The sequence below is a fragment of the Harpegnathos saltator genome, unplaced genomic scaffold (genome assembly GCF_003227715.2).
Source record: "Harpegnathos saltator strain DR-91 unplaced genomic scaffold, Hsal_v8.6 scaffold742, whole genome shotgun sequence".
NCBI classification, from domain to species: Eukaryota; Metazoa; Arthropoda; class Insecta; order Hymenoptera; family Formicidae; genus Harpegnathos; species Harpegnathos saltator.
Genome location: NW_020230585.1, coordinates 82,542 through 154,206, shown reverse-complemented (window position 1 = coordinate 154,206; position 71,665 = coordinate 82,542). Strand labels below are relative to the sequence as shown.

The window sequence follows — 71,665 nt, the reverse complement described above, 5'->3', positions numbered from 1 at the left end:
TTCGAGAAATATCACTTTAAAAATGAATATCGATAAGGTGCATTTACGGCATGTTATGCTTTACGAGTTTCGGAAGGGAATAAACGTTGCCGCAGCCGTAAAAAACATTCAGAGTGTTTATCAGGATGAAGCACCAGCTAAACGAACTGTGGAAAAATGGTTTGCTAAATTTCGGCGCGGAGAATTTAACCTTGAAGACGAGCCACGCTCTGGTCGACCTTCTGACATTGATGACGATGTTTTGCGTACTTTAGTGCTCAATAATCCGCGAATTTCAACAGAAGAAGTTGCTACAGCACTAAACGTTGACCGATCAACCGCTTTTCGGTGTTCAAAAAAGATGGGATTCGATTTGAAGCTCGATATATGGGTGCCCCATTTGCTGACCGAGAAGAACAAAATCAAGCGAATTTCTGCAGCCGTTTCTTTACTCGGGCGGCTCAATAACGAATTGTTTTTGGATCGACTAGTGACGAGCGATGAGAAATGGGTCCTCTACAACAATGTTCAGCGCAAACGGACATGGAAACAATCAGGTGAGCATGGTGACGCAATGCCAATGGCCAGTTTGCACCCGATGAAGGTGATGCTCTCTGTTTGGTGGGATTGCAAGGGCATAATCTATTTCGAGCTTCTCCCCGCTGGCGAAACGAATGATTCGGACAAGTACTGTCGCCAATTAACCAATCTGAATCGAGAAATGAAAGAGAAACGTCCGATTTTGTCAAATCGCAAGGGAGTCGTCTTTCATCACGACAACGCCAGACCACACGTTTCGAAAAAGACGCTGCGCAAACTGAAGAGCCTGAAATGGGATGTCTTAACGCATCCACCGTATTCTCCTGATATCGCACCATCTGACTATCACTTGTTCCGGTCATTGCAAAATTATTTAAATGGAAAAAACTTTGACTCTTTGGAGGCCTTAAAAAACGGCGTCTCTTCGTTCTTCGAATCTAAACCGCGCAGTTTTTATGATCGAGGCATCCGTATGCTGCCAGAACGTTGGGAAAAGATTATAGAAAACGATGGAGAATATATCATTGATTGAATAAAGATTTTTGTTTGCCTAATCACTGTGTGACTTTTACTAACAAACTCCGCACGAACTTTTGCATTCACCCAATAATTATAAATATAAATACATTACATAATGAACTTATCTTTTAAATGTTTCTCTTTGGTATACAAATAACATTGCAATATTTCAATATTCCATAAAGGCGAAGGTTAAAATTGAGATTCATATCACAATATTTACAACAAAATAATTAATACAGAATGGTATTTTTGTAATATATAATAATTCATAATAATTTGCATCTAATCATTGATATGAAGAAGTGGTATTATTATGACGTACATATTAGTATCTTTCAAATATTGTAGTTTTAAACATTTGCTTTTAATATGTGACACTGAAATTTCCATAATATCAGTAGTAATATTACATACTAAAAAAGTAGTAATATTACATACTAAAAAAGTCCCAATTTTTTCTGAAGCGCATGATATAGTAAACAGGGATTTTTTATTTAAAAACCGTTGCGCACGGATGTGCAAGACATGATTGCTCTCAAATATATCTAAAATAGAAACTATATCATTATTATAAAGCAATGCACAATTATTAACCTTCTTCTTAGAAAGCTTAAATATTTTAAACTGCAGATGAGAAATTTCGTTATTATTCGCATAAACAGGTTTGGGATATTTTGTAGAGTAAAATGATCGAATTGACATATGTAATTCTTCAAACAAACGATTTGATATTTCCTCGAAAGGTTTACCGGAATTATGCAGTTTGTTCTTTATCTTTTGTATTGATTTTCATATTTAAAACAACTGAATTTATCTAACGAACCAAACGTTTGTACATCGTCTGCAAGATGTAGGAGATTATGAACGTTATATGATAGGTACTCGTAGCCGTAAATTTTCCCGTAGTTAGAAACAAACCACAATAATAATGATTTCGCATAAGCATTAGCTGTTATACATAATTGCGAATCAAGAAGTATTCTAATAGCAGCACTGAGTGAAACAAAGTGATTGTAACAACTCGGAGACATAATTGGTTTCAAAATAACAATACCAATATATAATAGAAATTGTCGAAATTCCGTGGCTTTCCATCGATCAGCGTCATGTACACTTCGAAGTTTTCAGGAAAATTCTGATGGAATATGAGGTTTAATTGTTAATAAATTATGTGAAAGTGCATTAATATCCTCGGTTGATAATCCAATAGATTTTGATCCCTTTAGCCATAATTGCAACATTCTTTTCATGACTCCTAAACAGACAAGATGCATGTAGTCTAATGGAATTTGTGATACCATTCCAATAGACAATTTTTCTAAGACAGAATCACTCGTGTGATGTTCTACTTGATTTCGATTTTTGAACGTATCATCTGTTCGCAAATTCTTAACAGTTTCTGAAAATATTACTCTATTGTACGAGGGTGGTCCGATAAGTACTTAGCCTACAAAAGAAAAACGAGAATTTTGGAAAAGTAGCGATTTATTTCTCAACATAGTCTCCTTTTAGCTCGATACACTTGACCCAGCGATGCTCCAACTTCTTTAACCCGTCTGAAAAATACGCTTTCTCGAGGTCTGCAAAGTAGGCCTCCGTGGCGGCGATGACCTCCTCATTCGACTCAAATTTCTGCCCGGCGAGTGACTTTTTCAAGTTTGGAAACAAAAAGAAGTCACACGGGGCCAAATCTGGAGAATACGGTGGATGGGGCAGCAGTTCGTAGCCCAATTCGACCAATTTGACCGTGGCGAGGGCGGAGGTGTGAGCCGGTGCGTTGTCATGGTGGAAGAGCACTTTTTTCTTCGCCAAATGGGGCCGTTTTTTCTGCAATTCGGCTTCGAATCGGCCCAATAATTCGGCATAGTACAGCCCTGTAACAGTTTTGCCCTTCTCCAGGTAGTCGATGTAGATCACACCTTGTGAATCCCAGAAAATGGTGGCCATCACCTTTCCGGCCGATAGGACAGTCTTCGCCTTCTTCGGAGCACGTTCGCCGGGTGAAGTCCATTGTTTCGACTGTTCCTTGGTCTCTGGTGTGTACCAGTGGATCCATGTTTCGTCGACGGTCACGAAACGACGCAGAAACTCCTTCGGATTGCGCTTAAACAGCGTCAAACATTGCTCTGAAGTGGTCTCACGGTTGCGCTTGTTGTCCGGAGTGAGCAAACGCGGCACTCATCGCGCCGACAGCTTTCTCATGCCCAAAATTTCATGCAGGATATGACCCACGCGGTCTTTTGAGATGCCTACTGTCTCAGCTATCTCGCGCACTTTCAATCGGCGGTCTGCCAATACGAGATCGTGGATTTTTGTCATGTTATCCTCCGTGGTAGCCGTTTTCGGGGCACCTGGGCGTGGCTCATCAAAAACCGACGTGCGACCACGTTGAAACTCGTTAAACCAATTTTTGACGGTCGCCATCGAAGGAGAAGAGTCACCGTACACAGCATCCAAGCGCTCTTTGATTTCGCTGCGCGATTTCCCTTCCAAAAACAAGAATCGAATCACCGACCGATATTGCTCTTTTTCCATTTTTCTAAAATCCGCGGACACGCCCGCTTCCACACGCGGTCAAAACAAAACTACGAGTCCGATTCGGCTGAAATTTCGACAGTAGCCGTCTACTAGAATGTACTACACGATAGTAAATTTCTCTTGCGATAGTGGCGCCATCGGGCGGTGAGGCTAAGTACTTATCGGACCGCCCTCGTAAATAATGTATGTATGAAGTTTCGGAAATATTAGTGCACGTTGTCAATTGTAACTATTAGTAATTTAAGACTCATATTTGAATATTTTTTTCAGATTAGCGATGACTGATTAATCTCTGAGACCTAAGATTTCAAATACTTTTCGTGGACCAAATACACTCAAACGCAAAAAACCCGGTACACTAAAAATTTGGGAAAAAATTACAAAATTTCAAATGATCATAACTTGGTAAATAATGAAGATACAAATATGCGCAGAAATGCAAAATGAAGCTTGAAACGTCCTCTTTAAGAATATCTGAATGGCAATTATGCTCGGCCATTTTTTTCAAAATGGCGGATGATAAAGTGAGAGGATGCAAAATTGATAATCAAAGGTCCGTGTTTGCGATGGTGCATGGTGTGCATCAGGTATCGCAGCGTAATGGGACCAAATGCACATGAAAGTATAGTGTTATCTTTAAAATGCTACTTTACCGAGCTCGATGTGATCATTTTTCACTGAGTTGTTCCAAATTTTGCTAAAAATGCGGTTTTCTTGTTAAATTTGCATAATTCAGTGAATAAGTATCGCATCAAGCTCTATAACGAAGTATTTTAAAGAAAACATTCTATACTTTTAGGTACTTTTCGTCCCATTGAGCTGCGACACTTACTTTGCTCCATGCGCCGTCGCACGCTCGAACCTTTTTTTAGCAACTTTTCATGTTCTCCTTTTCATCATCCGCCATTTTGAAAAAATATCGTTGCGCACAATTTCGATAGATCTTTCGAAAAGTACGGTTTCAAAGCTTTCAAACTGTTTTTGAAATTTGCTGCTAGGATATTTAGGTGTCAAGATATTCACTTTCGAATTTGCAACAAATGTCGATTCAGCGAGGCTTAAGGGGCTAAGAGGCTCTGCGGTTCGTTTGGCTCTTTCATAATTTCAATAGCCGCGTTCATTATTCTCTGTACAATAATTTACACAATTTTGCGAATTGGAAATTTAATTTTTATCAAAAGTTATCATTCTTTACTCTTCAGTTACGCATGATCACTGTGGTATACATTTTAGTTCGCGAAGCTGTCCCTAGCTCTCTACCTTCTCCGTACGATTGGCCATTATGGTACACAGCTTGAATATGCTATTCAGGATCGCGCCTGAGTTCGCGGTGACCCGGCGCGCGGGATGCCGAGTCGCTGGACGCCACCTGAACGTCGAAATTCCCTGGCGCTCGTAGTCCACGGAGCCGCCGCGACGCGGCGATCTGGGTTGTCGCGCGCGCGAGCCCCTCGGCTCGCACGCGAGTTCGAGCTGCCCAGGGCATATAAGAGTGCCCGCGGAGACGATCAGAGATTGCCTTCGTATAGCTTTTGGCCTTCGTACGGTCCACAGCCAATAGTGGCACTATCTCTTGTACGCTGGACTTCGCGAGTTTGTCAGTACGCCGGGCTTACGTTCTGGCTTGACTGAGATTCTGTCGGTGCGCCGGGCTTTAACGCCTGGCTTGACTGGATTTTTCTTAAATGTATGTGCCAAGACAATAAACAAAGACAAACAATTTTCCTTTTCCGAACGTGTTCACTCCGATAAGCGCTGCCTCGTGCGACTTTTCTTTTTCCGTGATCTTTTCCTTTCGAGGCGCGTTGCTTCGTGCAACTTCATCAATTTAAACCATAATTGATTGTTTCACATCGAAATTATTGCGTCGATTATGGCGACGATAAATCCTGAAAAGGCTGCTCAAGTTATTGCTTTAATTGAAGATGGCAGAAGTCGAAGGTACGTTGCTCAGGCACTTGATTTGTCAGTGTCAACTGTGCAACGTGCTTATGCCAGGTACTTACAAACCTTACTTACAATTCTTTCCATAGAAGGCCTGGTTCGGGACGTCCTCGATGTACCAATCACAATGATGACCGATTTATTGTTTCAAATTCGTTAAGAGACAGACATCGAACATCTGTTCAAATTAGAAACAATTTAAGGGATGTCCGCAACATTAATGTATCCGTTAACACCGTTCGGAGAAGATTAAAGGAACAAAATCTGCTTTCGCGCAGGCCAGCAGCTGTACCTTTGCTTAAATGTCACCATCGCGTAGCTCGATTCAATTTTGCAGTTAAGCATAGAGACTGGACTTACGCAGACTGGAGCAAAGTACTCTTTAGCGATGAATCTCGTTTTTGTGTCTATTCTCCAGATGGACGAGAACGAGTTTATCGTCGCGGTGGAGAACGATTTGCAGACTGTACGGTAAGTGAGAGGCATAGCTACAATGGAGTGTACTCTGTAATGATTTGGGCAGGAATTTCATGCTCATACAGATCTGCACTTTTTTGACAAGAATATGAACGCAGATGTATACGTGGAAGACATACTCATTCCGTATGTTGTTCCGTACGCACCCTTCCTCGGAGAGAACTTCTTGTTTATGCAAGACAATGCTCGACCACACACTGCGAGAAGAGTGCTTGATTTCTTCGATGAAGTTGGCATAAATCGACTCGATTGGCCAGCAAATAGTCCAGATCCAAATAGTCCAGATTTAAATCCAATCGAACACTTATGGGACAACCTCGGCAGGAAAGTACGAAATCACGTACCTGCTCCTCAGTCATTGCGAGAACTGTGAATAATTCTCGAAAACGAATGGAATACAATTACGCAGGATGAAATTAAAAGACTAATAAGGAGTATGCCTGATCGTATGAATGAGGTAATACGCGCACGAGACAGTCATACCCACTATTAGTACACACACACCACACACACAGCAGAGAGGGTTTGGAGTCATTAATTACTGCAGGAGTGACGAACTGCGGGGTCCTTATCTCTGCTATAACACCACACACGCACACACACACACACACACACACACACTCACACACCACAAGGAGGGTGTGAAATCTTGAAATATTGTGGAGCTGACGAACCACGGGGTCCTTATCCTTGTGGTATACAGACACACACACACACACACACACACACACACACACACGCACACACTACATACAATGGGACTTTTCCTACCAGTAAAACTCCATGCGGTTTATATTGGGAAGACTTACAACCATAATTTGAGCTAATGACAGCGGTATCTTAAAACGCAATTCATCTTTATTACGTAATATCGATTACGCAAAATGAAGAACCTAAATTGAATTTTACTTTCATTTCCCTGGCTTTCAAAATAATAAATGCAAATCATTGAATATATTGTGCAGGTTATGTAAATTATTATATAGAGAAACATAAACACAGCTATTGAAATTATGAAAGAGCCAAACGAACCGCAGAGCCTCTTAGCCCCTTAAGCCTCGCTGAATCGACATTTGTTGCAAATTCGAAAGTGAATATCTTGACACCTAAATATCCTAGCAGCAAATTTCAAAAACAGTTTGAAAGCTTTGAAACCGTACTTTTCGAAAGATCTATCGAAATTGTGCGCAACGATATTTTTTCAAAATGGCGGGTGATGAAAAGGAGAACATGAAAAGTTGCTAAAAAAAGGTTCGAGCGTGCGACGGCGCATGGAGCAAAGTAAGTGTCGCAGCTCAATGGGACGAAAAGTACCTAAAAGTATAGAATGTTTTCTTTAAAATACTTCGTTATAGAGCTTGATGCGATACTTATTCACTGAATTATGCAAATTTAACAAGAAAACCGCATTTTTAGCAAAATTTGGAACAACTCAGTGAAAAATGATCACATCGAGCTCGGTAAAGTAGCATTTTAAAGATAACACTATACTTTCATGTGCATTTGGTCCCATTACGCTGCGATACCTGATGCACACCATGCACCATCGCAAACACGGACCTTTGATTATCAATTTTGCATCCTCTCACTTTATCATCCGCCATTTTGAAAAAAATGGCCGAGCATAATTGCCATTCAGATATTCTTAAAGAGGACGTTTCAAGCTTCATTTTGCATTTCTGCGCATATTTGTATCTTCATTATTTACCAAGTTATGATCATTTGAAATTTTGTAATTTTTTCCCAAATTTTTAGTGTACCGGGTTTTTTGCGTTTGAGTGTATATTCTTGATATTAAATAAAGTAAAAAAGTCTAATACTATTTTTTTTGTTGACGAATAGTTAACGAGATATCGTAAGATAAATGTTGGAAAAGTTACTAAGTTTTCCTTAAATATCTCAAAAAATATTAAGCAAATAAAAAGTGTTTCAGATAAAAGTTGTTCAAATTAATTGGTAGAAAAAGAAGATATAATGAAAAGTTGGGATTTTCATTTATAAAAATTGATGACAGTGAATATCTTGAAAGTGGCGCCATCTATTAACAAAATGCTATCGATGTCTTATGTCCCCTTCAAGTCAAATAACTTTTGTCTGAAACATTTTTTTATTTAACGCAGTGTTTCTAAAGCGTGGTCTACAATGGCCGTAAGCAATAAAAAGAAAGCGTGAACAGTAAGAAATGGACTAACCACAGTTGATTATTTTTGTCATAATCGACTGTGATTGGTTTATTTCTTACCGCTTACGCTTACTTCTTACTGCTTACTGCCATTGTAGACCACGCTTGAGATATTTCTACGAGATTTATGCCTAGGACATTAAGTATTTTTGCAATATTGCTGTGATATTTATGCAATATTTCAGTAATATTCCTGCAATATTGCAGCAACATTTAAGAAATATTGTAGCAACATTCCTACACGATTGCAGTAATATTTCGGCAATATTTCGCAATTTTTCTGCAGTATTGTGACTATATTTCATAGGTATTCCTGCAAGATTGTGCCTATATTTCAACAACATTGTGGCAACAGTCCTGTGATATTGTGACAATATTCCTACATCATAACAATATTCCCGCAATATTTCTGCGAGACTTATGCCTAGGACATTAAATATTTCTGCAATATTGTTGTCATATTTATGCAATATTTTTGTAATATTCCTGCAACATTTCTGTAATATTCCTGCAATATTGCGGTGCTATGTGGTATGTGTAAATATTATATCTGTCGATAATGAGTAACGTTTCAATGTATACTTACTTTTGATGGAATAGTGTTTTCAATAAACGCTAATGGTTGCTGACTATTCTTAATATATTTTTCGCAGTCTTGACGTTTGAGCTTTATTAGAGTAATCCTAGGTTCTAATAGATTTATTGGGATATCTTTGGGATCTATAGTAACTTGTATTTTTTCTTCATTTTTCTCAATTTTTTCCAGTATTGTCTATCAAAGATATATTTGGAATATTTTCGTTTCCTGAAGCGTGATAAGGCAAGTTAATAAGAATGTAAGTCAGACATACATAATACAGTTAATACTAACTTTGCATATTTATATGTTGTTCATAACAAACAGTTTCAGGTAGTCCGACAAATAATTCCTCTTCATAATTTTTGTCATTTTCATTTTGCAAAGATATGTCTAATATATTTTCCTTCTCTAGAGCATGATAAAGATAGTTATCTTTTTAAAAAATAATTGTTAGTAAAATATAAATAATATTGTTAATACTAACCTTGCATATTTATGTGTTCTTGATGTAGAATGTTTTTAGGTATTCCGATAAATATTCGCAAAAATTGTTCAATGGGTAACCTAGAAAAATATTTTAATATAACGTTATATATATATATACATGCTTGTGTGTTCAACTAATGTTAGAGAATAATTCTTTTTTGACGAGGCCTAATATTCATCTTATACAGGATGCTAAATTTCAAACGTAACAGATAAAAAATTTTGAAAACTATGAAAGATATTGAAAAAACTAAAGCACGTTTTCTATGATTTCGAAAGGGAAAGAGAATGGCATTATCAGTTTTTTATTTGAAAGGCATTTTCAAGGTCAGTTGAAGGTCAACTTAATTTTTTTAAATAGAAATTCCAATTTTCTATTATATCTTCTTTTTCTACCAATTAATTTTAACAACTTTTGTCTGAAATATTCTTTTATTTGCGTAATACTTTTTGAAATATTTAAGGAAAACTTGGTAACTTTTTCATCATTTAACTTACGATATCTTGCTAACTATTCGTCGAAAGAAAAAATAGTATTACACCTTTTTATTTTATTTACTATCAAAAATATAATACAATAATAGTGCCCTAACTTTTGTTAACTTATCGACCTTTAGAAATTTCAAATTATTAAATTAACAAAAGTTAGGGCACTATTATAGTATTATATTCTTGATAGTAAATAAAGTAAAAAAGTCTAATACTATTTTTTCTTTCGACGAATAGTTAACGAGATATTGTAAGTTAAATGTTGAAAAAGTTACCTCAAAAAGTTTTCCTCAAATATTTAAAAAGATATTAGGCAAATAAAGAAATGTTTCAGACAAAAGTTGTTAAAATTAATTGGTATAAAAAGAAGATATAATAAGAAATTGGACTTTCTATTTTAAAAAATTAAGTTGACTTTCAACTGACGTTGAAAATGCCCTCCAAATAAAAAAACTGATAATGCCATTCTCTTTCCCTTTCGAAATCATGGAAAACGTGTTTTAGTTTTTTCAATGTCTTTCATAGTTTTCAAAATTTTTTATCTGTTACGTTTGAAATTTAGCATCCTGTATAAGATGAATATTAGGTCCCGTAAAAAAAGAATTATTCTCTAACATTAGTTGAACACACAAGCACACACACATGTATATATATATAACGTTATATTAAAATATCTTTCTAGGTTACCCATTGAACAATTTTTGCGAATATTTATCGGAATATCTAAAAACATTCCACATCAAGAACACGTAAATATGCAAGGTCAGTATTAACAATAATTTTTATATTTCATTAACAATTATTTTTTAAAAAGATAACTATCTTTATCATGCTCTAGAGAAGGAAAATATATTAGACATATCTTTGCAAAATGAAAATGACAAAAATTATGAAGAGGAATTATTTGTCGGGCTACCTGAAACTGTTTGTTATGATCAACATATAAATAAGCAAAGTTAGTATTAACTGTATTATGTATGTCTGACTTACATTCTTATTAATTTGCCTTATCACGCTTCAAGAAACGAAAATATTCCAAATATATCTTTGATAGACAATACTGGAAAAAATTATGAAGAAAAAATACAAGTTACTATAGATCCCAAAGATATCCCAATAAATCTATTAGAACCTAGGATTACTCTAATAAAGCTCACACGTCAAGACTGCGAAAAATATATTAAGAATAGTCAGCAACCATTAGCGTTTATTGAAAACACTATTCCATCAAAAGTAAGTATACATTGAAACGTTACTCATTATCGACATATATAATATTTACACATTGAAACATTTACATAATGTTGCAGATTACACGAAAACGGAAAGCACGTCAACCTTGCAGTCGTTGTAGATAAAAATAACCATATATATTTTAAGATATACGTTATATTTTAGTATGCGTGCTTCCTACTGTTCTTTTGTTGGCTTGTTATATAATTGTCATGTAATTATGCAACACACATTGTTTCCGAAATGTTTATAATACACATTATTAAAGAAAATAACTTTGAATATTAGCATATAAGTAATTTTTATATAATTCACCTTAAAGTATTGTGAGAAATTAGCAGTAAATACTTTCAACCTAATCTTGCATACAGCCTTAGTCTACAACATATTTCAGTACGTAATGCTTAACATATATGATACTGTTATATTGGCAACAAATCGACTGTCTTAGAATATGTGTGCGATAAACGTCATAAAGAATATGTATTAAAAAGATCCTGAAAATTCTAAATATTTTTATACACTTCAAATAAAAGTAAGACATGTTTATGGCATATATATTTTGTACACCGATGAAATTTGTGCTTTGCAAATTGAACAAGTTTTAACATCATCACTATCTTGCATGATTTAACTAGAATAATCTGCACAAGTCAGAAGTGACTGCACAGTATGAAAAGATGAGTCGATTCAGCAATAATACACATAAATAATGCACGTACGATCAGATTTTACTTTTTCTTCACTTTTTTCGCACCCCGTTTCCTATTGTGTCCGTTTCCTACTGTGTCCGTTTTCTATTGTGTCCGTTTGTTACTGTGTCCGATTGTCATTATGTCCGTTTCTTACTGTCTCTGATTGCAACCACAGTGTGTCCGTTTCATGTTGTGTCCATTTTTCTGTGTCCGATTCTCACTGTGTCCGTTTCTTACTATGTCCGTTTCTCATTGTGTCCAATTGCAACCACCGTGTGTCCGTTTCCTACTGTGTCCGTTTGTTACTGTGTCCGATTGTCACTGTGTCCGTTTCTTACTGTGTCGGTTTCTCACTGTGTCCGATTGCAACCACAGTGTGTCCGTTTCCTACTGTGTCTGTTTGTTACTGTGTCCGTTTGTTACTGTGTCCGTTTGTCACTGTGTCTGTTTCATTTAACCTGCTGTGTCCGTGTTATTCTGTGCGCATCTGGGACGCTCCCGGAAGTTTTGATGTGTCCACCGTATAGTCTAGATAAAGCACCCTCTGACTATCACTTGTTCCGATCTCTGCAGAACTTTCTCAATGGAATTAAGCTGGTTTCAAAAGAAGCCTGTGAAAACCACTTGATTCAGTTTTTCAACTAGAAACCACAGAAGTTCTTCACCGATGGCATCATGGCTCTACCCGAAAAATGGCGAAACATTGTCGATAATAATGGAGAATATTTGGTTTAAATAAATTAATTTTCATACTATAAGAAAACTAGTTGAATTTTACTAAAAAAACGCCACGAACTTTTTCCCAGACCCAATAGATATCTGTCTTTCATTATAATAGACATATGACCATTATATTTTATGTATATGATCATATCTTTATTAAAACTTGTGACGTGGCAGCCGCTGGGCACCCGTCACTAGTAGGCGAAAACGCGATCACGACGCGAGGGAGGGGGTGACAAGCATCGCGTGGTCAAAGGGGAATTCGAGACGACTTCCCGGAAAATCATATTAACTTGAGCGAAATCAATTAGCGTTAAGAGCGCGCAGGTGAGACGGTCTCGCGTCCTTCAATTTTGTGCTCCTGGACCTCCCAAGCCGACCAGCAGGACCGGAAGAGCAGGAAGGATTCAACGGACGTCGTTCATCGTCAGGCATGGCACAATCAGATGATTGCTCTATATTCTCGATTCCTATTAAGAAATTATATGTCGTCCCGAAAGAAATTATCGCTGCCGTGTTTGTTGTTAGGCAAATAACGATGACAACACGGAAGGGGACGGAAAGAGCGAGGCGTAATCCCGCCGACCACGACCACGCCGCGTGGCCCGCTCGTCTAAAAAAACAGTGGCGAGACAGACCTAAGAAAAAGAGCGGGACAAAGCGACAGAAGAGAAGAGAGAGAGAGAGAGAAAGAGAGAGAGAGAGAGAGAGAGAGAGAGAGCACCCGTTCCGCGGATCAACAATACCGATTTGCGGACGGATTCCCGACCTGTCGACGGAAAAAGGACCGGAGGGAGAGAGGAACCCCCCCGGCCAGGAGAGGCAAAGAAAAAGGAAAGGAGAGATTCGGTTTTTGGGAGAAGAAAGGAGATTCTGTTTTTCGTGCGCAAAGAAGAGTGAGATCAGTTTTCGTCGCGTTAAAAGGCGGATTAGATTCGTTTGTCAAAAACAGAAAAGGAGGGTTGTTCCGTTTTGTCGCTCCCGAGAGAGAGAGAGAGAGAAGTCGTTGGTCGCTCTCACGAGATAAAAATTCGTGGTCGCTCTCCGGAGAAAAGATTTCTTTTCTTTTGTGTTCTGCTCTTGACGGAGAGATTTTGGTGTCCCGCTCTCGAAAAGGACAAGTTTTGGGTGACCCTCTCGTTCCCGAGGAAATAGGTTTGTACTCCGACCTTGTGCCGAACCCGCCACCATCGGATTATCGAGCATGAGCCGGCTGCCAGGATCTGCGTCCGAGAGGAGAGCGAACCGTCCGACAACCAGCCCAGATCACGCCGCCGGGAGGTTCTCGAGTTTATAAGACCGTCCACCTGCTTATTGTTTTTCGGTGTTCCGTTTGCGTGTCTCGTCGAAAAGTGAGTTTTGTTGCCAAGAGCGGTACCGATCTCGCGAGTACGCGCGTGGGGAAAAATTGTACCGTCCCGCTGAGATTCGGGGCATACCGTCTCCCGAAAAGGAATAAAGAGAATTAAGAGTAGAAGCCGCGCTGCTCTATTTCTTCCCGGTTTTTACGCTTTCCCGATTTCCATATACATATATAGTATGTATGTTTCGGACTGTTTTATACTTAATTCACTCGATACTTTCTGTTTGTAGGTAAGTTATTTCAATCATATCGGCGGATTTACATTGAAATAAGCGGTCAATTTGTGCTTCAAAGAAGCAATAAAGGACTCGCTAACATCATCGGTCACCTAGTGGGGTCGCGAAGATACTCAAAGGGCCTTGTACAATTCCAGGATTATCATAGCGGTTTATGGTAAAAACATTTAATTAAAGACATTTTAATTTTTGACAAATACTGTTTCTCTATTGTCTGTTTTATTATCAAAACTATTTGTGTTTATTTTTCAGACGCACTGTGCGGTAATGGCTATTTTAACAAACCCAGCCGAACAGAATTTCAATATCAAATACGAGAGACTTTTTTTGTGACGAGGAGGAAATCCATCATGGATACCCCCCACCCTCGGGGAAGGGGGTTATGCCGGATTCCTACCGGCTAAAACCTCCCCGGGTGGCGCTGCGAAGGAACTTCCTCAGGGCCTCGGAGCCATGTAACTGCGATCGGGGCCCTGAGTCCTAAACCGTCGTTTCTCCGAGGAATGGAGAGGGGGGAAGCGAGCCGAGGCTCCTCTTCAACCACTGCTCCCTCTCTATCCCTCGCGCCCCGCCCATGTGGCTGGGAAGGGGGAAGCCAAATGGCCCGCTTCAACCACCTTTCCCAGCCGGGTGAGGCGCCGCACAGTGGGTCAAATGGGTCTTTTCGTGGACAAAAATCGCTAGACGACGTAATTCTTAACCGATTTCCATGCTTTTTTTTAATTTACTCGCGATGAATTGCTCTACAATCATATCGAGCCCGATTTTTAAATTAGGCCCTCTATTCAAAATGGTGGACGTGCAAATTTATCAAATGTATAAAACCTATAAAATATCGAAGATTTTTGGATCGGACAAAGTTTATACGGGCTTTTAAGGCCTCCGAGATACATATGTAAGATCGAAATTCTCAGTTTTTGCCAGTGGAGAGGATCTGCAGTGGCCCGATATATTTTATAATTTTTTTTTGTGTGACGAGGAAGAAATTCATCATGGATACCCCTCACCCTCGGGGAAGGGTGAAGGATTATGCAGGACTCCTACCGGCTAAAACCTCCCCGGGTGGCGCTGCGAAGGGACTGTACTCGGGGCCCCGGAGCCATGTAACTGCGATCGAGGTCCCGAGTCCAGACGGCTAGCCGTCATCTTCCCCGAGGGGTGCTGAGGGAGGGAGGAAGCGCGAGCCTAAGCTCGTCTTATACTACCGCTCCCTCAGGGAAGGGGCGAAGCGAGCCCAGGCTCTGCTTCGACCACCGCTTCCCCTTGTACCCCTCACGCCCCGCCTCTACGGCTGGGAAGGGGGAAGCCGGCCCTAGACCTGCGCTTCTACCACCGTTCCCAGCCAGGCGGGGCGCCGCCTAGATGATGTTGTGCGACTGGTTGATCCACCATCTTAACCAGTCGCCCTACATTGGAGGGCTGACTGGGGTTCCGGGAGTCCCCGCCCGGAACCACACCCTCCCGCCCAGCGGCTACGGGGGGAATGATTGATCCCCTTACCACCAGGCGTTCCCACCTCCAAAGAGGCTGGGGGAGGTCGAGGCCTCTCCCCTCCTACCCACTTATGTGGGTCTTGGGAGGCAAGGGAGGGAGGTGATTTTTCGATGATTTCATCATCTCACTCTTCCCCCTCACCTTCATCCAACCCCCGTTCTGGGGGTCGGTGGGCGATCAGGGGGCTGCTGGTCGACCCCTCGGTCTCGGTCTCCCGACGTATTCTGTGCCTCAGCACTTACTTCCGCCCTCTGCATAGATGTCCCCCCTCGCCCGCGTTTTACCCTACGAGGGGGCATCACGCGTCTCGGTGGGAGGATCCTTCCTTGGGATAATGGTTGTGATTGTGGATGGGATGGGCTAGGATGAATAGGAAGGTGTGGTGGGGGATAGTGGATGAGGTGGTAGTGGAGTAGGAAGTGGTGGGGGTTTGGTCTCACCATGTTCTTTATTGCCTCCTCCTCAGAGGAGTCTATATCCTCCTCACGGCTGGGAGAGCGGCGTTCTCTTTGAAGGCGCCGCCGTCCCTGCCGCCGCCCTCCTTCCCTCCGCCTGCCGATGGATTTCCTCCGCTGTCTCCTTCTGCGAGATTATGCTCTCGCAGAAGGAGGCAAAGACGTCTCATTTTCTCTCGCTCCCCAGTATGTCACTGATTACCCTGGGGAGCGAGAGGTCAGGACCCAACTCATTGGCCACGATTCTACACTCCTCTACCCACGCAGGGCAGTCCTGCAGTGTGTGCTGCGCGGAGTCGTGACCACTCTCACAATGGTGGCATTGCGCCGTGCGCTCTTTTCATATTCTACACAGGTACTCACCGAAACAACCGTGTCCGGTGAGTACTTGTGTCATTCTGTATGTCAGGGTTCCGAACTCCCTGTCCACCCACTCGGGTGGACAGGGCTGGGCGGCCTCGACACTCCTTCTCCCGTATCAGGCGTCCTGCAGACGCCTCTGCCATCTCTGGGGAAGGAGCTGTCGAGCCTGGTGCCTCAGCCGCTTTATTGCCCTGGCGAGCGATTCGCCTGCCTCTAAATTCTCCCGGAGCTCCCCCTTCCTCATGTACATCGACCAGTACATTAACGCGAGGAGCTCCAGTGGAGACATGCCGGCCAGGGCCGTTGCCGTCACGTGGGACACCGTTCTATACGCTCTGATGACCCTGATCGCCACCGTCCTGTGTGCCCTACGCAGTATCGCCTGCAGGGGACGGCTGACGGCTAGGGCCTCCGCCCAAATGGGCGCCCCATATAAGGCGACCGAGCTGACGATGCCCGCGTGGAGGCGACGCGCCTTCATGTTTGGCCCCCCGATGTTAGGCATAATCTTGCTCAGATTAGCCGAAACCATTTTTAATCGGGGGGCCAGGCGGCTAAAGTGCTCTTTGAAGCACCAGGTGCCGTCCAGAACGAGGCCCAAATATTTTATTTGGGCCTCTATCGGAACCCTGACCCTTCCCATCCGGAGCTGGGCCTGAGGCGGCTTCGTTCTCCTCTTGTGGAGGAATATCGCCTGTCTTCCTTTCCGCCACCGTCAGGCCCAGCTCCTGAATGGCGCGCACGGCGCTTGCCACCGCAAAATTCGCAGTCCTCACTGCTTCTCTCCAGTCTTCCCCCCCGGCTAGTATGAGGGTATCATCTGCATAGCAGATGATACTGCAGCCGGAGGGAGGGCTACCCGGAGGACTTTGTCATACCCAAGGTTCCACAGGAGTGGGCCCAAAACGGACCCTCGTGGAACCCTGCAACTCATCCCCCTCTCGCGTATCCTGCCATCGGCTTCCATCCAGACCAGACGCCGACCCCGGAAATAATCCTTGATGACAGCCGTGAGGTAGGGCGGGAAATGGAAGTGCTCCTCCATTGCTTCCACCACCCTACCCCAGGGCAGGGTGTTAAATGCGTTCGCTATATCTAACGAAACCGCTACCGCCACCCTGACCTCCTGCACTATGGCTCCCGAGAGGGCCTTTAGACGCGTTATCGCGTCTATCGTCGATCTGCCTTCTCGAAAGCCGTACTGGCTGTCATCAAGGCTCGGTCCTATCCGGGTCATATGCTCCGTGAGGCGGGCGGCGATAACTCGCTCGAAAACCTTTCCCGCCTCATCCAAGAGACATATGGGGCGATACGCGGAGGGGGAGTCCTCCGGTTTGCCCTCTTTTCGGAGGAGGATAATATTTGCCCTCCCTCAGACTGGGGGGAATTTTCCCTCTTTGAGGGTTATATCAAAAATTTTGGCCAGCCTGCCCGCGAGGTGCCCCGAGACGAGGGTAAGGACTCGGCCGGAAATATCATCAGGTCCGGGAGCTTTTATACTCTTGATTCCTCTGATGGCCCCGACCATCTCCTCTTCTGTTACCCCGGGATCTCCCTCTGATGTTCTAGAGGTTTGTACGGGTCAAGGGGGGGAGTCCCATTCCCAACTGGAAACAGGGTCCCCATGACCCGTTCGAGAAACCGGGGGTCCAGCGTTTCCGTTAGCGGGGGCGTCCATGGTCTTAGTTTCTTCATAACTACTTTGTATGGACGCCCCCACGGATCCGCATCTAACGATCGGAGGAGATTGTCCCACCCTTCTCTCCTGGCCGCCCCTATAGCCTTGCGTAAGGCACGCGCGGCCATGCAGAACTCCGTTCGGGCGACCAGGGTCACCTCAGGGGGTTTCTCGTCCTCGCGGGCTCTCCTGAAGATCCGCCTGAGGCGGACCGACCGACGCCTTAGTTCCGCGATCCGGTCGTTCCACCACCAGGCGGACCTCATGGGGCAGGACCTCACTTTTGGCATGGCTTGATCACAGGCACGTGCGATCAGACTCATTGTTTCTGCCACTGCAGAATTGAGATCCTGCCCCTCCTTCCATCGTGGCCAGGTGAAAGCCTCAAAGGAGATATCCAGTTTCTCCTTGTCCAACTGGCTCAGGGCCCATCTGGCTGGTCGGGAATCTCTTCTCACCCTGGGCCGCAGCCCGTTGGGGGTGACGGAGAGCTTTATTTCAATTATTTGATGGTCCGAAAGGGACTCCAGCTCCTCCGCCACCCTCCAGACCTGCACCCTTCCCCGGGCCGCAGGGGTCGCCCATGTAAGATCAATTATTGATTCCCCCTGCGACCCGACGAAGGTGGGTTTATCACCCTCGTTTAGTATGTGCAGGCTTAGGTCTGCAGCCCATTCTTCCACCTCCTCCCCCCGCCTGTCACCAACCCGGGAATTCCATAATTGCGATTTAGCATTGAAATCCCCGGCGATGATGACAGGCCCCGGGAGGTACTGTCTGACGGCCCTCCCGATTTTTTGGAGCCTGAACCTGAAGCTCGGTATGTCCAGGCTCTTTGTTGGGGGGAGGTAGACCCTGACCACTATTAGGGCCCCTCACCTGGCCACGACGAACCCTCTCCCCTTACTCATCCGGGAGGGGAATGTTCATTTGCCCTCCATGTTATAGCGACGAAGCCCAGATCGTCCCCAAACCATCTAGGATGGTTCTTGGGGACATGGTTGAACTCCGCCGCTATTCCTAACCCTACACCGCGCTCCGCCATCGTGTGCTCAAATAGAGCCACAGCTTGGCGGGCGCGGTGCAGGTTGGCTTGGAGGAGCCGGGTGGCCATTATAGTTCTTCTGTTACCTTGATCTTTTCACCCGGCTCCTCTCTTCCCTCACTGTCACTGTTGCTATCATCTCTAGGACGCATCCTCTTTTCCCCCCTTCTCACCACGTCCATGTCCTCCCCCTCTCCTCGTGCGTTAGAGAGGAGGGCGGTGGCAGTGGATGAAGTGGGGGGAGGAGTCTTCTCCTTCTCTTTCTCCTTTTCCACGGCAGGGGCAGAGATTGGAATTTCACTGTTGGTAGGTTGTTTTCTACCCGCGACTCCCTGCACCTTCTTCTTTTGTTTGGGGGGATGACAAGCCGGCCTCCCCCATCCTGTGCCCTGCCGGCATATTTGCCGCCGCACAAATTTGGCACTTGGCTCGGATACTACACTCCCGGGCCTTGTGCCCTTCTTCTCCGCAACTGTAGCAGTTACCACTGCGATCCGTTTCATTGGTGCAGAGCTGCTGGACATGGCCCCTTTCGATGCACCTGTAACATTGCAGGGGCTTCGCTTCCAGCAGCTCTGCCCTTACATGTGACCATCCTATTATGATTTTCCCTTTTTCAGCAACCTTTTTGCCGCTGATAGTGGACATTGAAACCAAAGTGTCACCGTTCCGCTGGGTATAACCCTTATTTTCCCTGTTCTCACTTCTCTTAGATCACACTCGCCTTCTTTGGCTACAACCTCTCCTGCATCCTCTTCCTCGGTTGCGATCTCCATACCTCTTAACCGCAACTCCCCCATCTTTTGGGGGCGGTTGATTTTTTCCATGTTCTTTAGCTGGTCTCTTAACTTATCTGCTAATGCATCTTCCTGCTCCTTTCTCTTTTCCCCAGGGATTTCCAGTACTAGGGAACCAGTGATTCCCTGCCTGGTGTTAAGCTTCTCAATCCCTAGTTCATTGATGTTAATTTTAGCTTTTGCCTCCTTCAGGATTTCCTTATATTTATCCTTCTGCGCTGTAATCATCACAGCTGCTGTTCGAAGCACTTTCCTTTTTGCCTTCCTTTTTTCCTGGGCCTTCGCATTACTATCCTTTCTTTCCTGCCCCGTTTTCTGCTGGAGTTCGGTGACTTTTTTCTTCTCCTCCTTCAGCTTCTTTTTCCCCTCCTCCCCACCACTTTGGCCCAGCTTTCCCCCTGTTGCGGACTACTCTTCTGCGTGCTGTTTGTTTGAGTTTCTTTTCCATTCACAGGGAGGGATTGTTGATGTGGTTGCTTTTGTATCGGTTGCTCTTTGCTCTTCTGCTTATTGTCAGTCACGAGCTTTCTTCCCTTCTTCTTCTCCCTCACCTGCCTTTGAGGAAGGGGCTCTTCGCTGCCGGGTTCTGTATTGGTTGGTTCAGGTTCATTTTTCTGGCGCCATCCATCCATGGCCTGGAAAACCAACTTTACCACCCTTTCCTCCAGGGTTTCCTGTACATTTTCTTCCTCAATCCTGATCCTTGTAGTAAGAGGGACATTCGCCACAACCCTCGGACCTGGTCCTCTTTCTTCCCGGGTAACTGGGTGGAGCTGCTCCGGGCTAATCTTTACTTCATTCTTTTGTATTTCAATAGCCCCCACCTGCATGTTATCACATCCTGTCTGCATGTCCTCCTCTTCACTGCTTTCCGCCGGTGGTATGACCTTTCTCCATATTTTCCTTGCCTTTCTCACCTCCTCGTCGCTTACATAAATTGTAGGAGGTACCGTTGTTGAGTTTATCTCCTTTTTCTCTTCCAACACCTTTTTAAGCGCCTAGATCTCCTTTCTCATTTCCTCCTGGGAGTTCCTCAGCCTCTGGTTTTCTCCTCTCATTTCTTCGAGGATTTCACCGTACTCCCCCTGTCCTGTCACCATTCTTTTCCCTGCTAGGGTGGCACCCGCTTTCATAACAGCCGCTGCCTCCCTCAGGACCTTCATATACGTTCCTTTTAGATTTTTACATCTTACCGCTATTCCTAGCACCCTCTTAGCAGCATCCAGCATTGCGGCTGTGAGGTCCTTAGTCAGGGTATCCCCTAGGTTTTCTTTCTGAACCCTAAGTTCTTCCCTGAATATTCTATTTAGACTCAGGTCTTTGAGTGTTTCCCTAGGGTTTTATATACTCTTAAGCAGGTTATCCTCTCTTTCCTGCTCCTTAGCAACCTCTTTCGGGGCTAGAAGTTTCTTTCCCTTTGCATATTTCCTCGTGGTGGTTGGTCTACTACGGGGTCTCAGAGTCTTTTCTTTGACTCGCTCCACATCTATTTCGCCATCTGAGTCGACCAGTATGTCCCGTTTCTGTCCTGGTCCCTCCTTGGTTTTTCCCTCATTGGTCATCGTTGAGGGCCTTTCCGGCGACGAAGAGTTTGGAGAGATCGACGCCTCCTTCCTCAGTGATGTCCTTGACCTAGATCGGTCTCTTCGGAGTTCCTCAGATCGTACCTTTCTTTGTGGTCTCTCCTCCAGTGTATCCAGCGAGTTACTGCGGCGTCCTCCCCTGCTAGCTACATTACGCCTGCTGGAACATCTTATGGTGATCGACTCTACCACCTCTTCTTCCTTAGAACCAGGGGGGATTCGCAGTTCTGTCAATTCCGTGTCTATTGCCAAGTCCGTTACCTTGTTATCCGTCCGGTTTCCTTTTTCTTCATTTTCCTTAAGAGTAGTCCTTTTGTCATTATCGTTCATATTTGGTTTTGAACCCACAACTCCGTATGGCTCCGTTGCCCGGGCATGCCCGCATCTCCCCGGAAGGGAGAGTCTCCAAGTTCCCCCAGAGGAGCAACATATGACGCGGGCCGGCGGAATGATCATCGCCGGCACAAGTCTCTCGCCCCCTACACGCGCCCTGACCACCATTTCTGGTGGCCAGACCGATTTCGGGAGTCCCGTACCTCCAATACGGGCACCGTACGGAGCGCCGCCACGCGCGGGCCCCATGGAAAGAGGTAGCTCACCGGTGTCGCACCCTACCGGGAGCGCCTCCCCATGGCAGCCAGAATGCTCACGCCGCCCGAGGGCCCGCTTTAGGGCGATGCGATCGCATTCCCTCGGGCATAGCACATAGGGGTTTCGGCCCTGCCTCGGAATACGTCTGAGCGACCCGGAACACCCCTCCACCCCCGGGTACCATGAGGGGTTTCAAACCCTCATGGTGTGCAGACCCGGGTGTGAGTTCCTCCCTCCGCCCGGCTGTGACCAGGACGGATGAGGGAGAGGTCCTCTTCCTTCGGCTGCCGGAGCACCGGCGTGCAATGCCTTCGGGGGTGGGGTCCTCTATGATGGCGCTCAAGGGTGCCTCGACCCAGACCTCGGGAAACGTCCGAGCGGCTCGAGACACCCCTCCACCCCCGGGTACCATGAGGGCAAGTCCCTATGGTGTACAGACCCGGGTGTGGGTTCCTCTTTCCGCCCAGCTGAGGCTGAACGGATAAGGGAAAGCGGGGAGGCCCACCTTCTTTGGCTGCCGGAGCACCGGCGTGCAATGCCTCCGAAGATGGGGCTCCTTCCCCTCTTCGTCCTAGGGTGTCTCGACCCCGACCTCGGAATAAATCAGAGCGGCCCGAGGCACCCCTCCACCCCCCGGGTACCATGGGGGTAATTCCCCATGGTGTGCAGACCCGGGTGTGGGGTCCTCCATCCGCCCAGCCGTGGCTGGGACGGATGAGGGAGAGAGGTCCTCCCTCTGTTGGCTGCCGGAGCACCAGCGTGCAATGCCTTCAGTGGTGGGATTTCTCAGGACGTGGTAGGACACCCTGGTCGCGATGTCGGAAACGTCCGAGCGGCCCGGAGTACCCCTCCGCATCCCAGGCACCGTGGGGGGAGGATCCCCATGGGGTGGAGCCCTGGGTGCGGTTACGTTCCTCCATCTCCGATCCGTCCATAACGGACGGATCAGGGCGGGTAAGGAAAGAATCCTCTCTCTTTGGCTGCCGGAGCACCAGCGTGCAATGCCTCAGAGAGAGGGGTCCCCTTCCCAAAGCAAGTGCTGAGGAGGTCACCCCTTTCGGCTGCCGGAACACCGGCGTGCAATGTCTCCAGGGGTGATAATCTGCTCCCACTCGCTTCATGACCAGTCTGGTCATAGACCAGGCTGATCGACCAGCTCGCTCGGGTGCTCTTGGTCCAGTCCCTCCGTACAGACCACTCCGGCATGGTAGAACTTGCCAGGGGCCGAAACCCCCGCCGGTACAGCTCTGTACATCATTGAGACCTTCAAGTCCCCCCACCACGACAAGGTGGCACCCACGGGGTTAAGGTATGGAGGGGGACCCCGGGCCAGGGCCCCCCCTTATACCTCCCATCTGTGAGGAACAGATGGGGGGTCCCTACCTAACCGGCCCCAGAAGGGGGCCTGCCTTCCCGCCCTGGTGAGGATTTCCGTGTCAATCCCACAATCATCCACGGAACTCCTCCCCGGATTAGGGCTATCCCTACTGTAATGCAGGAGGGGGTGTTCCCCCTAAGGGGGTCGGCCCACCTTCTGCTTCCGTTGGGGCTGCATTTCCTACTCACGACGGGTGTCCCTGCAGGTGGCCTTCACGGCCTCGACTACCAGGCACATCCCGTCATGGTGCTGCTGCCCTCCTACCCATGAGTGTTCCAGAAGGGAACCTGTCTTGGCTCCGACTGCCAGGCACAACTCATGGGTAACGGGGTGGGCGAGTACGCAGGTGAGTAAGCATATTATTCAGCTGCCCACTCGTCCTACCCCGCCTCCTGGAAGAAGGAGCATGTTGCAGCTTTTACTTCTCTCCTGTCTCTTTCATCCTCAGCGACCTCCATTTGCGTTTCCGGAGGGTTCGGTGGGGGAGGTACAGCCGATATTTCTTCCCTCATCTGTTCTGCCTGCTCCGCAGGTGCTAGCGGAGGTGGGGCTACTGCCTTCTCTGTTGCCTTTTGGGGCGCTACCGTTTTGATCGTCTCGTTGGATGGATGGGGTCTCTCGCCTTTCTTGCGAAGGGCCTCCTCCCTCCTACGGGACGACCTGGTACCCGTCTTCCTTCTCCTCTTCTTCCTCGGGCCCCTGCCTTTCGCGGTTCTCGGGACCGCAGTACACGCTTTCCCCCCCACACGGTGGTTCGCGTTCTTTCCATTATTTTCGCACGGAAAGCAACGCGGTTCCGCGTCGCACTCCCGTGCTATATGATTGGCGCCCCCATAGCGGAAACAGCGACCGCCCAGCGGTTTGTCCACCTGGCAATCAACCGTTAGGTGTCCGAACTGCAGGCACCTGAAACACTGCGTGGGTCTCTCCTCTATTAAGCGGACCCCGGCCTTGGTCCGTCCTATTTGGATCCCGTTCGCTGCCAGTAGTATATGGACTGCCTCCACGGGGCATCGGATCCATATCGCTCCTAATCCTCCAGAGGATCTCCTGACCTCACCGGTCTGGATCTCCTCCGGAGGGCACTTGGTGAGCGCGCTCACCGCCTGTCGGACTGCCCCTGGTGACGCTGTCGTCCAGTCCGACAATTCGAGCCTCCGCCCTCTTCATCGGCCTGGCAACGACAGCGTCTCCGCATAACGCATCTTCGAGATCCCTGGCAAAGCGGTCGGCTTTTGCCTTTGCACCATTGCCAGGGATCTCGAATATAATCCCGCCATTGCGGGTCCTCTTATATTTAAAGTCGCCTGGGGCAAGGCTGATATCCCTCAGGTCGACTTTCTGCTTCGCGGTTGTTAGGACCTCAGCTGCGGTCTTCTTCGGCAATGGTGTAGTCGTCACCACTGGATTACGTGGTGGTGGCCGCAGTTTCTCCTTTCATGAGGGCGGGGTCCCTTCGGTGGGGCCCCCTTCCTCACGGGCTTTTTTCCAGGGGAGGGCTTCTTCGCGCTCACAATCGCGTTCACGGGTTTCACAGCTGCCACTCCCGCTTTCGTGGCAGCTGATCCAGCCGTTTTCCCCCCTTTTCCACCCGGTTGCATTGGTGGAATGGGCCCATTGGCCCTGGCTATACCCATTTTATTTTTCTTCCGTTTGCGGCTAGGGACATCCGCCTAATCCCTCTCCAGCCCAGTCGGAAGTTGCTGGGTTTTCGCAGGTGGGGGCCTTACGCCCGCCGCCTTGGCCGCTGGAGGGATTCGAGATCCTTCCAGCGCCCGCCCAAGGCGGGCGATCTCCGTCTTGAGGCCACGGATTTGTATCTTCATGGCCGCAAGGCAGACATCGGCTCCCCCCTCCGAGGCCATGTAGACCAGCTCTTGGAGAGAGTTCTCAATGTCGTCCAGACCTTGAGCTGCTTCATCCCCGAGCCGGTCAATGGTCACCCCTTCATAATACGCTTCCGCGCCTTTCCCTATACGCTTGCCCGGCAGCACCCGAAGCGCCCAAAGATGCCTTAGCCCCGGCGAATTCCGCGATCTGCTCAGCAATCATGGTATCCCTTACAGCCGGGATGTCCCATTGCTGCCGTATGCCCTTACCCTGCGGATTGCGTCGCGGTCCCTCTTCCCTTACCGGGAGAACGCTCCCCCCCTATCCGAGAAGACATTATCGTCTCTCGGCAGAGGAATGTAGCCCTCTCCATCCCTCCCTTGCCGAGTGGAAGCCGGTGCCTCCACTCGTCTACGCTTTCGCGTATCGGTCGGCGGACCCGGCGACGAGTCTTGATGACTCGGTCCCAGTCCACCGGCCGATACCCGTTCTTTTCGGGCGGTAGTCCATTCGGACGACGTGCCAGCCTGGCACACGTCGCCTAGCCCGTCGCATACTGACGACGAGGAGGGGCCGGGACAATACGTCCTCTCCCGCCGTTTTGCGGCTCCGAGCACCGGAAGGGTTTCACCTTTCTTTGACATTCTACCATAAAATGTGAGGGTTTTACGTGCCCCCACACACACGGGTTTGATTGCGAGGTTTTCCTTCCCCTAGACCGGTTGCTTTCACCAGGCTAGCGTGCCCGCTTTGCCCGCGCTGTAGGATCCTTTCCGCGCTGTAGGGCCTCACGAATGAGATCCTCCAGACCCTGGTTAAAACCTGGAGGCAGCTGCCCATCCAGGAGTATTATGGACGCTCTTAGTCTGACCCCTCCGTACAGACCACTCCGGCATGGTAGAACCTGCCAGGGGTCGAAACCCCCTCCGGCACAGCTCTGTACATCATCGGGACACGCAAGCTCCCCCACCACGGCAAGGTGGCGTCCACGGGGGAGGATATATTTTATACCTGCCTGATATCCCCACATTATCATTGTATTCTACTAATGAGTTTGCGTATATATATTGCATATATATATATGTATATGTGTATAAAACACAACCATATTGTTGTGTCCGAGCCACAAGGTTTGTGGCGGCGTCCGTTGTCCGCGAACCTTAGGCATCTGATACTGATTTTGACAACTGAGTAAGTATTGTCCTGACGACGGAAAATCGATAAGAAGAAAATAACAACAACAGCTGACTGAGAGTCTCTAGCAAGCTGTCATCGTAGACAGACGCGAGAATTGTAGATCAGAGAATTATTCTTGTTTAAAGCTTGAGTGAGCTGCGCTGTATATAGTAAAGCTTGTTATTCTTGCGCGAGTGTTTTCATTTACCAGAGTGCAAGCGCGAATGCGAGAGTGAGCGCAACATTTTGGGGGCTCGTCCGGGATCAATCGCGTTATTTTAAGATTCGCGATTAAAGTATGATGAATGGCCCAGCGAGTGACAAGAAAGCGGCAGCATCTCGACGAGACGATGGAATCAGAGGCTAGAGCGGCATGTTCTTCGGGCGTGGGGGAGAATGTGATGCGGGAGATGATGAAGGAGCTGCGACAACTCCGAGCAGAAAGGGAGCGAGCGACGAAAGCTGCAGGAGTTGCGGAGTCAGCTGACTGCGGTCGGAGAACCAACACAGCTAAGTCGCCCTCAAAATCATGCTTCTTCCGTAGAAACATTAAAACCCGATATTTATGACGGGACGGTTCCGCTACGCGAATAGGGCAATTTGAATTAATCGCGCGAGCTAACGGATGGGATGATTTGAGAAAATCGGTGCAGCTGGCAGCACATTTACGTGGAAAGGCACGCACGGTTTTAGATTCGTGGGACGAAGGAAAGACCTTTGCAGAATTAAGAAACAGGTTAGAATTACGATTTGGGGATTGGGGAAATTTCCAAAATTCCTACATGCAATTTTCCAATCAAAAACAGAAATTGGGTGAAGACTTCGCTACACTGGGGGAAGAGTTAAAAAGATTAGCTCGTCTCGTCTATCCGGAGTGTTCAGTGGAAGTTCGGGATAAAATTTCATGTGCACAATTTATCGCGGCAATATCCGATGGTTTTGTTAAACAAACTTTGCAATTAGAGAATTAATTACATCTTTGAAAACCGCAATAGAACGAGCGATGACAGTTCGAACAATTCAGGAAACGGTTTTTCCCCGGAGAAATGAAAAATTTGAGTCATCGCGAAGAATCGAGTTAAATGATGGGCAGAAAGATTTCTTCCAGAAAGCGGAAAACAGAGAAAATATTGAAAAAAGAAATTACGGGACGGAAATTGTTAATAAGGGAACGCGTTCGGGAAGTTTCAATAATTTGCGACGAAATAAGGGGTCGAATTTCAATGAGGACAAGAGGGAATGTTGGAATTGTGGAAAGAAAGGACATTTTCGGGCGGAATGTCCAGCATTACAATTAAATGGGCTGTCAAACTAGGATTTGCCGAGTTAGCCGGGATTGATTCGGCAGAGCGAAGCAAAATCCCGGAAATTAGAAATAAGATTAGCGTTAGACGAATAAGTCCTTCATTATTCACTTATTTAGGAAAATTGAACGGAGAATGTTGTTCATTTAGAATTGATACGGGCTCAGATGTTTCAGTTGTCAATAAGAAATTTATTAGGGATCGTGAGGATAACGGGATAGAAAATTGTTCGGATTCAGTTTATCCATCGGGAGAAAAGGTTCCGGTACATTCACGAATATTTACGAATATTGAACTAGGGAAATTTTCTTTGAGAATGACGGTGTATGTTATGGAGATGGAGAATGATTGTTTATTAGGAATCGATTTCCTGACAAAAATGGATGCAGAATTCGGTATTCGGACAGCTTTAGGAATTCCTTAGCCAAAGGAAGAAATTGTTACTTGTGCAAGAATTAGGTTGGATAAACAACAAACACCGGAAGAGATGAAATCCTTCTTTTCGCAGCATTCTGAAGAATTAAATGGTTCTCAGAAGGAAGATTTAGCTGAATTTATTTCAGAGTACAGGGACGTATTTTCGGAAACGGTCACAGCCGGGAATTGTGATGTGGTAAGACACGGGATTAGGTTATTAGACAACCGGCCGATTAAACAAAATCCTCGACGGGTTCCGTTGAAAATGCGGGCCGAAGCCAAGAAACTTGTTGAGGAAATGCGGGAGAAAGGAGTGATCGAGAAGTCGAAAAATCCGTGGCTGTCACCTGTAGTTTTGACAAAGAAAAAAGATGGAACTTGCAGGTTCTGCGTGGATTTTCGGAGTCTCAATGCAGTGACTGTAAAGGATTCCTATCCATTACCCAGGATGATTTACTGGATCAGTTAGCTGGAAATGTGTGATTTTCAAGAATTGATTTGAAGAATGGGTACTGGCAGTTAAAGCTTCGTGAAGAAGATAAAGAGAAGACAGCTTTCTCTTTTGGAAAAGGACTGTGGCAATTTATAGTAATGCCATTTGGATTGTGTAATGCTCCGGCGACCTTTGAGCGAATGATGGAGGAAATTTTGCATGGGCTCTTATTTAAAATTTGTCTTGTTTATTTGGACGATGTGATCGTTTTCAGTTCGATATTTCAGAGAATGATGGAAAATCTCCGTATGGTATTTTCAAGATTACGAGAGGTTAATTTGGAAATTAATCCCAAAAAGTGTGTTTTGTTTAGTAGAAGTGTGACCTTCTTAGGTCATATTATTTCTGAAAAGGGAGTAATGACAGATCCTCAGAAAATCTCTGCAGTAGCGGGATGGCCTGTTCCCAAGACCAAGAAACAAGTCCGAAGTTTTCTTGGTTTCTGTTCTTATTATCGAAAATTTATTAAGGGATTTTCATTGATTGCGAAGCCTTTGTTCATTTTAACGGAGAACTTAACTAAAGTTTTATGGACAGAGCAGTGTCATCAAGCTTTTGAAAATCTTAAACGAGCGTTAACTACCCCTCTGATTCTTTCTTTTCCTTTGGAAAATATAAAATTTATTCTTGACACCGATGCTTCGGGCCATAGAATCAGTGCTGTTTTATTACAAACTCAACATGGAACTGAAAAAGTGATAGCTTATTTTAGTCGTGTATTAAATAAAGCGGAGCGAAATTATTGTGTGACGCGTCGAGAATTATTAGCTATTGTAGATTCTTTGAAATTTTTTAATCATTATCTTTATGGACAAAAGTTTATTATCCGATCAGATCATCAATCCCTGAAATCCTTGTTGTCGTTTAGGAATTTAGAGGGACAACTTGCTCGATGGATTGAAAGGATATAGCAATATGATTTTAAAATCGAATATCGCAAGGGAAGTGCGAACAAGAATGCCAATAGATTTTCTCGTCGACCCTGTGAGAAGGATCCCTGCGGTCATTGTTCGAGGGTGGAATCAAGAGAGATTAAGAACAAAGAAGTGTTTGGTCGAATAATTAAAAAAAAAATCATTCCATCGATTGGAGGAGGGGACAACTGGAAGATTCTTCTGTTTCTGTTATGCTACTGGAAAAAGAGCAGCAGCAGCGACTGCTTTGGCATACCGTTTCTTCAAAGGATATTTCTGCGAAAATTTATTGGTCATATTGGAATTTGTTAGTTTTAAAGGATGGTGTTCTTTTTAAGAAATGGGAAAGTCCTAATTTAAAGACGCATACTCTTCAGGTTATTGTTCCTCGGAATAGAATTAGGAAAATTCTTGAGAAGGCTCACGATTCTACTTCCAGTGAGCATTTTGGGGTCAATAAGACTTTAGATAGGATTCGGAAGAGATTTTATTGGGTGACTTGTAAGAGGGATGTTGAAAATTGGTGCAGATCATGCAAGATTTGTGTTGCAAAAAGGGTCCTGCTGTCAAGGGAAAGTCTCTTTTGCAAATTTATAATGTTGGATTACCAATGGAGAGAATCCAGATGGATATTTTAGGACCTCTTCCTACTACTTTTTCTGGAAATAAGTACTTGTTGGTAATAGTGGATTGCTTTTCCAAATGGGTTGAAGCTTTTCCCGTGAAAAGTATAAGAGCTTCCACTGTGGATATTTTTGTGAAGCAATTTATTTCCAGGCATGGAGTTCCTTTGGAGCTTCATATGGATCAAGGCAGAAGTTTTGAGTCACGATTATTTCAGGATCCGCAATCGGATGGCCAAGTGGAACGTCAACATTTCACCATTGTGAATTATTTATCCAAGTTCATTTCAGAAAATCAGAAGGATTGGGCTCATTGGGTACCGATATTTCTTCTTGCGTATCGATCTTCGAAACATGAGTCAACAAAAATGTCACCGGCAGAATTACATATTGGTCGGGAACTCAGATTGCCACTGGATTTGCTACGAGGGATTCCTCCTTCCAGGACGAAGATGTTGAACAATTATTGTTGTCAACTTCAAGAAAAATTGGATTCAATTCATGAGATTGCTAAGCAAAATTTACTTCAGAAATCAATGTCTTCTAAAATTCGCTATGATCGAAATGCTAGATGTCATTTTGTTGAGGGAAGTAGGGTTTGGTTTTATAATCCTCGTCGTAGAGTAGGGAAGGCGCCAAAGTTACAGTCCCATTGGGAAGGACCTTTTGTAATCGTAAAAAAATTAAGCGATGTGGTTTATTGTATTTAAAGGTCAAAGAAACATAAGAAGAAAGTAGTTCATTCCGATAGGATAACTTCTTTTTGTGAACGAATGATTTAACGTCTTGGATTAAGTCCGAGCCCAATATCAAATATGAAGACATTTGTTAGAAAAATGAAGATTCATTCATTTTTTTTGCGTTTCAGAAACGTCGTTTTTCATTTCAAATTCCCGGAAAAGTTGTTCAGCTTGTTGAAGGATGTCCATCTACAACAGACTAAGAAGGCTGTCTTCCTCACGGTTTTTGACCGTAGTTTTTTCGTGGGGCTTTGGGCGAATGCCGAGGCAGAGACTCGGGGTGTTCTTCAAAAGAACGTTGGGTCCACGATAGTTCCCCCCCTGTCCGAAGAGGAGCCAAGGTGGAAGCGGACGAAGAAGCGGAACAATAAGCGGATTGTTTTGAAAAGATCCTGGAGACTGATCACCTCCTAAAGGACAAGGATAGAGACAGTGAAGGCGAAGAGTCATGATCTTCAGAACCCTTGATTGAGATCAAGAATTCATGGAGTCCGGTAACCTGTAATATGGCTGTATATGATGCTACTTGTAGCAGCAGCTCAGGGTAGGACAGGAGCCATGAAGATCTCTGAAGTCGAGGAAGAAGATGACCTTGCCTAGGTGAATTGTCGGGACGACAATTCTTTGAAGAAGGGGAGCAGTGTTGTGTCCGAGTCACAAGGTATATAGCGGCGTCCGTTGTCCGCGAGCCTTAGGCATCTGATGCTGATTTTGACAACTGAGCGAGGATTGTCATGACGACGGAAAATCGATAAGAAGAAAATAACAACAGCTGACTGATAGTCTCTGGCAAGCTGTCATCGTAGATAGACGCGAGAATTGTAGATCAGAGAATTATTCTTGTTTAAAGCTTGAGTGAGCTGCGCTGTATATAGTAAAGCTTGTTATTCTTGCCCGAGTGTTTTCATTTACCTGAGTGCAAGCGCGAGTGCGAGAATGAGCGCAACATATTTATTTTAAAGCGATTATTAAGGAAGGAAAAAATTATAATTGTAATAAAACACGAGGGTACGCTCCAGCTGACATCTTACATAGCAACGGGCCTGAGCGATCCGCGATCGTCGCCTCGGCAGCTGAGCGCAGAGCGGTGCAAGGGGAACGGTGGGTGTCACCGCTTGAATTCCGGCCGAAAAGGGCACTTAATCTCCAGCTCTGCTATAGGTAATAAAATTTGTGAAAATTACGTTTTAATGAATACTTAACAATAGATTTCAAAGGATCCATTATGCCGGTTGAAACCGGTTTGCAGCTGCTGCCAGCTACCTGCCGTCGAGGGTCAGGGAGCCCTTCAGTAAATGTAGGATACCTCGAAAACTATTCGTTGGATTAACTTGAAATATTCAGGTAACATTTTCGAGACATCATACTTCAAGAAAATGCAAAAAATTGATTTTTTGAAAATTCTGACTACCCCTAACCCCTCAACTTTTTTACACTCTTTGTTTCGACGCTTGTACTCAGCAATGGTGTCTCTTTTAACATCAACGTTACTTTCCACATTAGCGCTGCTTCCCGCGATTTGCTTGAGAGGTTCAATAATAGGTTTAAAGTGTCTCTCCAATGCAGCATTTTCTACCATTCTACCGGTTTCCAAAGCGCGATACTTCTTGCGGATCGATTCGCTCGTTTTCGCGATCTCTTTCGCTACCTTTTCACGATCCTCGATCTTCACGCTACTATTCGTCATTGATATAGTTGTCTCGTGGACATTGAAGATGTTATCACGTTGAGGTTGCAACGACGATTGAGCATCTCACAGCATTGCAAAGTCATTAAATACTTTCCTGTATCGTTAGTATCTGTTAGTCATTGAGCTGTCCTTATCAATTACTGTGAAACCATATTTATGTTGCCAACATTTGCGACATTGAAATACTCATGTGACATGTCGATGTTCACATGATCGTTGTACACATGTTTCAAGTTGGTACCATCCTGTTTAAAGAGAATCAGAAGATTTGCATTGTCCCGTATAAGATGCTTGGGTATTTTTGCGTACGTCTGACAGAAATAGAAACAGTCAACGTTCGAATGACGACCCATGGCAAAGTATTCTCTTATCGTATCTTGCTTGTCATATGCCACGTCATCAAAGATAAAAATGGAATTTTTGAGCGCTTCGGTCGTTGGAATCACGTCGCTGTTATTGGAGAACGTAAAGTATCTAATTTCATCTATCGGTGTCAGCAAATTTTCCAAGTATCAATATTTAGGTTGTTGCAACGATTTCGAGTACACATACTACATGGGCTGAAAAGTCTTTGGCTTAACAATGAAAAAACGATTTTTTAATGAAAAAAGTGTTTTATTCCTCGACATAATCTCCATTTAGAGTAATGCACTTAGTGTAACGGTCCGCTAACATTTCGATGCCGGTCTTATAGTGCTCGGTGTCAAGTCCCTCAAAATAGGCATTTGTTTCCAACTTGACCTCCTCATTCGAGTAAAATCTTTTACCAGCGAGCCACTGCTTCAGTCGGGGAAAAAGGAAATAGTCGCTGGGGGCCAGGTCTGGAGAATACGGGGAATGCGGGACCAATTAATAGCGCAATTTCTTTAATTTATCGGTCGTATCGCGAGCCGAGTGAGTTGGAGCATTGTCTTGGTGAAACAAAATTTTTTTCTTTGCCAAATGTGGCCGTTTGACCTTGACCTCGTCGTCCAATCGATCCAATAATGTACAGTAATATTCTTTATTGATAGTTTTACCATGTTCAAGATAATCAATGAATATTATATTATGCGCATCCCAAAAAATACTGGCCAAAACCTTGCCAGCTGATTGTTGTGTCTTCGGGCGCTTCGGACGGCTTTCACCAGGCAATAACCACTCCGCTGACTGCCGATTGGACTCCGGTGTGTAGTGATGGATCCATGTTTCATCCATTGTGATAAATCGAAGCAAAAACCCCTTCTTATTGCGGTTAAACAGGGCCAGATTTTGCTTTGAAAGTCGAACACGTTCCGCTTTTTGCTCAATTGTCAAAAAACGCGGCACCCAACGCGCGCAAAGCTTTTTCATGTGTAAATATTCATGAATGATATGACCAACGCGTTCCTTTGAGACGCCTATGATGTTAGCTAGCTCACTCAATTTCATTTTGCGGTCATTCAACACGATTTCACTGATTTTCTGGATGTTTTCTGGAGTAACTGCCTCATTTGGCCTTCCTGAACGTGGTGCATCATTTGTGCTCGTACGGTTACGACGAAACTCAGCAAACCAATATTTGATGGTTGAATTCGGTGGGGCAGATGTGCCGTAACATTTATCAAGCTATGCCTTTGCTTCAACAGTGTTTTTTCCCATCAGGAAGCAATGTTTAATCAAAACACGAAATTCACTTTTTTCCATAGTAAAGATAAATTCAGAGGTAACGTCACTTCGAAAACTATAACTTGTACACGAGTCAACGAAGTATCATGAAATTTTTACAGCATCTAAGTTACGGTTGGTACTCTATAGGAAATATAAGGATTTTTAGTTTGTGGCGCCATTTATATGTCAGGCCAAAGACTTTTCAGCCCATGTAGTACAAATTCTCGAAATGTAGGCCATGCGAACTTTCCAACAAGCTGATGAGAACGTTCGTCTTGCCGCAATTTAAGGGACTGCATATAATGCAGCGTATAGTGTTCGGAAGCATGATTCCATGCCTGTGCGCCTCTTGCTCAAGCATTGATTGCATTCTATTGTCGAAATTTGTCACACGTATCGATGTCGGTTGCTTGACGAACCGCATGTTTCCCCCGCGAGTCACAAAATTGATTTTGTTAACGAATCATTGCGATTAAACTATATATAGACGCGTCGATCTTGGAAACGCTCAGTTTAGAAAATGTTGCTCCTTCTGACAGATATTCGTGATATTCGAGAGCTAACCTCCGAACAGTCGAAATACATACCAAAGATTGTTTTGTTACGCGAATTTGCAAAGTATATTGACGATTTGTGGGACAGACACCCTGAACGTATAAGCGTCGATCCAGAAGTTCAGCAGTATCGTCGGTGTTTGGAACATTACAATCGTCCGTGGCAGCGAACGCATATCAACAGTCCGGCACCGCTGATCAGGGACTGTAGTGAATGCCATCGACAAAAGTCAAAGTCGGCAGCGGTCTGTTGAATTGCGCGATAAATGCGCTTCCTATCGAACGACACATTCCTGGATATCAATTTTTTGGTCCTGGAATTCGCTTAGTAAAAACGATTAGCAAGAGGCAATCAAGGCATTAATTCAATGGATGCGGCGTGTCGTGAGCACGATATAGCCTATTCGCGTAGCAACAATCTCGCTTATCGGCACGCGGCGGATAAGATTCTCGCTGTAAAAACGTGGAAACGCATAACTTCGAAAAACTCAATTCTAGGCGAGAGAGCTCCTGCTGCAGTCGTTTGGACTGCCATGAAAATCAAAACAAAAATCGGCATGGGCATGAAGAAAAAGAAGTCGCCCAAGAAAGCAACCCGAATACGAGCACTTCCAATAACAAAACGGGGTGATATTTTACCAGTTCTACCATTACTGGGTGTAGTCGGTGGAGCGGCAGGTGCAAAAGCGGTGAAATGATAGCAAAGCCGTGCAACGCTAACTGGAAGAATTAAAACGTCATCATCGCGCTATGGAAGGTCGCGCTATGAAAGGTCGCGGACTATATCTTATTCCGTACAAGCGTGGGCGAGACGCAGCGGGAGAAAAAACGTCAGAAACAATAAACAAAGAGAGGCTAAAATTACCTATGGGTGCAATGACTAACGTACAGCTGAAAAAACTAGCGAGGCGTATGTGTATATCTTTCTTTCGAGGTGTTTTTATGCGTGACACCTTACATTTCCTCTATCTATCGATGGAGTACATCAAAACGAGAGTGGTATTGTAAATTTAGACAACACAGAGGGACCAGGTACTCACTGGGTTGCGTGTGCAAAAAGGGGAAGTCGCGCAATATATTTTCATAGTTTTGGTAATCTTCGACCGCCCAAGAAATTAATTCGATACCTTGAGAGGAATGTAATGAAAATTGTGTACAATCACACGTCTTATCAACATTACAGTCAGAGCATTTGCGGACAATTGTGCTTACAGTTTCTCCAAACGCTAGAGGATTGATATGGATTTAAATGAAGACATTCCACTAACAGCAGTCAGTATTCGCTTGACAGTTTGCGAACATGTCGCTAACGCTTACGTTGACTGACAACAGTAGCATCCTTACGGTGAGCTACTTTCCCGCTATAGATTTGAGCGACGGTGATTATGAGCTTGGTTTAACGGATTTCGAAGCATACAATACGATACCAAATGTAAATTAATCAAATAATAAATTTTACTATGGTACTAACGACGAAGAAATTACGATTCCTGAAGGATCGTACGAATTTCGTGCCATATACGAATATTATTATTAAAATTATATTATATAGAATATTATATTTAAAATATTCAAAACGTGCAATTTCACATTCTCAAAAAACAGTACGTTCCAAAAATAACCCATATAGAGATGACGAGAATGAATATCCTATAATAATTCGTGCCAAAAATAATACGATGGAGAGCGAAATAAAATGTGCTTATAGAATAAATTTTAGCAAACCAAACAACATTGGCTCGCTTTTAGGATTCTCATCGAGTCGTATATTAGAGCCGCAACAATGGTACTAATCGGACGCACCGATTAAGATTATCAACGTTAATATCATATAGAATGCAGCGTTGTCAGTGTTGCGTACAGTATACGTGTACATACGATACATGAATTCTCGCCTAGGGTGCCCCAGGATATAAGATATCGCCGGCGCATATCATTTACCTTTCAATCATCGCACAGAGCATTACAGATTTAACGGTGCGTGTCGTTGATCAAGAAGGACAATCGCTCAATTTTCGAGGAGAAGAGATTACTATTAGATTGCATGTACGACGACGAAGATAATAAACATAATCTATGAAATGCTTGTGGTGAATCAAGTGGAACAGGAGAAACAAGCGGGAAATATATTTTTTACGAGACACGCGATTAACAGTACAAAATCCTTCGTTCGAAAGAAACTCAGCGCGTTGAACGTTGAATTTTTGAAATCTCTGGAATTCATCGTACGAAACGATTGAGAAAGATGATTGACATTTTGAACATTAGAAATGAACCGGTCTTTGACGATCGCATCGTCAAGGTTGAGACACATACGTAGAATCCATACGCTGACACTGTAACCGGACCTCTAATGGGGCTTAAGGGCGTCCCGTCTCCCGCAGCTCATCTGTCGCCGCTCAAGGACGCACCGTTGAAGATAGCAGGTTCGCGCTTTTCTAAGCACGGATCGTGGTCGCCACCCGTCCTGAACGGAGTATATATCAGGACCCTGGAGGATGGACGGGGACCCTCGAGGGCACTCACTGCACGTTTTATCGTTTCCAGTCTTTATTCGTGTCGCACTACACTTTTTACGCAGCTGCCGCGTCGTCGCCTTGCGTCGCCTCTCTCGGGGTTTTCGAGCCGGCACGTCCGGTCTCCTCGAACGCTCGAAGCCAACTCCTCCACCATTCCTCTCTCTCTCTCTCTCACTCTTCCATTCCTCTCTCTCTCTCTCTCTCTCACTCTTCCATTCCTCTCTCTCATTCACCCCGACGCGCCGGCGCAGACAGCTCACTTGCTTGTTTTGTACAATAAAATTCTTTTTCTTAAGCTGCTACATAAAATAAACAATCTTTTTCTTAAGCTGCTACATAAAATAAACAATCTTTTTCTTAAGCTGCTTCATAATATAAAAAATCTTTTCCTTAAGATTAACATAAAATAAACAATCTTTTTCTTAAGCTGCTACATAAAATAAACAATCTTTTTCTTAAGCTGCTTCATAATATAAAAAATCTTTTCCTTAAGATTAACATAAAATAAACAATCTTTTTCTTAAGCTGCTTCATAAAATAAAAAATCTTTTCCTTAAGATTAACATAAAATAAACAATCTTTTTCTTAAGCTGCTTCATAAAATAAAAAATCTTTTCCTAACATAAAAAATCCTTTTCTTAAGTTACACATAAAAAACTCTTTCTTAAGATTATACGAAAAATAAGATCTTTGCAAAACAAACTTCTTACGATTGATACGCGTCTTATGACTAATTTTTTTTCGTTTCCTTAAGTAAGTTCTTTGGTTACGTTTAGTTTTTCTCACTCTCTTCTTCTTCTAAAGCATCCGCCGGTCCCTTGGGCTTCTGGGCCTCCTCGACCGGTATCTCCGGAGGGTCCGGTCCGTCACGTCCTGGCTCTCCCAGGTTCGGGCGCTTCCGGTCCGGTCCCTGGGTGTTCCTCCGCGGCTGGTCCGGTTCCGGGGGGCTCAGGACCGGCAGGTCCGGCTCTGGAGGTCTCTCGCGCGGCCGGTCCGGTTCCGGACGGCTCTCCCTATGGGTCGCCATTCCGGTTCCTTCTTCTGCAACTGAATCAGTCAGTTCGGTTAGGGATTTCTCCGAACCATCCACACCCCCGACCACCAGCCCCGTTTTTGCCGGCGATTCCTCCGTTAGTATGGCGATCAGTTGTCTTTCCAACGGGTCTTCCGTCTCCTCCCCGTCTCTGCGATCGCCACCCCTTCCGCTCTCGTCCTCCGGCCTCGGCGGTGTTGCAACGGTGGGCGGTTGCAACACAACGTTTAGATACAGCGACGAGATACGAATACCCATATAATAGCAGGATTTATACATATTGCCATGTGAGAGTTATCTCTATGTCGAGAGGAAAATGACGAAACAAGTTGCAGTCGATGGTGCGACTGTAACGTTGGGATATAATTGCGTTTCATTTATGTTTGATGAGATCCATTATGAACTGGATGGTGTAGAGATTGATCGTAACAGAAACGTGGGAATAACTTCCACGCTCAAAAGCTATGTATCGCTATCGCTTATCTTCAGATAAAAATATTATCATGAAAAATGCTGCGTGGGAAACGACTGACACTATTTCGCCGGACGGGTACTTCAACTTTTGCGTACCACTCAGCATATTGCCAGGATTCTGTGAAGACTACAAGCGTATAGATTAATGATTAATGCTTAATGCGCGTATAGATTAATGATTAATGCGCGTCATGAATTGATTCTATTACAATTGCGCAGCGAGAACAACAGTCTATGAATCCTAAGATTGAGCTATTCAAGATATAATGGCGAATGCCTCACATAATCTTGAACAATATCAATAAACTTTCCCTGCTGGAAATTTTGGAAAACGGACGATACCTGAGTATGAGTTTCCGTTCGTGAGATTTGTATGAATTTTCTCTGTTGCAAAGCACGACCAAATACCTGTGGACCGTCAAAATTGCTACTAATTTGGAAAAACCTTGATATATTATCTTTGCGTTGCAGACTGGTCGTAAGAATATCATGTCGGAAAATATAACTCGATTCGATGACTGCAAATTGATCAATGCAAAGCTCTATCTAAATTCAGAGTGATATCCGTACGATGCCATGAATTTGGACTTTGCAAAAAATAAATACGCAATACTTTACGATATATATAGACGTTTTCGTAAAACGTATTATGGATGCAACAGTTCTGAGGTATGGTTAACAACTACTTTCTGCGGCTAGGTCCTTTCATGGTTATCGATTGTTCGCGTCAAAATGAGTCCGTCAAGAGCACCACTGTGGATGTGCGGATAGAATTTGAATGTAAGGAGAATATACTGACGAATACTACCGCGTACTGTCTCATCCTACATGATCGTGTAGTTAAATACAGCCCGCAAACCAACCTAGTGCGCAAACTCACTTAACATCAGAAAGTATGTACGAGACAAAAATAATACATGAGAAAGTATGTACGAGAAAAGAATAATACAAGAAACAAAATGCTGTAAACGGCATTTCTCTCTCGGACGTGTCGAAGAATGTTGTACCATAGTTGTGCCGACGTTTGTGGACTTAGGAGGATTCATGGTTGGAAAGAGACTTATTGTAAAAGAAGCAGAGATACTGAAGAACGGAAATATTCTTTCGCACTACGTCTTCACGAGTTCAATGCTATGGCATCTGCTCATAAGATCAGACAAATCGAGAGCCTATTGGTTAACGGCTAATCATCATGGATTACGATGGGAAGATGGAACTGCAGAGCTAAACATCTGATTGCTGTAGCTGTGACGGGTAATATTGTTGCGCTCACTTTCGCACTCGCGCTTGCACTCAGGTAAATGAAAACACCCGCGTAAGAATAACAAGCTTTACTATTTACAGCGCAGTTCACTCAAGCTTTAAACAAGAATAATTCTCTATTTGATAATTCTCAATTCTCGCGTCGGTCCTCGATGACAGCTAGTCAGAGATTCTCTGTCAGCTGTTGTTTTCTCCTTATCGATTTTCCTTCGTCCAGACAATCTTCGTTTAGTTGTCAAAATCAGATGCCTAAGGCTCACGGACAACGGACGTCGCCACGAACCTTGTGGCTCGGACACAACAATATGTATAGCGAGCTTGAAGCTGATGCATCTCAATTTGTGTGAAGGGGCATGAGAAACGAGAATGGTTGTTACACCTTCTGGATGACAAGGTGAGAAGCAGCGTGATCATTAAAACCATGGACACCGATTACGATGACATGCCTTCTTTGCAAAAATTGAATGATACTTTTCGATGTAATAATCGTATGAAGAATTGTGCCTTACAGAATGTACTAAAAATTTTCAATTGATGGTTTCGAAGAAAATTGTACGACGCTTAATAAAAACATCATTTCAAATGTACAGATGTTTCTTCCAACACGCTTATTCCCTTCCACCTCTTAGGATTTTATATGATAATTATGTTTGATAAAAAAATACAGTTCTTTATTTGCAGTATAATGCTTATTAGACGTTCGAGAGACGTTCGATAGATGTTCGATAGACCCCCCCACCTTGTCGTGGTGGGGGGGCTTGAAGGTCCCGATGATGTACAGAGCTGTGCCGGCGGGGGCTTCGGCCCCTGGCAGGTTCTACCATGCCGGAGTGGTCTGTACGGAGGGACTGGACTAAGAGCGCCTAGGGATGTTACGGCGGTCTGGCCGCAAGGTCAGGCTCGACCATATTTTGGGTGATCGAAGAGAAGGACCCACCCTTCCGACATTGCACGCCGGTGCTCCGGCAGTCGGAGGGGCAGGACCTTACCCTCGTCGTATAGGAGTGTCCGTCCCCAAGGGCATTACACGCCGATTCTCCGGCAGCCTGAGGGGCCATACCCGGGTCTGCACACCGTGGGGGTTTGGGACCCCCCAAGGTACCCGGGGTGGCGGGGGATCTCCGGGCCGCTCGGACGTATTCCGAGGTCGGGGCCAGGGCCCCCCGGGGTGAGCCCGTCCCCTCAGGCTGCCGGAGCACCGGCGTGCAAGTTTGGGGCCGGGGCCCCCCGGGATGAGCCCAGGGGATGGGGATCGCATCATCCCTAAACCCATCTCCTGGGCGGCGAGTGTTTGCTGGCTGCCGTGGGAGAGTGGTCCCGGGTTGCGACACCGGTGACCTAATTCCTTCTACGGGGCCCCCCGCGTGGCGCGCTCCTGGCGGTACCCCGATAGTCGAAAGTCGGGGGCCCCCGAAACCCGGCTCATCTCCCATTGATGGAAGTGTAGGGGGCTGGAGTCCAGTACCCGGGATGCCTCTTCACGGGACCGAGGCAAAGACCGGTCCCCGGGGGAACTCGGGGACACCACAGGATCACGTTTTCTTTGGTGCGGGCATGCCCGGCCGATCCAGCCGCCAGGAGTGGAGGGTTTCAATTCCAATGGCTGATGAATTTTCAAAACGGACGGAAACAAAGAAAAGGAGAAGGAGGAAGGCTGAGGAGGAATCGTCGGAGACGTCAGGGGCCTTGCAAAAGACCTTGGCAAGCACCATACCATCGGTGCTCCTTGACGAGGAACTGGGGTTCCAGAAGGAATTAGCTACTCTCATTCCAAATGGGGAGAATGGGATGTCTGGATGGAGCGACCGGAGGAAGGACGACTGGGCGGGTGAGAGGGTGTTAAGTGCCGACCAGAAGGAGGTTTTGCTGGACGCCTTTGAAGGAGCCCGCGAGTACATGAAGATGCTCGCGGACGATGCGAGGATTGTCCATGAGAAAAGGGCAGAGTTGCGTCGCGAGCTGCGGATCAGCCAAGAATGTAGAGAGGCTCTTATTGGGGGTGTGAAGACGAAGGACCTCGAAGTTAAGAGGTTGATGAAGAAGAGTGAGGAAAGGGCAGCAAGCCCTTGTGGCGGCCGTAAAGGAAGAGCTCAGGCTCCTCCAGGGCCAATTGGCTTCGTGCCGGGAAGAGCTGGAAAAAGCTCTGAGAAAGCCGGAACAGAGGACGGAACAGAGGACATGACAATGACTAAGGAGGCTTTATTGAGACTCAGTAGGGGAACACTCCCCACACAAACCGATGAGGAATGGGGAACCCCTATAGGAAAGGAGAAGGAAGAACAGAGACCGAAGGTATCGGCCTGCATCCAAACGGATGAGAAGTAGGGGAGGTCCGAATGGGGAATCTGGGAGGGAAAGGGGGCGGCAAGGGTTGACGCCTCCACACAAACGGAAAGATTTCCTTCCCCGGTATTAGGGAGGAATGTGATCCCGGTCGCCCCCCGCGAAGACGTGGAGTTGGCGACTGTGGACCACAGGAAAAAAAGGAGAAAGAAAGAGGGAGGGGCTGTTAGGGACACACTAGTGGCCGTTCCGGCCAGACGTCCCCAAACCCATCGGGAGGACGAACGTCGGGGGAGGTAAGGAGGTCGGTACAACCTCCCTCCAAACCCCCCTCCCCTTGGCAGGAAAGAAGTGGCCGCGGCTGGAAACTACAGCCACGGTCACTATGCGGCTCCCGGAGGGGGCCTCGTACGTGGAAGCCCTCCGTAGAGCCACGGATGAAATTCCCCTCGGGAATTTGAATATTTCTAGTGTGGACGTCGAGAGGAATGCAGATGGCGCTCTGCTGGTCCGAGTCAGGGAACTAAGCCCGAGGGGAAAAGAGCCAATCTGCTTGCAGAGGAGCTCCGCCAAGTGCTGCCCGAGGCTGCGATAGCACGCCTGGAGCGGAAGGGAGAGGTCCGCCTTGTCGGTTTCAACGAGGCGGCCTCCCCTGATGAGATTCGAGCGACCCTGGAAAAGAGTACAGGGAGCGCAGCCGGGGCCGTTCAGTTCGGCCCCTTCCGATAGGGAGTAAGAGGTCGAGGTGTAGCTTGGGCTCGCCTCCCTCTGACGGCCGCTGTCAAGGCCGCCAGGGCAGGGAGCTTTACGTTGGGATGGTCGACAGTTAGTGTCACCTTGCTGGCTGCCAGACCACCCCAATGCTTTCGATGTTGGTGCCCCGGCCACACCAGGGGGAATTGTACCACTCCGATTGATCGGAGCGGTTTATGTTTCAGGTATGCCATGAGGCTGGAAAGGAGGCCAGTCACCATATGGCAGGCCTAGCCTGCTGGCTGGCCTCCCAAACGATGGGGGCGGTGGGCGCAGAGAGCGCTGTCGTGCCGCCCTCTCAACGAGGGACCCGTTGGGGGTGGGCGCCCACAACTGGGGGGGAGAGTAAATAACTGCCGTCGGTGAGACGGCGGAAGCGGGTATGTGGTGACACACACCCGTGGGAAAGGATCGACGCTGGGGATAATGCTGGGGGGGGACATGCTTGCCCCCCTTGTGCCGAGGGGGGCTTATGCCCCCTCCATAGCGCCCCCAGGTCAACTGTGCAATCCCGGTTGGGTAAAGGTCAACGGGAGAGATCCCCCCTGCGTTGACAGCGCGGGGGGATCTCTCCCGTTGAGGGCGGGGGGAGTTTTCTCTCCCCCGGTGCGTGCAGCTCCTGGAGGGATAAGTTTCTCCCTCCCGTATGCGATGGGGGAGACTAGGGGAACAGGATAACCCGGTGGGGGCCGGGCCCTGTCCCTCCCCCCTACCTCAGAAGATCGCCGTTCTGCGTCAAAAACGCCGTTCGACGTCTCTCAGCTTCAATTCGTGCGGAACCCAATTTCCTTGCTTTTGAATAATTCCTAGTGCTTTTAAATGTTTAGCAACTATTGTGTGATCAATTCCTAATGATTCTGCAAGTTCATTTTGCGTCTGACATGGGCCTTCATTGAGTAATGCTTCTAATTCTTCGTCTTCAAACTTTTTCGGTGCGCCAGAGCTTTCTTTATCTTCAACATCAAAATCATTATTTTTCAAGCTAACTCTATCTTTAAATCTAAACCAATCTCTGCATGTTGTTTCCGACAGAGCATGGTCGTCGTAAGTCTTCACAAGAATTCTATGTGCTTCAGCTGCAGTTTTTTTTGAAAAAAAGTAATGCAGTAAAATTCCCTGCAAATACTCTGTTTTTGGAACAAAATTCGACATGTTTAACGCTATGAAAAAATATGTTGCTTACGCTTCGACAGAATAACATATACTGTCACTTCGAGCCTAATGGTGGAGCTTCACGATGAAGTTGGCTGTAGTATTGCCCGATGCAAAAAGGCTAAGATAACACCTCCTCGACGTGGTGCTACCTTGTCGTGGTGAGGAGGCACAGGCGATCCGTAGATTCATCGTGGTAGTACCTCCTGTCCAACCGGAGGGAAAGTTGGATGGGGAGGATCGCTTGCTAAGAGCACCTCGGGTTCAGGGAAGGGTGAGTCTCGGGGTGGGAGGAAAGGGGGAAGGGGGTGGATGTCAGAGGCCAGGGTTTTTCGGCATCCTGGTATTGAAATCCAGGCGAACCCTGGCGTACCCTAGCCTACTAAACCGAAACCCTAAGTCATGTCTCCAAGCTCCCGGGGTCGGCTGCTATCGCCCACGGGCTCGAAACGTTTGCTCAAATTGCGTGAGTCAGATTACACGGCACGGATACCGTTAATTAGGATTTTATATGTGAGAGAGCGAGCGCTTCCACCGCGCGTTCTACGCGCCCGCTTAGCCGTTATATCCTTTCTCGTCGACGCGAAAGTATTCGCGAGTTTCTAGGGGTCTTGCCTTAACCGGCTGGACCACGAGACGGGTCTTCTATAAAAGACCACGTAATTCTACGGTGAGGAGTTCCATATCTAGGAGATGAGTGGCAGGTGTGTGACCTGTCGCAAGTGGACCCTTACCCATGCGAACCTGGCGAACCATGGGGACATGCTAGCCTAGCCCCGGACAATGCGGGGGCTCTGCCCGGGGTAGACGACCCATTCCTGCACTTGTGGGACCAAAAAGAATTTCAAATTTATAAGAAACAAAACCAACCACGAGCTTTCGGGCTCAGGGACCTGTAGTGACCGGAGTAGCAACCGGTCCGGGGTCCAACCACCTCAGAGTGATTTTTCTGAAGCCATACAGTTAGTTTGAATGGTGGTGAAGAGGGATCCGAAGGCAGGGGCTCTCCTTCCCACCCCCGGGGAGGAAAGGGCGATGCACCTCTCGCGGGCTAGCCGCGGGAATGACCATCAATTGAGGACAGACCACTGTCCTCTCTGATCGAAGTAGACCAGAAGCACGGTCCCAACCGTGGGGCTCGTGAGGTGAGCCCTCCGGGAGGTAAGGACGGTCACCTATCGTGGGACGAACCCCGGCAAAGGGTCGGAAGAACCGCTCCTACCGCGGGTCTGTGTGATGAGCCCTTGGGCTACAAAGAGCGGCCATCCAACGAGGGACCGTCTTCCTCGGGATCGGGACCCAACACCCGGTCTCGGAGCCTGAGGAATAGGAAGCCAGGCCCTTTGCCTACCAAGGGGCCAAGAAATAATAAGGGAACCACTATCGGTAAACCAGTAATGGTCTCCAATGTTATCCTCCCACAGAAATCCTGGGTGGCGGTAGTAAAACTGGGCAAGAGGATCAGTGCCGCCAAGAGCCCTGGGGCCGGGGTGTCGGGGAGGGAATACGGGGGTAGTTCCCCTGACTCCCCCCACACCGGTCCGAACGGTAGACATCCCGCAGGGGTTTTAGTCGGTAAGAGTCCGGCATAATCCCCGACCCCCCCAAGGGTTGGGGATATCCATGATGGATTTCCCCTGCATTAACAAAAAACAAGGATCAGTGCCGCCAACACTGGGACTATCGCGAGAAGGACCACGACAACGTCCACCAGGGTCGCTGAGAAGAGGACCAGGGAGGAAATGGTCAGCAGTGGTAGCTCGAACCCCAGGGTGGTGGAACCCAAGCTCGAGCCAACCAAGAAAGGCAAGGGCAGGCCACTCACAAGCTTCGAAGGGGTAGGGATAAGAGAAAGGAAGGGAAGAGAGAGAAATAGAGAGAGAGAGAGAGAGAGAGGAGAGGAAGGCGAAAGAGAGCAGGAGGTCGGGAACCTCCTCAGCGGGGGCCTTTTTCGAACGGTGATGGACTTTCGCCCTGCTGAGGAGGTTCTTAAGGATCCCGCGTCCAGGGCCCTTCCCCGAAAGGCGGGGTCGGCGGAGATGGCCTCCGAAGTGGGACACGCACTTGGCGCGGTTCGGTTGGTGGTGCGAAGGTCAAACACCTTAAAGGGAACCTTCGTATCACTCCTGAAACGCGCTGTCGCGACTTCAGAGGCCGCTCTGGCGACCTTAATCGTTAGAGTGGCGATCCAGGATGGGCACAACGACCTCCTTCCCGAGGTTAAGCGGGAGATGGGGGAAATGTGGGAGGAGCTCAGGGATTTGAGGGTGGAAAACTGGTAGCTCCAGGAGGAGCTTGCGGCCAAGGGGGCCGCCGCCGGTTCCACCCTCGTACCCGTATCCCTGTCTCGTGGCCACCTCGGGGGAGGACCTGCGCGAAAGTATTGGGGAAATTATCTTCTTCCGAAGGCAAGAATGGACCATCACCGTTACCACGGCCGACACCAGCCAAGGTCTGAAGGAAAAGGGCGGTGGTGAGGACGAAGAGGAGTGATTGAGTCATCCTCATTATCAGGAGGAAAGGAAGGGGGCAGTTCCGGAGGAGAAGGTGCCATCCTATAATGGCAATTTGCCGGAGGAGGCACCCCCCTCCCCCAGTACACAGGGCAGAGCTCATGGGGGTAAGAAAGGCTCTGGATTACTCCTTGGCCGCCATGGGGCTCCCTGTGCGCGACGGGGCGGAATATACGCCTGATGGGCGAAATAAACCGCCTCGTCGACGCAAGGGCAAGGCTCCAGGCGGCTGGGAGCTCCAGGACCTTGGTGCAAGCTCCACCCTAGGTGCCGACCACTGCGCTAAGCCTGAAGACTTCCCTTTCTCCTGCCCAGATCTCCCTGTCTGTGGAACAGGGGAAAGCCGCGAGGAGGGAGAAAGGGGAAGACAAAGACTCAGGCGAAGCAGGAACAAAAGAAGAGGAAGAGACAAAGGGAGAAGATGATCCTGCAGGCGTGGCAACAACAGCAGCAGCAGCAGTTGGAAATTGTTACTGGGAGGCAAGCCCGAACAACAGGCCTGGAGGGACCCATGTCGGGCCCCACAGAGGTAACAAAGACTGTTGCAGGCAAGGCAGAGGGGAACAGGGCAACAGGACCAGAAAGACCCAAGCCAAACACGAGGCCATCAGGAGATGGTGCGAAAGTAGTGGGGAAGGCAGCGACAAAGGACCAAATGAAGTCAAGGTTGGACCCACTACAGGAGGCCCTGTTCAAGGCAGTCCAAAGCGCCTCTCAGCCTGAAACAGCTTCCCAGGAACAATGGTCCAAGGTCCTGGGGAGGAAGGCAAGAAACAGGACAAGGGAGGCGGAGAAAGGGGGAAGCGGCACAACTCTCCGCCCCTCTCAAGGGTACTGGGCTCAAGAAAGGGCGTTCGACGGCACGGCTGGATAAGCCAAAGCCGCCAAGATCAGTTCAGTACAGTCGAAAATGGCAACAGATAAGGTGCATATCCGACACTACATTCTTTACGAATTCCAAAAAGGAAAAAATGCTACAAGAGCATGCGAATCGATTTGTTCCTTTCTCGGCGAAGGTGTTGTATCGTACGATGTGTGCGAATTTTGGTTTAAGCGGTTTAAAAGCGGTAACATCAGTCTAATCGACAAACAACGCCCTGGAGGCCCTCCGAAGTACGATAATGATGATTTGGAACCACTGCTCGTTGAGAATTCGGCACAAACACAAAAAAAGCTTGCAGAACAGTTGGGAGTAATGCAGCAAACGATTTCCAAACACCTACATGAGATGAGAATGATCCAGAAAGAAGGAAAATGGGCTTAAAATAATCCGCATGAACTGACTGAAACCAACAAAAATCAACGAGTGGCAGCGTGTCTTTCTCTTCTCAATAAGCAGCGTCGAAAGTCTTTCTTGTGGAAAATCGTTACGGTCGATGAGAAATGGATACTCTATGACAATCCGAAACGCAGAAAGTCATGGGTAAATCACGGTAAATCATCAAAATCGGTCGCAAAACTCAATCGCTTCGGAAAGAAGGTTCTTCTTTGCATTTGGTGGGATATCAAGGGCGTGCTTTATTATGAGTTGTTGGAACCGGGTGAAACAGTTACTGCGGACTGCTACCAACGTCAATTAATCTGCTTGAGTCAAGAATTGGAATGAAAACGCCCGTATATTGGTAAAGAGGGACGTCCAGTGAAATTATTGCATGACAACGCCAGGCTACATATTACTTCCAATACAAAAGACTCCATAATGAGTCTTGGCTGGGACGTCTTGCAGCACCCGGCGTATTCACCAGACATTGCTCCATCCGATTATCACTTGTTCCGATCGATGCAACACGCCTTGTTCGATATGCACTTCCAATCAGTGGATGAGATTCGAAAATGGCTTGACGACTTTATCGTGTCCAAAGACGTAACATTTTTTCGAGATGGAATTCATCAGCTGTCTGAAAGATGGCTTAAAGTTATAGAAAGCAACGGCGAATATTTTGATCGAATAATTTAATTTACTTTCTATTCAAATAAACCTTGAATGTAGCTGAAAAAATTGGATTATTCATTTGTACACCTAATATATTGTAACATATTTATATCATATCTTACTTATATTTATTGTAACATTTTGTCAAAATGTACAAAATTGTCATTCTTTGTATGAAGCTGTTTTGTTTCAATTAAGTAATAACTCTTTAGCTTCTGCAGATAAATCTATCTTTTTTTTTTGGGCGTTGTCTTTAGACTACTAATTACCGTATCTGATGATATTAGGAGATACTGCATAATATCTTCATTAATAGTTTATCACGATTACATTCTGTTGTGTTGGGCATGAGATTTTTAAAAATCTTATTGCTTGCTTTTTGCGCTTCTTCCGAGAAGTAACCAATCGGCAAACTGAAATGTTTAATAATATTACTGCCGTGTAATAAAACCTTATGTACAGATGGCGGAATGTTATACCAGGGATACAAACGCACACGAAGTTCAGCGGTATCCATATAATATTTTTCGAACTTGTCACAATTGATGTTTCTCCCAGATGATAATACTTACAAAATATTGACTAGTCGGTTTATTAAATCTTTATTTACTCCAATAATATCAGCTACGGTTTCAGCTTCTGCAATAAAACAGCGAGCAACATTCCCAGTATTTGACGTACCTGCTCTTTGTTTTACAATGTCTATAGTTAATGATAATTTCGATTTTAACTTCTGTTGAATTTTCTTTTTTCTTTCAGCTTTTACAACTTTATCTTCTCCTCTGGCACTGTTCTTCTTGAAGTCTAAATTGTAAGAAATATGTAGTACATATTCCATAAAGCGAATCTAGCAATGTAATATGGAAAGTCCATATTTGTAGTTACCGCCATTAACTGGAAGATTGTTCATATAATGGAGATTATTTATGTTCTTTGGACTCACGCCACAAATGTTACAACAATTCGGTGATTTTTATCCTGTTAAGATGTTGCATATTTTACCGTCGACCATTGTACATTGTATGTTATAACTTATGGTGATTGATACGTTGTTTACTCTGATGCATGAAGCTAAATTGTTAAAAATATTTGAATAATAATTATATTGTAACCGCGTCCTAATTATTCCACCTTACGTTGTAGTTAGTTAGTAAGCGCGCAATACACAATTCGATTAAAGTGCTGACGCTATACAGTATTTGTAATACATAAACTTACAACTCTGCTGACTGAGACCACGAAAGTAGGTTATTGTTTCAATCATACCAAAGGCACCAGGATATATAAGACTGGAGCCGAAAAAGAAGAGCAGATAGAAGATTGAACCGAGAACTGAGCGTCTCGATAGTTAACGTATAAATCCGGGTCCGTTATTTTACACTAGTACGTAGTAAGCGCAAGTGTAAGGAGGAACGATTAAACGCCATCTTCTTTTGTACGACCGATTACTTCTATCTCGCCTGGACCAGCGAAGCTCGGGATCCCAATCCCCAAGACCACGAACGAACCCGAAACCTAACCGGCCTTAGTGCATCAGGCGCGAAGGCCACAACAATATTCTGTTATTGTATATGAATTAGTTTCCTTTCTAAATTCGAACTTTATTGGTCGGCAATAACGTACTGACGAAGGTCTTTTGTTTTTCCATATAATATTTCGAGTATCAACCACCAACTGAATTGGCACAAAAGAAATTAAAAATATTGCACCATCACAAAACATGTCTTCTGTAGTCAATATCATTGTCAGCATGCATTGACTGACTATCTTGTTTCTCATTATCGGGATTTAATGACCATTTCTGTCTTGTGGTTTGTTGCCCAGAAGCTCCACCTCATGCCCCACTTTCCATATAAAGTTAATTGCGTATCGCGTATAATAAGGAGCGTCTTCTCATTCAATGTTAAAAGTATTCTCTCAGTTGTATGATCTAATAACTTCTCATCGACACTCGCACCTAAGTCAGTAATATTTAAACCTAATGGATAGCACTGCTCGTTTGCATTCTTAATATTATATGATAGATATAATTTTGTCCCATATATTTTTTTATTGTGTTCCCTGAGTTTCTCGTATTTCGCTTTTGTTAAATCTAAATCAATATATATAGCTAAAATTTCATTAAGGGATTGCCACAATCGGCGTTGGGCCATGCGAAGGTGTCGCGCCGGCCGTTGCGCTGGGTGATATACCCGGCCGGCGGATTCTTACCCGCGGGTTGCGGAATCGTGTGGCGCGCCTCGTAGCGGCCACGTCTGGAGCTACTTGTCAGGCGCGGGCGGCCGGCGGGACGGCCGCGCACTTGCCTGCGAGAGATCGGGCACCTCGCCGACTGCGAGAACGATGGCGCCGGGAACCCAGACCCTTTTTTTTTTTGACGAGGAGGAAATCCACTATGGATACTCTGACTCTCGGGGAAGGGCCAGGGTTATGCCGGACTCCTACCGGCTAAAACTTCCCCGGGTGGCGCTGCGAAGGGACTGGCTTCGGGGCCCCGGAGCCGCGTAACTGCTTATCGAGGCCCCGAGTCCAGGCTTACGCCTTCTGTCCCTGAGGAGCGGGGGGGGGAAGCCAACCCAAAGGTTCGCTTCGACCACCGCTCCCCCAGGGGAGGAGGGAAGCCAGCCCGAGGGCTTGCTTCGACCACCACTCCCCTTTCCCGCCCCTCACGCCTCATCTCTACGGTCAGGAAGGGGGAAGCCGGCCAAGGCCCGCTTCGACCACCGTTCCTGACCAGATGAGGCGCCGCCAGTACATGTGACTGACTGACCCACCGTATCAGCCAGCCATCCTACGTTGGGAGGGTTGGTTGGGGCACCGGGAGTCCCCGCCCGGTGCCCCGCCCTCCCGCCCGGCGGTTACGGGGGGAAAGCTCCCCTAGCCGCCGGGCTCACCCCACCTCCACAGAGGAATGGGGTGGGGGGTCCTAATGACCCCCCTCCCGCATATCCGACTTCTTTGTGTCGGATCTACGGTCAGGGAGGGAGGGGTGTTTTCTTCGATGATGTTAAATCACCATCGACACCCTCTTCCCCCCTTATTCCTATCCGACTCCCTTTTTAAGGGAAGCCGGTGGGTTACTGATGGAGGGCCTGGGTCGAAGCCGCGCCCTCCAATCCGCCCTATCTCCTGTCGCTGTCACCACCACAGGGGGGGCAGGAGGGGGCAACGGTGACACCGTTGCCGCTGCCACCACTGCCGGGGGGGGGGCAGGCAGCAGCAATGCCGCCGTCAGTATTATAGGGGGAAGCCGCTGTAAAACAACGACCGGCATTCCCCGGTCTTTCACATGCCCCCCGCTGGAGACATCCCGCGTCCTCCGAGTCCTTCCTCCTCTCCTCATCGGAGGAGGAGTAGGAGGGGGAGGGGGGAGGCGGTGGTGGAGGTGGTGGTGGACCCACCATCCTAATCTCCTCCTCGGAGGAGGAGTCCGCATCCCCCTCCCTACTCCTACTCCTGTCTCCTCTCCACTGGCGGTGTCTTTCTCGCCTCCTCCGCTTTCTCCCTTTGCCTTCTGCCTTCTTGCGTCCTTCTTCTGCCTCCTCCTTCTGCGATATCACCGTTTCACAGAAGGAGGAGAACGCCTCCCATTTCTTCTCACTCTCCAGCACTGCCCCAATAATGCTGAAGAGTGGAAGATCATTCCCTATATCGTTGACCATGACTCTGCGCTCAATGCTCCAGGTGGGGCAATCCTGGAGCATATGTTGCGCGGAGTCATGGTCATGCCCACAATGGTGGCAGTCCGTTGTGCGCTCTTTCCCTATTCGGCACAGGTACTCACCAAAGCACCCATACTCGGTGAGTACCTGTGCCATCCTGAATGTCAGGGTCCCATGGGCCCTTCCTACCCACTCGTGCAGGAAGGGCCAGACGGCCTCGATGGTCCTCCTCCCGTACCTGGCATTGGCCAGGAATCTTTGCCATCTCTGGAGGAGGACCTGTCGAGTCTGATGCTTCATGGCTCTTATGGCCCCGGCGAGCGATACATCCACCCCCCCTGTACGCAGGAGCTCCCGCTTCCTGTCATATATGTTTCTGTATGACAGGGCCATAAGCTCCAGGGGGGCCATGCTCGCCAGGACCGTCGCCGCCACGCAGGATACCGTTCGGTCTGGCTACCCTGACAGCCAGCACCCTCTGCACTCTGCGCATTTGCGCTTGCATCGGGCGACTGGCGGCCAACGCTTCCGCCCATACTGGCGCTCCATACAGCGCCACAGAGTTGAGGAATCCCGCGTGGAAGCGACGAGCCTTCCTGTCCGGTCCCCCGACATTGGGCATAAGTCTGCCAAGCCCGGCAGATATCATCCCCGGGGACCAGCCTGTTTATATGTTCCCTGAAGCACCAGGTGCCGTCCAGTTTGAGGCCCAGATAATTCATCTGGGCCTCCAATGGGACCCTGACCGCACCCACCCGCACGTGGGCCCGTGGTGGCTTTCCTTTCCTGGCATGGAAGAATATTGCCTCGGTTTTCTTCTCAGCCACCACCAGGCCCAGGTTGCGGATGGCACGCACAACGCCTGCCACCGCTTGGTTCGCCACATGTATGGCGTCCCCCCAGTCATTCCCCCCGGCTAGGACGAGAGTATCGTCCGCGTAGCACAACACACTACAGCCGAGGGGGGAAGGCTGTCCGGAGGATTGAGTCGTATCCGAGGTTCCACAGGAGTGGGTCTAACACCGAGTCCTGCGGAACCCTGTAACTCATCCCCCTCTCACGCACCGCGCCGTCGGCGTCTGTCAGCGTAAGACGCCGACCCCGGAAGTAATCCTCGATGGTGGCCGTGAGGTAGGGTGGGAATCGGAAATGGTTCCTCATCGCCTCAACCAATCTACCCCAGGGCATGCGGTCTAAAGACACCGCAACAGCCACCCTGCCCTCCGCCACGATAGCCCCCGAGAGGGATTTGAGATGCCTTATCGCATCTACTGTTGATCTCCCCTCTCGGAAGCCATATTGGCCACCATCGAGATCAGGACCTTCCTGGGACATATGCCTCCGGAGGCGGGCAGCAATGACACGCTCAAAGAGCTTGCCCGCCTCATCAAGGAGGCATATAGGCCGGTACGCGGAGGGGGAGTCCTCCGGCTTGCTCTCTTTTCGGAGGAGGACCACGTTGGCCCTCCCCCAGACTGGGGGGAACCTCCTTTCTCTTAGCGCCCTTGTGAATAGGAGCGCTAATCTTTCTCCCAAAAACCCTGAGGCCAGGGTGAGGATTCGGCCGGGGATACCATCAGGTCCTGGAGCCTTTTTGCTCTTGACCTTTTTGATGGCCCCGGCCACCTCCTCCTCCGTGACTCCCGGAATCTCCCCCTGTTGTTCGGGACATGGTAGGGTATACGGGGTGATGGGGTTGCCCCTCCCAACCGGGAAAAGGGTCCCCATCACCCGCTCTAGGAACCTGGAGTCTAGCGTCTCCGTCAGAGGGGGCGCCCATGGTCTCAGTTTCTGCATGACCATTCTGTATGGGCGCCCCCACGGATCCGCATCCAGTGAGAGGAGGAGGTTGTCTCACCCTCTTCCTCTGGCCACCCCTATGGCATCTGTGAGCTCTTTTGCTGCTTTTCAAAACTCTTGCCGGGCGGCCAGAGTGGCCTCAGGGTTTTGTCCCTTTTGTTCCGCTCTTTGCGGAAAGCTCGCCTGAGGCGGACCGACCTGCGTCTCAGCGCTGCGATTTAGTCGGTCCACCACCAAGTAGCCCGTTTTGGGCAGGACCTGACTCTGAGCATGGAAGCATCGCACGCCTGTGCGAGTACATCCATGGCCTCCATGATCTCAGAGTCAAGGTCCTGCCCTTCCTTCCGTCGTGGCCAGGTGGAGCCCATCAGGGAAATCTCCAGATCTTCCCTGTTCAGCTGGGCCAGTGACCATCTTCCTGGTCGGGTTTCGCCCGTTTTGCTGAGCTGCAGGCCATCGGGGGTAACGGACAGCTCCATCTCTATATACTGATGGTCTGACAGAGTCTCAAGCTCGTCCGCCACCCTCCAGGTCCGCACTCTTCTTAGGGCCGCAGGGGTTGCCCATGACAAGTCAATAATTGACTCCCACTGCGACCCTACAAATGTGGACTTAGTCCCTTTGTTTAGGATGTGCAGACCCAAGCCCGCGGCCCAATCCAGCGTTACCTCCCCCCGCCTAGCACCGCGCCGGGAGCCCCATAGCTCAGATTTCGCGTTGAAATCACCGGCGACGATGACAGGACCTGGGAGGTACCTTTGGATGACATCTCCCATTTCTTGGGGCCTGGACCTATACTCAATCAGGTCCAGGCTCTTTGTTGGGGGGAGGTATACCCCGACCACGGTTATTACTCCCCACCTGGCCACAACATATCCCCTTCCACAACCCACAAAGATTGCGAGGGGTGAGCTGTCGCTCGCTCTCCATACAATAGCGACAGAGCTCAACTCGTCCCCAAACCACCTTGGGTGGTTTCTGGGGACACGGTAGGGCTCTGCCGCTATGCCTAATCCTGCACCGCGCTCCGCCATTGTATGCTCGAACAAAGGTTGAGCCTGGCGGACGCGGTGCAGGTTTCCTTGTAATAATCTAGTATCCATTATCGTTGTTCTTTTGGATTTATTACTATTTTCCCGCCCGGTTGATCTCCCTCATCACTTTCCGTGTTTTCTTTTGGACGTGGGCGTTTTTTTCCTCTCTTGGCATCGATTTCCATTTCTTCAGTCTCTGCTCGCATTTTGAAATGGGGACTCTTTCTCTCTGGGGAAGAGGAGGTGGGAATTCCAAGATTCCATTCCCTTCCTCCTTCTCCGATTCCTTTCCTTGTTCCTTTTTCTCGAGAGGAGCAGGAGGGTCTTGCGGACTCGGTGCGGACTCCGTTTTGTCCTCCACTGCTCCTCTTAATTCCTTCCTTTTCCCAGGGGGAGGGCGGCATGATGGTCTGCCCATCCTGTGACCTGATTGGACTCCTGCATCTGCGCAAATTTGGCACCTGGCTCTAGCCTCACAGTCTCGAGCCAAGTGGCCAGGTTCACTGCATCTATAGCAGTTGTCCTTTCTATCTTTGTTACTCGTGCAGTTTTGCTGCACATGTCCCCTTTCAAGACACTTATAACACTGTAAAGGTCTTCCTTGTAACAGTTCCACCTTCACTTGTGTCCATCCAATTTTTATTGTCTCTTTGTCTGCCACTCTTTTGGCCGCTAGGAGGGGGCACTGAACCCACAGTGTTCTATAGTTGTTTCGAGCCACTCTTATCTTGCCCGTTTTAATATCGGTGATTTCGCACCCTCCTACCTTTGCAATGCCTTCTGCAGCTTCTTTTTCCGAAGTTGAGATTTCCAGTCCTTTGATCCTCAGTTCCCCCATCTTTTGAGGTCTGCTCACCTTTGCCCTGTCAGTGAATACTTTTCTCAGTTTCTCTGCAAGGACATCGGCTTGCTTTCCTCTTTTTTCCCCAGGGATTTCTAGAACCAGTGCTCCAGTTGCCCCAATTCTGGTCTTTATTTTTCCAATCCCTATTCCCGTTAAGTCAATTTTCTGTTTCACCTCAGCGAGTAGTTCCTTATACTGATCTTATCCTGCAGTGATGGTGACCGCCGCCGTATTGGGAACTTTTCGTTTGGCTTTTTTCCCTTCCTTTGCTACTTTGTTTCCCTCTTTTCCCGTCCTGTTTGATACCTGTGTTCTTTGCTCCATCTTCGCCTCTCTTTTTTCCTTTCTCCCCACCACTTTAGACCACTGTTCTTGGATGGGTGCGGGTGTTCCCTCCTTGTGTTCCCTTGGTATCAGTTGTTCCGCTCCTCGGGATTGCGGGACTTGGGCTATTCTATTGTCCCTTCTCTCAGGGAGTTGAATATTAGATTGGCCCTCCGGTGCCATTCCCGCTACTTTTCTTTTTTTGTTGCCTTTTCCTTTGTTTTCGATATTCTTTTCCTTTCCTTGATTAGGAGCTTCCTTTTTTATTTCCTTTCCCTCCTCTTTCTTCTTATCCTCTTCTCTCTGCGATGCTCATTGTCCTAATGCATTGAGCACCATCTTGGTGACCTTACATTCAAGGTCATCCTCCTCCTTTTCCTTGTTTCCCTCCATTCTTTCTACTCTTATTCTCTTATTGAGGGGAACATTTCCTCTTATTCTGGAGCCTGTAATCTCAGTTTTTGCGACCTTGGCTTCCTCCTTTTGTTTTCCTATCGGGTGTGCTTTCCATTTTGGTATTGCTCCTTTCTACACTTCAATCACCCCGATAGGTTCTACTTCTATTTCCATCATGTCTAGCAGTGGGGGGGTAACTCTGTCTCCTACCTTTCCCCTTTCTTCTTTCCTTTCCTCTACATAGATGGGAGGCGAAGGGGTATCCGCTATCGGATGCGGTGCCCCCTTTATACTCCCATCTATGTTTCCTTGGCGTTTCGAGGGCGAGGAGGACACCATTGTTGACAGTGGTGCCTCCTTTATACTTCGCAACGTCTCTCTTACCTCCTCTAATTCCTTTTTCATGTTACTTAATGCTGTTTTTAATTCAGCATTTTCTGCCTTCATCTCCTGAATTATATCCAGGTTCTGCCCGCATGTTTCTCTGGACATATACTTTGCCATCAAAGTGTTGCCCGCTGTGATGGCAGCTGCAGCATCTCGGAGGACCTTTACATATGTCCCTTTTAGATTCTTGGTTTTTACTGAAAAACCCAAAATCTTCATCGCCGCTTCCTGAATGGATGCGGACAGGTCTCTAAATGACGCCTCCTCTAGGTGCTCTAAGAGTCTGTTTACCTCATTTTTATATTTTCGGTTCAGAGAACAGTCTCTGAACTCCTCCACTGAGTTTTCCATCCCTTTTAATAATTTTTCCTCCTTGACTCTTTCGAGGTAGGCTTTTCTTTTGGCCATGAAGACCTTTTTCTTCCGGTATTCACCGGTTGTCTCCGTTCTGCCTCTCCCTCTTGTTGCCTTAGCAATGAAGCGCTCTTCATCCGTCTCACCATTTTCTTTTTTTCTGGGGATATCCCATTTCCCCTCTTTTTCATTTTCACCATCCCAGCCCTCCTGCGAGGTGAGATCGGATGTAGACCCTACGGACTCAATAGGGGATCTATCTCCATTATCGGTCTTTACGACGCTTTGGGACTTGGCATCGTCCCTGTGGTTGCTCTCTGATGAGAACAACTTGGTGTTGCCGCTCCACTCATTTCCTTGTACGTAGCCAGGGTCGTCTTACGTTGTTCCGTGTCCGTATGGTCGTTATTAGAAGAAGAAGAATTCGTCATTTTGGTTTGAAACCCACAACTCTGCACAGCTCCGGTGCCCGGGCATGCCCGCATCCCCCCGGAAAGGGGGAGCCTCCGAGTTCCCTCAGAGGAGCACCATATGGCACGGGCCGACGGAATGTGTCATCGTTGGCACAGACCTCCCGCCCCCTACACGCGCCCTGACCACCATTTCTGGTGGCCAGACCGCTTTCGTGGGTCCCGCACTTCCGACAATGCGGGCACCGTGCAGAGCGCCGCCACGCGGGGAGCCCCATGGAAGGAGGTAGTTCACCGGTGTCGCACCCCACCGGGAACGCCTCCCCCATGGCAGCCAGCGTGCTCGCGCCGCCCGAGGGTCCACTTTAGGGTGATGCGATCGCATTCCCTCAGGCACAGCACACAGAGGCTCCGGCCCCGCCTCGGAATATGTCCGAGCGGCCCGGAGCACCCCTACACCCCCCAGGTACCGTGAGGGGTTCCAAACCCGCACGGTGTGCAGACCTGAGTGTGGGTACCTCTCTCCGCCTGGCCGTGGCCAGGACGGATGAGGGAGAGGATCATTCCCTTTGGCTGCCGGAGCACCGGCGTGCAATGCCTCCAAGGATGAGTCCTCTAGATGGCGCATGAGGGTGTCTCGACCCCGACCTCGGAATATGTCCGAGCGGCCCGAGACACCCCTCCACCCCCGGGTACCATGGGGTAAACTCCATGGTGTGCAAACCCGAGTGTGGGTTCCTCTGTCCGTTCGGCCGAGCCCTCACCCAAAGCGAGGGTGAGGGAAGTCGGGGAGTCCACCTTCGATGAAGGTGGGGTCCTCTCCCCTCATCACCTTAGAGTGCCCCGACCCCGACCTCGGAATAAGTCCGAGCGGCCCGGGACACCCCTCCACCCCCCGGGGACCATGGGAATAGTCCTATGGTGTGCAGACCCGGGTGTGGGATCCTCCATTCGCCCAGCCGTGGCTGGGACGAATGAGGGAGAGAGGTCCTCCCCTCTTCGGCTGCCGGAGCACGGGCGTGCAATACCTCGAAGGGTGAGATCTCTCAGGACGCGGTAGAGTACCCCGACCCCGACCTCGGAAACGTCCGAGCGGCCCGGAGCACCTCAGGCACCATGGGGGGAGGATCCCCATGGGATGGAGCCCTGGATGCGGGTACGTCCCTCCACACCGATCTAACCATAACGGTCCAATCGAGGTGGGAGGAAAGGGTTCTCTCTCTTCGGCTGCAGGAGCACCGGCGTGCAATGCCTCGGAGAGAGAGATCCCCTTCCTAGAGCGAATGCAGAGGAGGCCATCCCTGTCGGCTGCCGGAATACAGGCGTGCAATGCCTTCAGGGATGATGATCTCCCACCCGCTTTGTGACCATGCTGGTCAAGGACCAGGCTGGTCACTCAGCCCGGTCGGGTGCTCTTGGTCCAGTCCCTCCGTACAGACCATTCCGACATGGTAGAACCTGCCAGGGGCCGAAACCCCCGCCGGCACAGCTCTGTACATCATCGGGACCTTCAAGCCTCCCCACCACATCAAGGTGGCACCCACGAGGAGGGCCGGGAACCCAGACTGCCCGCCATGCAGGATCGGCCGCATTCCCGAACAGATTTTCTAAACACAGTCTTCCATTTTTTAGTATTAGAACGAATAAATTTCTTACATAACTGATCTTTTATGTGTTCCAGTTGATTATCGTTGAAATTATTTTCACTTTTTAACTTATCTAAAATAATATCCATTTTATCTGTATGTGTACCAACGTAATTCCACATTCACTCACACAATGTTTGTATCACGAACTCCATTTTGGACAGTCGACTGACAATAAGGAGGTGTGCACATTATGAATGCTCGATACTCGCTGGTGTAAGGGTAACGCCACTTGACATTGGTTCTTATTATTGTCAATGGCTAAGAGCTCGAACTCCATTGGCCAATCCTCTGTCACTTGATATGGCCGCCATCTTGCATTTATGACGTCACAGGCGAAACACCGTATCCCGGGTAGAACATAGAAGTCGTAATGATATCATAATGATGTCAATATGACTTTATTTGTCACTTAAACGTCACTGACAATAAATGACACAAAAAAGATATAAAAATGGCAAAAGTATATACAAGGTGCGTACGGTATTTGAGGATACTCATATATGTGAATGTAATTTCTGGAGAACAATTTTGTTTGTTTTTTTTCTTGTCAGATCATCAATGGAGGACTATAAAATAACGCAAGAAATGAAGAGACATGCAGTTATCGTCGCTATATGCGCGAAACACACCGATTTAGAAATCTCCAATTTCCTCAATTGCGCCCGATCATTCGTACATAAGGTTCGTCGTGAATTGGAAGCAGCTGGCGATGTAGAAACTGTTGCAAAACGCAAAAAACATGAGGAGCGTTCGGACACTACTAGAAATACACAATTTGTCCAACAAGTGCAAGAGATCGTTAACGAAAGCCCTTCAAGTTCATGAGGGCCATTCCCAGACAGCACAGGATATCCTATGGACATCCGTTTTATGTCCATTTCTGATCGGGATGTCCATGGATCTTTATAAGATGTCCATAGGATATACACTTGTGGACACTGTAGGGATATCCCCAAATGGACAAGTTTGTATGTCCATATGCTATTCTTATTCGTATTTCGTTCCCTCTATATCAGCCTGTTACGTCCTAGAGGAGGAACGCAACCCTTTCGTTCGCGAGTAAGGCGAACCTCGTTCGTACACGCGTGTCAGTGAACGGGTCAGGGACCCGACGGGTCCCTTTACTCGGGCACCGACGTACGACGAGTGGTCCGTTTTTCGGTCAGGGACGCGAATCCCTTTACCGGGGATAGGACCATGAGTTGACTGTTGGAAGGGTATATGTGATTTTGAAATCAATTGGAAAAAGAATGAAATATAAACAGATTTATTAAAATAACAAAATGAATTACGGCGCGGTTTAATACAGTTGAGGAATGACTGTGTATGTGTATGTGTGTATGTATGAGAAATGAAAGAAGGAGGAAATAATAAAAAAAAGGTAGGAATATGAGTAAAGAATTAGTAAGCAAAGAAAATGTAACTTACTGGTGATTCCTGGGATGCGAGAAATGAACAAGATATAACGGTTGATAGGCGGCTCCTGCTCTGTAGGTTGGGATGGGTTGTGCGACTCCCTTCCAATTGTTCAATTATGGCACAACAGCAGTGATTCAAACTTTTTATTTTTGTCCCCAAAAATAAAATAAGACAGAGGACGTAAAAGAATATGTAGTACCGAAACAAAACCGAAGACGAATTTGAGTCTAAGGACGTGTTTTTACAAGTCTGATTTTTGAAACTAGAATCTATGTGAATCTGTTCTTTCTGTCTCTCAGAATAGAAGTAACGGTAGAAGTTGAAGTAGAAGTGGAGTAGAAGTGGCGTAGAAGTGCAGTAGAAGTGGCCGCGGAGGCGGATTACCGCGGTTTTTATAGTAATAGTCGGAGGCAGAAGCTATCAGGGTGGGTAGAGAGATGGCCTTTGAGGAAGGGGTGGATTGGTCTTAGTGGGAAAAAGTCTCAGCCATTAGCAAAGTTAAAAGACAACGTGGGAAGAGACAGTTAGTTTTTGGAGATATGAATATGGAAGGGCTAAAGGGTGGAGCGTGAGTGTCTCATAGTTTTAGGTGGATATATGATTGGCTGAATGAGTTAGGCGCGACAAGCGTAGAGGTGGTGGGTTCTTGAGATAGAGAAATGTATACAAGTGGACGGCTGGAAAAATCAAAATGCCGTAAATCAAAGGCTGGGATCAGATTTTACGACTATCAGTGAAGTAGGCTTTGTTGGTTGACTGATTGGGCACATATGGTTTTGGATTGGGAAGATGTGAGTTTCAAGTTTTAGAGCAGGGATGCTCTGAGTTGCTTTGTTTCACTGAAGGTTTATTAGCGCGGAGTTTCAAGTTTTTATAACTGGGACGACGGACACACTTGGCGAACACTACCCAGGTATAGGTTTTTACAACAGGGCATTGTTTCCTGTTATGGAATTTTCCCGAATCGCTTTTCATTTGGCGCGACGGCTGTTCGCCAGATGGGTCTGTTTCCTAATTTATATTTATATATGTATATATTCCTATTATAGTTATATTAGGAGAATATAAATCTGCGAGAGGAAAGAATTTTACTAATTAAATCTACAGGACGTAACACCCCCTGCCTTAGACAAATGTTGGGGCCGCCAACATTTGCCTACGTAGTGTATTGTTAAAATCGTATTAATTGTGTGTAATTGAGTGTAGATTGTAATATAGTCGATTCGATTTTCGCAATTAAAATACTCATTTGTAGCTGATATGGTCCTTGAGTTTTTACAGATGTGTTGTTTTATTGCCAGGCAGCGCAAGGTGGCAGGCTTCGGATCCTCTTTCCTTTTTAGTCTGGTAGTTCGTGTTTCGGGTTGCAGTATGGTTATCCTGTTTTGCGGTTAAAACCTGCTAGGTTGTCTGCTTAAATATGTTATAAAATAATCTGGAAAAAATACTTCGAGGAGATTGACGCAATTATTCGTAAATCATCTGATAAATATAATTAGAAAGAGCTTAATTATAATAATTCGTGTTTGTTTAGAAGGAGGAAAGAGAAGGCGATCACCAAAACCCCTTCCTTCCTTTTTTTCGTCCTTCTATATATATGTATGTATAGAGAAAAAAGAAAATAATATTGAAATAGTATCTTATAAAGAAAAGGGAAATTCAGTGTTATACTTTGTATCATCATTATAAATTATTATAAATATTTTCTTTTCTCTCTTTTTTTTTTATTATTTTTATTACAAAATTTTTATTTATATATATATTTATTAAAATTATATATATATATATTTTTTTTGTGTATGATGTATAATACGATATATAGTATAAATGCATGTGGTACGTAATACAGTATATATGTAACATGTAAGAATATGTGTTAGTGTATAAAAGCATAAAAGTATGTAAAGTGTGTGAGTATATAAAAGTATAAAAGTATATAAGCATATAAGAGTATATAAAAATATATATATATGAATATATAAAAAAAAAGGATATATAAAAGAAAGATATATATATGAAAGTATATAATAGGTGTTATTATAAAAGTATATATTCCTTATATTGAGGGAAATGGCCTGTAATTTTTGTTTGTTTCTATAGCGAGGTTTATCGCTATTAGGTCCCTTTTCAAGTCCGCGAGTCCTATTTGTCCGGGCCGTTCTAAATAGAGGTCAATGTCTGCCCCTGTTTTCTCTACAGGTCGCTTGATCACCATGTAACCTATTTCGTTTTCGGCAAGTAGTTTGGTAATCTCTATTGTCTTTTTAGGCCAGCGGGCCGCCGATTCTACGGATCTAACCCCGTGTAGTCCACAGCCTATAGCCTGCCATGCCGTTAAGTGGTATCGTTGCGGTAGGTTGTACAATTGTGTAATTGGTTTTTTAATGATGCGTCCCCAATCACCCAGGGTGATTACGGCAGTAGAACCACCGACATGGGTAATGGTTCCGCGATACCACTCGCCGCAATCTTTTACTGCCACGACGAGTCCAGTTTTGACTGCGTGCGGAAACATGTGGTACTTCTTCGCGTGTCGTTCCATCTTCCATTTGATCTCGGCTTGTAATTCCGAGACTTCTTCCCGGTTGAACTGGAGTTGTACCCAGAAGAGTGTGGGAGATTCCACGTGGGTGACATATACTGGAAGTCGCCCACGGCACAATTTCTCCGTGTTGATATGTTCTATTGCCATTTCTGCTAAATTGATAACAGTGAAAAAGAAATAATGAGGCTTGCAACGATTGACCTTTATGGTTTGAGAGTAAGAGAATAAGTAGTAGTCTCCTTTTGAGGGAGTGAAGGACGAAGACTATGATATCCAGTGCTAGTGGTAGGATGTGGTTCGGTGGTAATAGGAGGATTACTAGATCCACATTGAGTTCTTGTAACTCGGTGAAATCTTTATTGATTTTGGTGGTCTTCTTCCCGCCGATTAGAATTAATAATTGTGTAAGAGAGTCCCAGAGAGCTCCTATTAAATAACAGGAACACCCATATATTGAGTGTAGTGCTAAACCATGTAAAATGGTGTCCAGTAATAGTTTAATAAACCGAAAAATAAGGAAGATTCCCATTATTCCAGCACTAATGTTGCCGAAAATCAAAAATCGTCCCCAGATTTTGTTCCAAGTTGAAGTGGCTAGTTTTTCTAATGAAGCTTCGTCTAGAAGGTTTGTAAATGATCCTCCATGGATCGTAGCGCTGTGGCCCATCATTGCTCGAGCCATTGTATTGAGAACGGCAGGTCGTTCTGCTGGGAATAAAGATGTGATCTTTGAATTCGTCGAGATCCGATTGGCTGTAAATGCCGCTGGTGGCCAGTGCTCCAGGACTGGTGTATTTCCATTCTGGTTTAGTCATAGGTTTCAAAATTGTTGGCGGAATGGATTTTATCGGATTTGGCATCATTTTGTACCAATCTTCTCCTAATTGGTACATCACAGGTGCCAAGGGGTTGCAGTTGACCTGTGTTCCTTGGCGAAGCAGTAAGTGAGTTTGTGGTGCTAAATAATATGTTTCATTTTCTCTTATTACCGGAAGTTGAGTATAGCAGTTGGGCGTTCGAGCTACTTGAACTTCCACTGGTACACATTTAATGATGTGTATTACTTCTCCGGCTAATATCGAAGTATAACCTGATGCTTTCATGAAATGATATGCAAATATATCTGGAGATTGAGTTGCTATCGCCAGTGCGTTCTGTAGCATTTTCTGCTCGAGATAGCATTGCTGATATAACATATTCCTGTAAAGCTGATTTAATTGTGCTCGGAAATGTTTTTCTACATACACGAATTTGGAGTTCATATATGTAAAGATATCTGTGTTTGCCGGGTTGTGTATCTTTTTGAAGATACTCAGGTCAGTGAAGGTTTCAAAGATAAACAGTTTCGGGTGCTCCGTTTTTACTAAGGGGTAACCGCAGGCCTTTACCTCGCCTCTACTTGCTAGAGCGAAGGTAGTATCCTGTGTAGTAATAGAATATACCGTTTGGGATCCGGCATCAGTGCTGTCTTGCATTTTGATAGCGTATCCGTCGAATAAAACTCCATAACTGCTCCCTTTGCATGAATCATCTGGTATGGTATCCCAATAAGTATGTTCCTCCTTCGATATTCGACGCAATGTGCGGCTTTTAATTCGCAATAAACCCTGATCTGAGCACCACTTGATTGGCGTTAAGTTTTACCGTTGCACTGTATTCTTGTAATGTAATCTTTACATTCGCTAATACTACAACGCTTGTCCAGCTTCCATAATCGTCGGTGAAAGCGCTTCCATAACATGTACCTCATTTTCAACTTTTCCCGCCAAAGTTACTGGCCTACTTATAGTTTGATTAATTTTTAGTCCTGATATATATGTGGTTCCTAGTCTAGCTGTGCTATGCCAGTGCATACGTAAGCATTCTTGACGAGACGTTTCCTGAATATATGCGTATTTGCCATTTGCTACGTCCATAGTATGAGAGTGCATTCCACATCTTCTTACAATACGATCTATTTCCACCTTGCATTGTCTTACCATTACAGAATGGAAATCGTTGGCTTGCAATAATTGCAATTTTAATTTGGTGGAGTTGACCTTCTGTGGCGGTATGTCGCATTCTTCGATAGTGAGAAGCGATACGGTGGTTATGTTGGATGAAGCTGAACCGCAATCATATCCGATTATTCCCTTGATAGCGGGAAGATATAAGGTGAGAATAAGCAGAATGATCCCACGATGCATCTGAAATTGTGATTATCCTAATCATTAAACTTTATTCTTGTTTACTGGAATGATGTAAGATATCCGAAGTCTATTAGGATGAACGATACGGCTGTTCTTTTGCAATTTGATTCTGACATTATTTCTGTTTATTATCTCTAGTACTTCGTGTGGCCCAGTGTATTGATCTCCGAATTTTCCGGGTTTAGGTCCCTTTAATAAGAAGACATAATCTCCCGGTTTAAAAGTCTGAGGATTAATTTTTTTATCGTAATAGCCCTAGATTTTACTTTAGCGTCAGTCAAATTGTCATTTGCTTGTAATTGCATTTTGTGTAATCGAGTAAATAGTTGTATCAAGTAATCATCATATGTTTTTATTTTTCATCTTCGAGTAATGGTTCGTTTGACGGCATTCTCGCGGGTCTACCGAAAACTAATTCGTATGGTGTGTGTTTAGTGCCTTCATGTATGCAAGTATTGTAATTTGTATGCTAAGTCTTACCCATTCATCCATTCCTTTTCATTGGTTGCGTATTGTTTCAAATATTCTCCTAGTGCGTGGTGAGATCTTTCCAAGGAACCATTTGATTGTGGATGGAAGGCAGTTGTACGAACCTTCGTATTCTGTAGTATTTTGCTACTTTCCTTATTAGATCGCTGATGAAATTTCTTCCTTGGTCGGTGAGCACAGCTTTAGGTGGTCCAAAAATAGCGATAAATCTCTTCACAAATTTATCGGCTATTGTTGCAGCAGTTTGATCCGGTAATGGTACGGCTAAGCTGAATTTACTTAGTTGATCTTGCATTGTGAGAATATATTCGTTACCATTTTTAGTACGTGGTAATGGTCCTACTATATCCATGGCAATTTTATCGAATGTCCATCCTGGAGTATCCGTTATTACCATAGGTTGTTTAGTTTTTACTCGGACCAATTTCTTTAACTGGCATTGCAGACATTGTCGAATATGACGTCGGACATCTGATTTCAGATTTTCCCAATAATAATTCTGACGAATTCTGTTGTATGTTTTAGTTACTCCTCTGTGACCTCCCTACTGGAGTGCAATGCATTTCCTGAAGTATTGCTTCGCGTATATCTCCTGGTGGATATTTGATCAAGCCTTTGCAAATAATTATTCGTATGGCTGAATCCAAGAATCCTGTCTGAAATTAGTTTTGATATCGTTCCATGGTACATTCAGAATATATTCGCTCTTGGCTACACTTATACTTGCGAGATTCATACTCTCAGCAGTCTGTCGCAAATTGATTATTGCTTGTGTTATATTTTTTAATATCATAGTTGGGCCTTCCTTCTGATCTTCGCTAATCGTAATATAATGTGATACCTCTTGTTTCTTTTTATAAATTTGCGATGCTTATTGATAGATTTGTAACTTTCGGCATTTCTTGTCTTTCGAATAATTATTTCCTCCATCATCCACAGGATTCCTGAGATATCTGTAAATATAGCAAATTATCTTTGCGTAGGAAATGTAAATCTTGGAGTCTATCAATTGCTTTCTTTGCTTTGTGATTTCGTATTAATTGTTGCAAGTGGTTCGCAGTCATTGTCTTCTTCGTCCGTGTCCTCAGGTAGAGTTTCGGCGGTAGGTTTTGTTTCTTCGTTTTACGACCTCTTCATATGGTTCGGCTGTTTTGGGTCAGCTGTTTCGCTCGACTTCGGGTCATAATAGCCCGAGAGGCTTCGGTAGGTCCCTGTGCAGAATCCCTGCATTCAGTATTCGTAGGTCCAGGCATATGGACCAAGGCCTCCACTGTTGTGTTTTTGGTAATTCCATTGTTTCTCCGTCGGTCCAGTGGCGAAATATTCTCGAGAGAGTCTACAGTCAGTGCGCGGTCGTCGGAAGGATGCGTGTCGCGAACGTTCTCCTCGGTTGATTCCTCGATATGTGGGTGGTCATTTGTGAGATGTCCTTCGTGACCGTCTTCTTCGTGTGATTCTTCAATGTCGCTATCTTCTTCAAGAAGGCGTTGGATAATTTCTGCATCCTTTGGATCATTTGGATTTAATTTGCTTCTTGTATTTATCATCTTGCAATCCTTTGAAGGTGAGTCAATAGGATTCCGTGACAATGGCATCCGCATTTACATTAGTTTTCCCGGCCTTATAAACTACATCATAATCATACTCAGATAATTTCAATCTCCATCGAAGTTTCGCATGTTCGCATCCTGAGCGTTCTTAAACCACATTAGAGGTTTATGATCTGTTACAAGAGTGAATTTTCTTCCGTATAAATACGGTCTAAAATGCTTAACACAATATATTATTGCTAAAGCTTCCTTTTCGTAAGTATCATATTTTATTTCATTCTCACTCAGGGTACGAGATGCGTAAGCTATAGGTCGATCCTTATTAATAACTCCTTGAGATAGAATTCCGCCTATGGCATAACCGGATGCGTCGGTTGTTAAAATAAATGATTTTGAGAAATCGGGTATTGCAGCACAGGTTCCTTACATAATTCGTTCTTTAGTATTATGAATGATTGTTGTTGTTCTAATCCCCATTGGAAAGGTATTTCCTTTTTTAATAGTTGTGTTAAAGGTCTTGATATTTAGAAAATTCAGGAATAAATCTCCTGTAATACCCCGCTAATCCCAAAAATTGTTTAATATTTCTTGGTGTTTTTGGTATTGGAAATTCGTGTACAGCTTCTAGTTTTTTAGGATCCGGTTTCACTCCTCCATTGCTAATCACATGACCTAAATAATTGACTTCTCTGCGTAAAAATTGACATTTATCGGGTTGTAATTTTAAATTAGCTTCTTTGAGTCGTTGCATTAATTTTCGAATTTATGTTTGTGTTCTTCTAGAGATGATGCGTATACTACNTACGAAAGAACCTTCGATAAATGGTTTTGAATGTTGTGCTATAAGCAAAGAAATAGCGTAAGAGGCTTGTAGGGATTTTTGCGAAGATGAAGAACAAATAGAAGGTATTAAACCTTCCTGTTGAACTAATTTCAATCCGTCGATAATTTGTACTTTTTCAGCATTAGAATAATTTGAATATTGCACCGAATGATAACGTATGAAATGCCTTTTAACTGCAAATTTTTTAACTACCGCCGGTTCAAAACCGCAAAGTAAACAAATTGTTCGACCTGAAATATTACTGAAGAAGAAATTAACTTCCCAAGATTCATCAAAAATTTGAACATATCTCTTTTTGTCCATTCTGGAAATTAATAAAAGAACAAGAAACCTATTAATCCTCGTCGCTATGGAACGGCTGCTGCTTCGATCGACCGATGTATCTACTGTCATCCAGAGAGGTTTTTATATGATATGTAACACTAACTCACTCTTAAAGTATGAGAGACAAATAATAACCAATTCTGCAAGGTCGCTACTGTCTTAAAAATGCTCCAATGTATCCATGTACGTTAAAAAACGAAAAGTTGAAAATTAAAAGAAAATCGTGTGTATTTCCTACGCAACGTGCGAGAGATACGCCAGCGTTTGTCGCCAGCAATTGTTTACACTCGATTTTCTTTTAATTTTCAACTTTTCGTTTTCTAACGTACATGGATACATTGGAGCATTTTTAAGACAGTAGCGACCTTGCAGAATTGGTTATTATTTGTCTCTCATACTTTAAGAGTGAGTTAGTGTTACATATCATATAAAAACCTCTCTGGATGACAGTAGATACATCGGTCGATCGAAGCAGCAGCCGTTCCATAGCGACGAGGATTAATAGGTTTCTTGTTCTTTTATTAATTTCCAGAATGGACAAAAAGAGATATGTTCAAATTTTTGATGAATCTTGGGAAGTTAATTTCTTCTTCAGTAATATTTCAGGTCGAACAATTTGTTTACTTTGCGGTTTTGAACCGGCGGTAGTTAAAAAATTTGCAGTTAAAAGGCATTTCATACGTTATCATTCGGTGCAATATTCAAATTATTCTAATGCTGAAAAAGTACAAATTATCGACGGATTGAAATTAGTTCAACAGGAAGGTTTAATACCTTCTATTTGTTCTTCATCTTCGCAAAAATCCCTACAAGCCTCTTACGCTATTTCTTTGCTTATAGCACAACATTCAAAATCATTTATCGAAGGTTCTTTCGTAAAAAGCTGTATTATCGAAGCGGTAAAGGCTTTCGGCAATTCCATGACTCTTGACGAAGCCGCGAACATTTCTATAAAGGATACGTTAAAGGATCTTCTGAAGTCATGTAGATATTTTTCTTTATCTATCGATGAGAGCACCGATATTCGACATATGAGCCAATTGAGTATTTTTACTCGAATCGTGCAAGTCGTGATTTTTCATGTACCGAGGAGCTTCTAGATTTCGTCTCATTATATGACACAACAACGGGTCTTGATATCTTTTTAGCAGTTGAAAAATCACTTAAAAATTTTGACGTCGATTTCAGTAAATGTTCTTCGACTACGACTGATGGCGCGAAAGCGATGACGGGTTTAAAAATAGGATTCACCGGGCAATTAAAGCAGCGAAATATCAATATCCCCGTTATACATTGCATCATTCATCAGGAGGCATTGTGTGATAAAGTAGTAAAATTATCCACAGCTATGGAGACTGTGACAAAAATAATTAACGTTATTAAAGATGGAAATAAATTCCTTACTCATCGCAAATTTCAATTATTTCTTCATGAACATGATGCTGTTCACAAAGATGTTCCACTTCATTGCCCGGTTCGTTGGCTTAGTGCTGCTAAATGTTTAGAAACATTTTTTTCCATAAGAAAAGAAATCCTCCTTTTCTTGCAAGAAATAAACAACCCGAAATTTCAGGAGTATATATCCCTTTTACAAGATGTCACATTTCTTGCCGAACTTGCCTTCATTACCGATATCACGAACCAACTTAGGCTTCTCAATTTAAAGCTGCAAGAACGGGTCAAAATATTTGTCAATTAGTGAGTCACATTGATTCCTTCCGAACAAAATTACAGTTATTAAAATCTCATTTAAATAATGATATTTTTCAATTCTTTCCTTCTTGCCAAATTTTTCTCGAAGAATACGGCAATAGCTGTAATTTTAAGGAGTACAATCATTTTATTCAATCTGTCATAGAAGAATTCGATACGCGTTTTACTTGCTTCGAAAACCTTCGAAAGGAATTAATTCTTTTCGCGAATCCCCTTACAACGGCAATCGACGAACAGTCTCTCGAGTTGCAGGAAGAATTATGCGATTTGCAAAACGATATTTCGTTCAAAACGGTTAAAGAAACCGCTGTCGATCTTTACAAAATATTGGAAAAGTCATTATACCCCAAGCTTCGGGATTTCGGACTTCGCATTCATTCTATGTTTGGATCCACGTATCTGTGTGAAACTTCATTTTCAAAAATGAAGTTTATAAAAAATGAGAAGCGTTCTTCTTTAAACGACGATTCCTAACCACGTCTTATGCGGCTCGCTACATGCAATATGCAAATTGACGTTTCCGCTCTTACTAATAAAAGACGCCGAAAATCGAATTAAATATTCTTCATTTAACATATTTTATTTCGCTTCTGTTCAATTAGTTACGGGTTGTTACAGTCATCAGTGGATTAAGCCTACTGGGGATACCACTTAAAAAAAACGCGTCAACAATAGTACCTCATGGGTGACGTGGAAAACTGTTGGAAACACGCTCCTGAGGTTCGAGCGGCTTGTAGGCAGCATGCGAAGTGGCGAGGTAAAGGGAACAGCGGTGGGTGGAGATAGTCGAAAATCGGCCGTCGCGTGCATTTTTTGCCGAGCTCTGCCCTAGACCATTGTTACCTATTGCTAGTAGGCGCCTAATGAAGGTTCTTACAGTGTATATGATGGCGTCACGCATGCGTCAAAAGAAAAACAAAGTCGAAACTAGGCCAGACTCGGGCCCCGGACCCTTCGTTTACTGTGCGATGGTCCTACCACTTAGACCATCATAGGTTAGGTTGAAAGGGAATATGAAACGTTCGTCGAAAGAGTATTTTACTATGCCGACTTGCGCCGGGCACTATC

At 45.9% G+C, this 71,665-nt stretch overlaps 4 protein-coding genes across 4 annotated transcripts; all 4 read right to left on the bottom strand.

The window, feature by feature from the left end:
- Nucleotides 1-16,414: 16,414 nt before the first annotated feature.
- Nucleotides 16,415-16,831, bottom strand: LOC105189989 (uncharacterized). The gene has a single exon (XM_011152455.2). The coding sequence runs from the start codon at nt 16,829-16,831 to the stop codon at nt 16,415-16,417; it is 417 nt and encodes a 138-aa protein (XP_011150757.2).
- A 1,007-nt stretch (nt 16,832-17,838) lies between these two features.
- On the bottom strand, nt 17,839-19,091 carry LOC105189990 (uncharacterized). Its single transcript, XM_011152456.1, has 2 exons — nt 18,952-19,091; nt 17,839-18,673 (listed from the first exon to the last, which is right to left on the bottom strand). Exons 1-2 carry the CDS (start codon nt 19,089-19,091, stop codon nt 17,839-17,841), a joined length of 975 nt encoding a protein of 324 aa, XP_011150758.1.
- An 18,941-nt stretch (nt 19,092-38,032) lies between these two features.
- Nucleotides 38,033-38,551, bottom strand: LOC105187089 (acidic proline-rich protein PRP25-like). Its single transcript, XM_011147689.2, has one exon. It carries the CDS (start codon nt 38,549-38,551, stop codon nt 38,033-38,035), a length of 519 nt encoding a protein of 172 aa, XP_011145991.2.
- A 10,396-nt stretch (nt 38,552-48,947) lies between these two features.
- LOC112590177 (uncharacterized) lies at nt 48,948-54,129 on the bottom strand. Its single transcript, XM_025305973.1, has 7 exons — nt 53,392-54,129; nt 52,771-53,297; nt 52,474-52,687; nt 52,176-52,359; nt 49,346-49,468; nt 49,237-49,303; nt 48,948-49,077 (listed from the first exon to the last, which is right to left on the bottom strand). The coding sequence occupies exons 1-7, from the start codon at nt 54,127-54,129 to the stop codon at nt 48,948-48,950; spliced, it is 1,983 nt and encodes a 660-aa protein (XP_025161758.1).
- Nucleotides 54,130-71,665: the final 17,536 nt, after the last annotated feature.

Coding starts and splice junctions, on each gene's coding strand:
- LOC105189990 (XM_011152456.1), bottom strand. CDS start 19,091: ATGGCCACCCGGCTCCTCCAAGCCAACCTGCACCGCGCCCGCCAAGCT. Junction 18,674..18,951: donor CCCAAGAACCATCCTAGATG/GTTTGGGGACGA, acceptor GGTTGGTGACAG/GCGGGGGGAGGAGGTGGAAG.
- LOC105187089 (XM_011147689.2), bottom strand. CDS start 38,551: ATGGGTATTCGTATCTCGTCGCTGTATCTAAACGTTGTGTTGCAACCG.
- LOC105189989 (XM_011152455.2), bottom strand. CDS start 16,831: ATGGTTTCGGCTAATCTGAGCAAGATTATGCCTAACATCGGGGGGCCA.
- LOC112590177 (XM_025305973.1), bottom strand. CDS start 54,129: ATGGTCATGCAGAAACTGAGACCATGGGCGCCCCCTCTGACGGAGACG. Junction 53,298..53,391: donor TGACAGACGCCGACGGCGCG/GTGCGTGAGAGG, acceptor TCCTCCGGACAG/CCTTCCCCCCTCGGCTGTAG. Junction 52,688..52,770: donor CAGGGTAGCCAGACCGAACG/GTATCCTGCGTG, acceptor CATATATGACAG/GAAGCGGGAGCTCCTGCGTA.